This window comes from Callorhinus ursinus, unplaced genomic scaffold (assembly GCF_003265705.2).
Source record: "Callorhinus ursinus isolate GAN/ISIS: 27379988/994484 unplaced genomic scaffold, GSC_fseal_2.0 scaffold7, whole genome shotgun sequence".
In the NCBI taxonomy this organism is placed as follows: Eukaryota; Metazoa; Chordata; class Mammalia; order Carnivora; family Otariidae; genus Callorhinus; species Callorhinus ursinus.
The window spans coordinates 16,947,240-17,019,328 of NW_027397069.1; the positions used below are offsets into that span (position 1 = coordinate 16,947,240).

Genomic DNA, 72,089 nt, shown 5'->3' on the forward strand with positions numbered 1-72,089 from the left:
ATTCTTATGTCTGGATGAAGGATCCTCCAACTACCACTCAACTGTATGATGACCAAGAGTCTGAGCATAAGAGATAAAAAATTGAATTCCTATTTAACGAATTTCCCATCGACCTCACAAAGTTACTATAAAAAGGAGAAGAAAAACAATTCTAACTACTTTTCTTGCATTCAGAGGCACTTGCTTGAAATTTATTTTTATTAATATAGAAGCCTCTTCACCCTATTATCAATCCTTAAATTATGACCTATGTCTTATAGTGAGCCCTGGCTCTTTTTGTCCTCTCTTAAGATAAACTGAAAGTAATGTGTTACCCAATCTTAATATTACCTTCCCAATTCACTTTCTCTTCCTTTGGTGTGTTTCCCTTCCCTCCTCCTTCTCTCATCTTGTTTTTTCAAAAAAGGGAGGCAATGTGTAGTAATTACTGAGGGTCCTCAATTTTCCAGAGTATAGAGAGGCCTATGTGTCCAGGAACATAAAAAGTATACCTTTAGCTTTCTATTTAGTTGCCTTCTTTTATCTGTAGGGATTGAATCTGGACCCATACTTCTAAAGTGTTATTTGGAGAAGCCTCAGGAGCAGGCTGTCAACCACTCCCTTAATAGTGCTAGCAATCACTCCCCATGTGATTCGCACAATCAGTGAGGTGGGTATCATAGCGCAAACCCAGGAGTCAGGCTACTGGTTAAAAACCTTTGTTGATTTTTCAGGCCCAGCTACAAGTACTTATAAAGAGGAAAAGCTGCCCTCCGCACACCAGACAGAGCAGGATGTGCTGCAGTGGCTGAGGGGGCTGTGGCCAAGGACTCAGGCCCCCTACCACTCAGGCTCAGGGTGGCCTTGTCTTCCCAACCCCTGGGCCTTCATTTCTAGGTTTCTTTATCTAAGGCCTTGGGTGGAGGTCCTCTTCAGGAACCTCTGGTGAGGCCTTGTTATGGAGGAAAGAGGGGGGAAGTCTTTTTAAGATTTTATTTATCTATTTGACAGAGAGAGAGAGAGAGCACAAGCAGGGGGAGCAGCAGAAGAAGAGGGGGCTCGATCCCAGGAGCCCAGATCATGACCCGAGCCAAAGACAGACGCTTAATTGACTGGGCCACCCAGGAGCCCCAAGAGGGAGAAAATCTTGAAGACATTTCCTTGCCTTCCTGCCTCAGCACCAAGGACTCTTCTACTCCTAGCTCCTCCCTGGCCCTCCTCACTTCCCCACTGCAGAATCCATGAAACTTTTGTTCAGGACGACCTCAACGGTGGGATGACCCCTCCTTCCATGCTGACCCACAGGACCCTCAACCTACATGGCAATCTGTGGAGAAAAACGAAACAGGGAGAGTCAGCACTTCCTCCGGTTTTACCTTGCTGTTTATACCGTGGCAGTAATTAAAGGTTGAACTGTTTCATTTTTGACTTGTTGCATTAATTGGCTTCTCCAACACTTAGTAGTTCTGTTCTCTCTTTCCCACCTCAGTTGAGCTCCTGACATAAAAATCCATCATCTTGAGGATGAAATAGCAACACATTAAACATAGGGATCAACCGAAGCAATTGACCCTGATGCCAAACATCTTTAGCTCAAGAATACTCGGCATTATGTATTGCTGATTTCCGTAGATTTCTAATTCGCACTTTAGCCATCTGTTACTATACCTGAGGCCGTATCAATCCTGATTGTTCTCATACAACTGAAACCTATCAGCATTCCATCTTCTTTCCCTTCTTATTCGTAATCTATTTCTTCCTTCCTTGGAAGGAAAAAATATAATCATTGCCAATTCCCTTGGCAATTGACCTTATGCCAAAAAAAAATTTAGTTCATATATAATCTGGTGATGTATGTAATGGAAGCTGAGGGAAGAGAGTCAGTGCTATGAAAGAATTAAGATAAAAGTATTTCTCCAGTTGATTGTGAGCATTCAAAGTGAAAGTCATGTTTGTTTAACTGCAGACCATGACTAGTAATGATAGTTTAGTAAATGCTTTAGGAAAGCTTTTGGTATACATATGAATATGATATATATTTTAATTTTTTTTTCAGAGAGAGAGAGAGAATGCTCATGCAAGCTGGGAGCTGGGTGTGAGGGAGGGCAGAGAGAAGTCATGACCTGAGCAGAAATACGGAGTTGGAGGTTTAACTGACTGAGCTACCCAGGTGCCCTGAATATGACATAAAATTTAAAGCACATATATTTTTAAATCTGGTCAAATACCGATTTTCTCATACAGGAATTCAATAAACTTTATCAAATTTGAATATGGTATAATTACCTTTATAATGCTATAATTATATCTATAATATGCTTATGGAAAAATTCTCATAAGATTATAAATTTTAGTTACATAAATTATTTTTCATAATCTCATATTACATGTAAAATTAATACAATATTTAAATGTAGATGTATATTGTTTTGATCACATAATCCAATACAAATGATAAAATCATTAAAAAGTAGGTTTCTAGATTTGAAATGATTTTGTTGTACAACAAATATATATATTTCTAAGTGCATATGTATTTCTAAGTGTGTATATATTTCTAAGTGTATATTAGAAATTTATGTATTTGTATTTGATCATGAAATTTATTTGGAGAATATTGTTAAACTTTTTACTGTGATTTATAAGTTATTACTTGCAATGATGGTGGCAAAATTAAATATGAAATTGTGCCAGAGACAAATGATAAATTCTAAATTCTGGTTGGTTTCCTCCTGTGATTTTGTTTGAAATCTTTTACTTAACTACTTTGTTAATGATTTGGAAAAGTAGCTTTTATATTAAACTCAGTTTATGATAAGATAAAATACACCAGAAAAGACAGAAAATATTACATTGTAAAATGAAAAACAATCCTTAGAGGAGATGAGTGGGAAAATATATTTGAAGAACAAAAGAGTACCAGTATATATAATTTTGCTTCGAATTAGAGAAGATAGTGTATTGCTCATGCTTTGATGTTTTAACTTGTATTATTTTTTAAAAGCTGTATGTAATATATATACATACAACAAGGATCAACAACACATGGATCTAAACAGATATAGATATATGAGATTCTTGTTCTTTTGTTCTCATATCAAGTCATAGAAAAAATTTCTTTGCCTTGCATTCTCTCTTTCTCTTTCTTTTTTTCATGTGAATTAGAGATAGGATATTGTTTTTCAAGAGAATCGTACTTTTTTCTGTTAGTTTCAATGTTTCAATTTTAGAAGAAAAGAAGAAGTGTTTTAAATTATTAAGGCCAGAGCCATTTCCAGTTACTAAGTTCTTAATAGAAAGAATAGACTCCATAGAGAGAAGCAGAAAATGAAAATGGGTGGTAGAAGAGAAAATTGGGGAGAGTAGCTGAGTGCACGGTACACCTACAGCCTGATGCAAGCCCAGTAGGTTATTCTAGGAGAATTTCACGGTGTTCTAGAAGGTAATGAAGAAGACAAAGTCATCTGTTCACCTAATCAGACAAAAGTGACAGGTGTGGGAAGAGACAGACAAGTCATGACAGAATATATAAATACTTCATGTAAATTCCGGTAGCTTAAAAAACTAGCTAGGAGGAATGAAACATGATGTAGAAAATGATATTAAAAATAAAGAACATTTCTTGAAATTTTAATGCAAGAAAACCACAAATATTACCTAACATCAAATAGTAAATTATGAAACTTGTTTCCTTTCAGAGGGTGGTTCAAATCAAACATTCAAGATAAAATGCAAGGGTTTGGAAATCTTCAATATGATGGTTCTCTGATTCAGGAGAACTTCAATGTTTTCTTTGACAATTCATTGCCATTTTAGAGGCACAAATACCTTCTAGCAAGATTGGGAATTATTTGGATATACAAGACGAAGATGTATTCACGTTCTTGTTTTTATGACTGTCTTATGTGATGCAGAAACGTACTAAGCAATGTACAGATTACTGAAATCCCCATGGAGTAAAAAGCAATTAAGCTGAACATTTAATTTTAAATCATGAATATTTAAATCACTAAAAATATCTGACTTTTCTTTACATTTCAGCCAACCTTATAGTCTTGAATAAAATATAATTATTTGAACAAGTTCAGACTTTAAGAGCTTTGAAATGTATGAAACTTTCCTTCATAAAGCTATCTGATAAAGAAAATATGCAAATTCTCAAAAGTTTTCTTTCTGGCATTTCAAAAATATTATCAAGGAGTCTAGTGGTAGTATATAGAAGATGATGACACATGGATGATGATGCTCTGTGTGTACCCCATGCACTTTGACCTTGGTTTAACAAGTAATCAGATAATTTTTTGAGTATCTTAAAATGCATGCATTTTATGATTAATTCAACTAGAATCAGATTAGGCTATCTTGGAAATAACTATCTCTTCATTTATAGTGAATGTTTGTATTAAAAAAAAGTCCCTGTAGACTAGAGTACAGAGTTAGTATAATGAAAGCCTTGAGTTTCATCTCCATTGTAGTTAAATTTCCATTGTTCAATAGCCATAGAATTACAACTTCAGTATAACTTGGGGCAGACTACTTCTACATTATGCCCTTGATCACGAAGAGAACACTGATGACACAGGAAAGAGCAGTATGAATTTATACACTCTTGGGGAAAAAATATTTTTTGGCATTATCTTCATTGGCAATTCATCAATTTTACTGATTTCATCTATATAAAATGGAATTTTATGTTTCAGAAAGGTAGCAATTTAAAGTAAACACTCATGTAGGCAGGATGATAAAAACATAAGATAAAATTTGACATCAGTATAATGAAGTACTTAAAAGTAGAACATTTGGGGCAGGCAGATGTGGGTTTCGGCATTGTCTTTGTCAATTAATTTCTTTGTGAACTTGAGAGAATGATTTACTGTCTCCAAGTTGTTGAATGGTAAATGAGGATAATAATAGCTCTTTTTGTTATTGGGTTGTATTCTTATTTAATAGTTACAACTGTACAGTGAATTTAAATGCTTAGAATGGTGTTTGGCACTTGGCAAACACTTAATAATTATTAACAAAATTAGTACTTATGTTCAAAAGTGATTTAAATGTTTTCAAACTTATTTGTATGCACTTTCATAAAAACACAGTGCCACTTAATAAAGACAAGAAATATAGAGATTGGTACAATAATTATTTTTATAAGTTGTGTTGATACATTAATAGACACTAAGATCCGTACTAGATAGAGATTTTAAGATTAGAACCCATGTTTAGTTGTTAATTTCTAAACCAGGCAGAGTAATTAAAAATATATTTTATCATAAAATGTTATAAATATACTTTAAAAATTAAAGAAGGTGTTACTGCTGTGATTTTATGGTGTACTATAACAGAAGGTTGTTCAATTCTTAAATTGCTGCCTTCATATCCCTGAATAATACTAACCAATTTCTGACAATTGTTTGAAGGTGTTGAATGGATGACAGCCTTAATAACAAAACTTTTACCTAATACAAATCACCCTTCTTGATTTTGGAGATCTTATTTTTAATATGATCCCACAGAGAAATTGAAGATGATTGAGTGGCTTGTCAAGACACTCCTCTGGCAGAACCGTTTCTAATTTTCTTCCTTCTTTTTTTTAACCCTTGCCATCTGAGTTAATGCCTAATTTTTAAAGAGAATTGATGAGGTATTTAGTCATGTCATCTTTTCAAGAAGCAACTCTCAGTATATAATGATTTGAATTTGACATGTAAAGGACATATATATCTCAAAATCACTAACCAAGCAATGTAGAAATGTAACAACAAACCACAGTAAATTAAATAGGGAGTTAATGGGGTATAGATTGTAAATGGGAATACATATATTCTTCCTAATAAACACGGGCCTATTTTTTCTGACTTATTTTGTGTATGTATGTGTGATAATAATGCACTATTTGCAGATTTGATTATTTTGATTCTGTTTAATTTTGGACATTTAACTGGTCTTTATTCTTCTTTAAATTTTTAAAAATTTTTTCCACTTATAAATGGGTTTTATATATCTGAGACACTGTTTTCCCTATATCTTCCAATGTCTCTCAAATCCTCATTTAATTAATAACTCAGTTATAGTAAAGAGTTTCTATTTAAATTTATATTGTTCCTAACACTTTAGGTATTGCCTGGTAGAATTTTACTCTGCCTTTGCTTATGTTTTTCCTTCATTTTGACTTACTGACTTGGTGTTTCGCCACGGAATATTTGTCTTCAAATGTGAAAATTCCAATGTATACCTCTTATAGATGCGTTAGCTATCTTTCAAGTAGTGTCCTCACCAACTCCACGAAAAGCAGACTACTCCATATCTTCCAACAACCCTTATTTCCTTCCTTACTGTAAGATTTTTATTTTGAAAACAAAACAAATTAAAAGAAAATTTGTTTTCTCACTTATAAAGTGACTCTTTAACAGTGACCAGGATATGGTAGAATCAGGAGAGGTTTACAGCCAAATAGCTTTAGTTTGACTTTGTTTTTCTGGTTGTTTAACTTCTCGAACTCTCGGGGCGCCTGGGTGGTTCAGTCATTTAGCGTCTGCCTTCGGCTCAGGTCATGATCCCAGGGTCCTGGGATTGAGCCCCACATCGGGCTTTCTGCTCCGCGGGAAGCCTGTTTCTCCCTCTCCCACTCCCCCTGCTTGTGTTCCCTCTCTCACTGTGTCTCTCTCTGTCAAATAAATAAATAAAATCTTTAAAAAAAAAAAAAAAACTTCTCGAACTCTCAATTCGCTTTTACAAAACAGAGATAGCAGGTAAATGTCCAGGTATTTTTGTAAGAATAAAATGAAATACTTTTGCAAAGCATCTAGCTTGTTCTGTGATATATGAGAAAAGTTCGGTCCCTGTTAGACCACTTACCTGTATGATATGAATAGTTCTATAATAAATTTGCTTAATTTTTAAAGAATATTGCATGCTTAAAATTGTTATACTTCTTCTACCAATCTGTCAGCATGTACAAGTCAAACGAAATTAAAATATCTTGACATGAGAGGTATGTTATTTTTGCATAACATCATTTAATGTTCTGTGTGATACATGGATTATATGCTATAAACATATAAAAATAAACAACTTCTAATTGTTTACATTTTTAAATTTCAGAATATCATATGGGAAACATCAAAATGGAATTTATGTTGAATAATTAACTATGGAAATTGGTAGATGGGCACAGATATACGGATGTGACTTTAATTAAAGTTAGCCTAGACCTTCCAGAACCATGTAGAGGTCAGACAGCTCATAACAGATTCTATTCCTTCACTGTACTTGATTGTGACATCCATTTCTGCAATGACATTTTAAAATTTGAACATTTTAAAGCATGCAGAACAAGAAAAACTTAAAAAAAGCCATTTAAGGAAATTTAAAAAAAGAAATTAAAATAATTCAATAGATGGAGTACTTAGTGATAAGACACTAAAATGACTATATGTCTTTTTGGCATGGAAATAAAGGGGCTAAAAGTCCAAAAAAGAGAGAGAGAGAAAGATAGAAACAGAGAGAGACAGAAAGACTCCACCAAGAAATTGCTAGACCTGATACACGAATTCAGTAAAGTCACAGGATACAATATCAACCCACAAAAATCTGTTGCATTTCTATACACCAATAATGAAGCAGCAGAAAGAGAAATCAAGGAATCCATCCCATTTACAATTGCACCAAAAACCATAAGATACTTAGGAATAAACCTAACCAAAGAGCTAAAAGATCTGTACTCTGAAAACTATAAAACACTTATGAAAGAAACGGAAGATGACAGAAAGAAATGGAAAAACATCCCATGCTCATGGACTGGAAGAACATATTTTGTTAAAATGTCTATACTCTCCAAAGCAATCTACACATTTAATGCAATCCTTATCAAAATACCACCAGCATTTTTCACAGAGCTAGAACAAAACCCTTAAATTTGCATGGAACCATAAAAGACCCCAAACGGCCAAAGCAAACTTGGAAAAAAAGTACAAAAACAAACAAACAAACAAAAAACAAGAAAAGTTGGAGACATCACAATTCCAGACTTCAAGTTATATTACAAAGCTGTAATGATTCAAGACAGTGTGGTAGTGGCACAAAAACAGACATATGGATCGGTGGAACAAAATAGGAAACCCAGAAATGGGGGTGTCTCAGTGGCTCAGTTGGTGCCTCCCTTTTGATCTCAGCTCAGGTCTTGAATTCAGGGTTGTGAGTTAAAGAAACAAATTGGGTTCCACAATGGGCATGGAGTCTATTTAAAAAAAAAAAAAAAGAAAGAAAGAAAGAAAGAAAGGAAAGGAATGGAATGGAAAGAAAAGGAAAGGAAAAGAAAGGAAAGAAAAAAGAAAACACAGAAATGGACACACACTATATGACCAACTAATCTTTGACAAAGAAGGTAAGAATATCCAATGGAAAAAAGACAGTCTGTTCAACAAATGGTGTTGGGAAAATTGGACAGCAACATGCAAAAGAATGAAATTGGACCACTTTCTTACACCATACACAAAAATAAATTCAAAATGGATGAAAGACCTAAATTTGAGATAGGAAGCCATTAAAATCCTAGAGGAGAACACCAGCAATAACCTCTTTGATATCAGCCATAGCAACTTCTTACTAGATGCATCTCCTGAGGCAAGGGAAACAAAAGGACTTGACTTCACCAAGGTAAAAAGCTTCTGCACAGGTAAGGAAACAATCAATAAAACTAACAGGCAACCTCAAAATGGGAGAAGATACTTGCAAATGACATACCTGATAAAGGGTAGTATCTAAAATATGTAAAGAACTCATGAAACTCAACACCCAAAAAATGAATAATCCAATTAAAAATGGACAGAAGATATGAATAGACACTTTCCAAAGAAGACATACAGTTGACTAACAGACACATGAAAAGATGCTCAACATCACTTATCATCAATGAAATATAAGTCAAAACTACAATGAGATATCACCTCACATCTGTCAGACTGCCTGAAATTAACAGCACAAGAAAACAAGTGTTGGTGAGGATGCAGAAAAAGGGGAATCCTCTTCCATTGTTTGTGGGAATACGAACTGGTGCAGCCATTCTGGAAAACACTATGGAGGTTCCTCAAAAAGTTAAAAATAGAGCTACCCTATCATCCAGCAATGCACTACGAGGTATTTACCCAAAGGATATAAAAATACTGATTTGAAGGGGCATATGCATCCCAATGTTGATAACAGCATTATCAACAATAGTCAAATTATGGAAAGAGCCCAAATGTCCATCAACTGATGAATGGATAAAGAAGAGGTATATATCTGCAATGGAATATTACTGGGCCATCAAAAAGAATAAAATCTTGCCATTTGCAATGATGTGGATGGAGCTAGAGAGTATGATGCTAAGCAAAGTAAGTCAGTCAGAGAAAGATAAATACCATTTGATTTCATTCATTTGTGGAATGTAAGAAACAAAACAGATTAACATGACGGGAGTGGGAGTAGGGGAGAGAGGCAAACCATAAAACAGACTCTTAAATATAGAGAAAATAATGAGAGTTGCTGGAGGGGAGGTGGATGGGGGGATGGGTTAAATGGGTGATGGGTGTACAGGAGGGCACTTGTGATGAACACTGGGTGTTGCATGTAAGTGATGAATCACTAAATTCTACACCTGAAACTAGTATTACACTGTGTGTTAACTAACTGGAATTTAAATAAAAAGTTGAAGAAAAAAAAGCTGCTATATCATAAGTACTCAAAAGTTGCTATAGGGATTGCACAGACAACTAAATAGATATTGCTCTGGAATAGCCCTTGGCTACAATGGACTAATTAGTCTACTAATGGATTACACTCCTCTTCTTCCTCCTCCTCCTCTTCTTCTTCTGAGAGAGAGAGCATGTGCACATATTTGGGGCGGGGAGGGGCAGAGGGAGAGGGAGAGAGAGAGAGAGAATCTTAAGCAGACTTATGACCCTGAGATCTGACCTGAGTTGAAACCAAGAGTCAGATCCTTAACCGACTCAGTCACCCAGGTGCCCTGATTACACTCTTCTAGATAGTTTTGGACCTGTCTTACAGATTACAGAGTGTTAAAATATTTGAAATAAAATTTGATTTCTTAAAAAAATGACACTAGTTTTATAACAACTAAAATAAATACTTCAGATTGAAATTACTAAAATAATTTAAGGGACATGCAGATATAATAATATTACTGTGGGCATTATTGCTAAGATATTAGAAATATTGGTGCTGTAGTTCTACACTTTTAGAAGACTACTGTTTCACTAACATGATTTTCTGGAGATATTCCAAGTCACTCGCCAAATACAACAGAGGTAATCAAATGAAATGACATCAAGAAATGATGCCATTTCTTGAAGTTTTTATAGGGTTTGGTAAATGAAGGAAGATTGGATACTTGACCTAATATACTATAAAATTATCTTGTGTGATTTTATCATTCTAATCAAATATATGATGAATGCTATAGCATGATTTTTCTATTTTTCAGTACTTTAATTCATTGTGGAAATAGATTATATGTAGTGTAATAAACAATTATAAGTTCAATATAGTCCTTGATCCAACTTTAAAGGAAAAAATGTATAGTTTTACCAACTACAAGAGAGAAGGATGTGCTATTCCTGCACGTAACCATATAATGTCAAAGTCAAAACTAAAAGAACAAATCAAAACAAAGGTAGTGATATTGTATTATAAAACATCTGAAATGAAGCAGTTATTTTAAGTATCAGGAAAAGCAACACAACAGAAAATACCTGCCATTTTAATAAATCAGAAAAAAAAGCTGGATGGTGGTATTATGTTTAAATTAGTTTATCATAATACTACTCTGTTTAGAGTTTCCAGAATTGGAATATTTTATCTGAAATAAATGCAGCCTGAGATTAGTATTGGATTAAATCATCTGAAAACCAAGAATCTCCATCACAGTGTTTCTTTTCCTCTGTTATTTTAATCCTAATGAGTATGTTCTAATAAGAAATGGGTCCCAACTCAAATGGGTGTGAGTGGCCTAATGGCAGTGTGTCCTTTTTCTAGGTACTTTCAAGGCTGAGTCAGGATTTATTTTTTCCTCTATGGTCATAATTTCATCGTCTTACAGGTAATACATCCACAGTTGCTGCTGCTGACAGCAATGTTTGTTTCCTCATAGGGACATAGCTATGACTATTTTTTGAACATTTTTTTTTTGTGCTTGGCATTTAGCCCAGAAAGAAATACTTATTTTCCTAGATGTTCTTGACCTCCAAAGTCAGATGACCCTCCTCAAAATTTCTCTGGTCCTACATGTATATCCATTATCTGGCCTTTCTCCAGATTCCTCACTCATAGGCTCTGAACTACTCTTACATGCTCCCTGCACTCTTAAACTTTGTTCTTCTTAAGAGATTCTTGCCCTGCAATAGTTCTCCCACTTCCCCTTTCCTAACCTCTGTCACCTCAACTTATCTCAAAATTACAATGCTCCTCAAGTTTCCATTTAATCATAGCCACAAATTTAGGATTCAGCCTAACATTAAGCTAAGGCTTGTGGGATATAAAAGTGAATAAAACATAGTCCTCTCCTGCGAAAGGTCATGTTCTAGCATGGAAAAATGACAGAAAACCATTATTATTAAAAAGGACTGACAAAATCATTGTAAAAGATAAGCATCAGATTTAATGGTGCACATGAAATGGACCCTATTTGAATACGATTCTTAGAAAGCGGTGAATTATAAGGAAGGACTTCCTGCCTAAGGTATGCACAAGAAGAGAAAGATGGCATTCTAAGGAAAGGAGCACTATCACCAAAGGCTGGGAGGCAATATGCTAATGCTGTTGGAGAGTATGTGGAGAAGTGAGGCAAGAGTCTGACAATGAACATCTTATTTACCATCTTAAAGACCTTAGCCTTTTTCCCATAGGAAAAGGAGATATGTCAGAGAGTTTTTAATCTTAGGAATGACATGATCAAATTTATAATTTATACAAATTACTCTGCTAAAAGTGTGGAAGAATGAATGGAGGACAATATCATAACAAAATGTCAAAAAATAAAATAATAGTTGATGACATTGGACACTTACCTATGCCTTATACCAAAAACAAAAACAAGGAAAAAAAACCTCAAAATGGCTTACAGAACAAAAAGTGAAAGCTAAAACTATAGAACTTGTAGAAAAAACATAGTGGGAAATCTTCAGGGTGTTGGATATGGCAAAGATTTCTTGGATATGATACCAAAAGCACAGACAACAAAAGAAAATGTAAAGTGGAGTGCATCAAAATTAAACATTTTGGGGCATCATAGGACACCATCAACAAAGTAAAAAGACAACTCACAAAATGGGAGAAAATACTTGCAGAACATATATCTAAATAAGAGATTATTATCTAGAATATATAAAGAACTTCTGCAATTGAACAATTTTAAAAACCCAATTAAAAATGGGTAAAGCACTTGAATAGACATTTCTATAAAGAAAATATAAATATGACCAATAAACCTGTGAAAATATGTTCAACATCAGTAACCTTAGTGGAATGCAAATCAAAATCACAATGATACACCCCTTTATACCCATTAAGATGGTTACCATCCAAAACAAAATAAAAAATAAAAGATAAATATCAGTGAGGATTTAGATAAATTGGAAGCTTTGTGCACTGCTGGTTGGGATGGAAAATGGTGTAGCTGATATGGAAAACAGAAGAGCATTTCTTCAAGAAATTAAAAACAGAACTACATATGATCCAGCAATCCCACTTAGGGGCATATGTCTAAAACATCTGAAAGCAGGGACTCAAACAAACATTTGTACATCTATGTTCACACCAGCATTATTCACCAGACCCAAGAGGTGGAAACAAACCAAGTATCTACTAATAGATGAATGGATAAACAAAATATGTCATAAATACACACACACTGGAGTAGTATTTAGCTTTAAAAAGGAAGGAAATTCTGACACACACTATAGCATGGATAAACTATGAAGAGCTTAGTCTAAATGAAATAAACCAGTCACAAAAGGACAAATATTACATGATTCTACTTATATGAAGTACCTAGGGTACTCAAATTCATAAAGACAGTGAGTAGAATGGTGGTTGTAGGGGGTAAGGGAGAGAAGGAATTATAACAGAGGATTACTGTTTAATGGGTATAGAGTTTAAGTTTGGGAAGATGAAAAATGTTCTGGAGATTCATGGTGGTGTGGTTGTATAAAAGTGTGACTGTACTTAATGTCAGTCACTTATATACTTAAATGTGGTTAAATGGTAAGTTTTATATTATGTATATTGTGCGGCAATTTAAAAAAATGAATGTTATTACCATAAATTTGAATGATATTACCAAAAATAAAGATAATATCTTTTATCAAAGATAAAAGACAGTGATTTGAGAAATATCCAAAAAGTAAAATGGCAGCATATAAAAAAAAAAGCAAAGAAAACAAAAGCATCTGGTATGGGTTGATTCTACTTTACTGGCCTCCTTGGACATAGGGTTCTCTTTCACGTGGCAAGAGCTGCTGACCAGATGGATCAGAATGATGGCAGTGGGATGGGGTTCTCCAAAGCATCAAGTTTTAATAAGCTCCCTAAATGACTCAAAACCTTTAGAACAATAAAACTGAGGAGAAAAGAAAGATTAGAAGCATAAATTTAGATATAGGGAGTACACCAACATTAAAGGGAAGAGGGACAAATGTTATTCAATATGGAGATAGAAAAAGTGACCGAACAGATGTATGATAAATCTTAAGAGGTAGCTGGAAAGGCACCAGACATATTCATGAAATAAGGGAGCAATTAACAGTGTTAAATGCAGCAGGGACTCCCACTAGATGAAAACCATGTATAGTAGGTTTTAAAAAAAAATAGGCTATTACTAGTTACATTAGCAGAGGCGTTGTCAAAACAGTTTCAGTATCATAAATCCAATTGACCTGGGTTGAGGGAAAAATCAAATCAATGGACAAGAATTAAAAAGAAAATGGCAGATCATGGTCTAAAGATAAGGATAATTAGAAGGAAATGAAAGAGAAGAGAGAGAGACAATAGCTAGAGGAGTAATTAGATAAAATAAAGCTTTAAAAATTCATGTAAATATGTGTGAGCATGTTTATAGACTGAAAGTAGAAATTCAGTAGAGAGAGTGAAAAGATACATAGAAGAGAAAGGAGTAGAGAGATTAACATTAGTGTTATGGCCGAAGAACACTGCACTCTTGACCTTGACCTGGCGGTGTCTAGTTAAACAAAGCTCTCGCTTGAATTTCCAAAACCTGGACAGTGTATGCACCAAGTCATGAATTTCTTCAAGCAAAAATGAAAACATTTCAGTTCATAATCATTTTCTTTCCCAAGAAACTATGACAACATGTACATTGTGCTTCAGATTTTAGATAGATGTTCCGGAAGTTCAAAATCTAAACTTTGCTAATCATTCCAGAGTTTGCTGTCTTTTCTGCCTCCATTTGAGGCTCAAATCCAAGCCTGGGAAAATTTATATTCCATTTTTAATTTTGCTTCCTTGCTCAGGATGAGTGGCTAGGGGCACATCTATACATGCATGAAGAAAGGAAACTTTGCATATGTGACTCTGCTCCACGTGAGGAGTTAAAATGGGGCCAGCTAGCCAGAGCACAGAGATTATATCTGTATCTCCTACAAGAAATCGTAAGGTCTTTGCAGGCATGCCTTCATTTTCAGGTGCTGAATCCTGGTTCTACTTGTCATTTTGTTTGTAAAACACAAGTTGCACAAGAGATTAAACAATGCTGCAGGGGTAAGAGAAATGTGAAGGACCAGCACCCTGCAAGGGGAATCTTATTTACCTCTAGCTAGACTAACAAATTCTGCCACTATGTGTCCATCGTCCTCAGGAAGGTGAGCAGTTAAAGTAAGGACCTATCCAACTTAGACTATAAAATGTGTTCTTGGAAATTAGTTTTTGAAAATTTGAAACAGGAAGTCTTATATTAGTAGAAAAACATGGATTATGTTGCATGAACTCTTCTGTGGAATGAAACCATTAAATCTGTTAAGTCCCAAAAGAACACTGAAGGAATCGTGCTAACCCAAGGTTGTATGTTCACATTTTTGACAGCTTTCGAGAAATTTAGAAATAATGCCTCCCATACGAAACATGGGAATCCTGCTCAGGCTAATATGACTGGAGTAAGTTCAGGTAATTAAGCTAGTTACTATGAAGAGGAAAATGAAATTTACATTTTCTATAAGGACGTACACTCGGAAACAACAGAGTGGTTTATCAAAGTGGCCCCTATATTGAATATGGTTAGTGTATTTTCCACTCACTGGAAAATGCTGATCTTTCAATCTGCTTTTCTCCATTATAAGGAAAGTACATGCAAAAATTAGTTATGTGTCTTCACCAGCAGTTAATGGGCATCTCTGATGGGTATTTTTTACAATCCACTGCCCTGATCTGCAATTCATGATGATGGAATTTTTCAGTTAATAGTTAACTATTCAAAAACTACAAAAATAACACATAAAAATATTCACCATTCTTTATTCTCTATTTTTGGTAGAATTATACAAACCCAGCAAGATTCAAAGGCAGCTTTAAAAACTGATCAGCAAATAGGAGTGTTCAGAAGAATATTACTAACATCAAAATTTGGAATCAGAAAAATATATTTCAAAAACATCTCACCCCCTTGTGTCAAAAATTGCCATCCAATTCACTTACATTTTACTAGTCTCTGTCCTTCACCCACTGCATTTATTTTTTATTTTTTTTAAAGATTTTATTTATTTATTTGAGAGAGAGCAAATGAGAGACAGAGAGCACGAGAGGGAAGAGGGTCAGAGGGAGAAGCAGACTCCCTGCTGAGCAGGGAGCCCGATGTAGGACTCGATCCCAGGACCCCGGGATCATGACCTGAGCCAAAGGCAGTCGCAAAAAAAAAAAAAAAAAAAAAACAAACAAAAAAAAAAACAAAGGCAGTCGCTTAACCAACTGAGCCACCCAGGCGCCCCACCCACTGCATTTATTAATTAAAAAAATCTTTCCTGGGGCACCTAGGTGGCTCAGTGGCTTAAGTGTCTGACCTCGGCTCAGGTATGATCTCAGGGTCCTGGGATCGAGCCCCACACATTGGGCTCCCTGCTCAGTGAGGAGTCCGCTTGCCCCTCTCTCTCTCCTTCTCCGTTTCCCTCTCTCTGCCTCCCTACCCCCCGCTCATGCTCTCTCTGTCTCTCTCTCAAATGAATAAATAAAATCATTAAAAAAAAATTCTTGATTACCTTGTCCTTTGTGCCAGATTCTTATCTGAGGGCTGGGGATACAGGAGAGGCCAACAAATGCTTTCTGTTCATGGAGTTTAAGTTCTGGTAAATGCATTCTATTGTCCAAACTTTCCTTTATACTATCTTTGTGAAATGCCTTCTCATTTCCATTTCCACCTGTCTCTTTCTCTCGCTCTCTCTCTTTTTTTTTTTTTTTGTTTCACACTTGGGTTACAGAAATACCTATCCAAGCAGTGTTCTTTTCTCCAATGCTTCTCTTTCTTAGCTAGTTTGCCCTTTCTGCCAGACTTGTTTTCCTAAATAAAAATCTGATTTATGTCAGAACCCTGCTCAAAATCTTTTAATTGCTCATCATTGTCTGGAAATCCCCAACATTGCTTCAATGCTCTTCACTTTTTAAAAATAATTTGATTTTCCAGAATGTTCTGCAAATCACACCACTACACTAATACTAATACTAATCGTAATGTTGAATAGCCTACTCTCAAGTCTGCCCCTGGGATTGTCCGTGCTTTGGCTGTTACTAAACATCAGAATTTCCCACTCTTTCCTGTCAAAAGCTTAACACTTCTGAAGCATTTGAGGATACCACCTGTTCCAAGAGTATCTTCCCCCTTTGTATTCTCACGGACTACTTTTTAATTTCTGTAAGAGATCTCATTGTTACCTTTTTACTTACCTACTTTTTTTTTAAACAGTGTGCTTTTTTCTAAAAGATTTTATTTATTTGACAGAGAGAGACACAGCGAGAGAGGGAACACAAGCAGGGGGAGTGGGAGAGGGAGAAGCAGGCTTCCCGCGGAGCAGGTAGCCCGATGCGGAGCTCGATCCCAGGACCCTGGGACCATGACCTGAGCCGAAGGCAGATGCTTAACTGAGCCATGCACGCTACCTCACCTATCTACTTTTCTACATATTTTTAAGTTTTAGCATTCATGGAATAAAAAAAAAAAATTGGAGGTAGAGGGGATCACCTCTTCATCCTGACTTAATCACTTGCTGGATGACCTTGAAAAATGTAACTTCTCTTTCACTCATTTTACCACTACAAAGTCAGAATAGATTACTCATAAAATGAGGAGAGATCATGCATGCAAAAATCTGTAAGGCATTCGTGTCCACGTGGAGAGTACACTTCGAGAAATAAGGGTTGAAAACACAAGGATGACAGAGACAACTCCAGGAGTTTTCATATCTGTATTCACAGTCCCTGGCTTGTATTAGGGATGTAATACAGCTTTATAAAATATGTTGATATATACCAAAGCTTATTTCCAGCGTACATCGTGACTATTAAATGCTGGGTATTAAAATAAAACCCGAAGATTTCAAGCACAAAACTCTATAAAGTTCAGAATCCAGATGCTTGTGAACAGATTTTTGTTTGATTAATTTTTCTCCATTTCTTTCTCTGGTTGCCCTTTCCTGGGAAGGGAAGCATTATATTAATCCATAAAAAATAAGTAGGCTACATCATATTTCATCATATATTGACTAAATCTGTACAGTACATTTTATTGCTGCTGTAGTATAATCATTTTCCTTATTGCTGATTTTCCAAAAATTAGTTGCAGTGAAAGCTTTAAGGCTTTATTACTGTAGGTAAATTTCCTATTAAAAGAATCTTATTTTTCAGGGACCAACAATCTTGCAATTTAGATGTGGAAATTAACTTTATGACACATTTTCTTTTATCTCATAAAAATAAATTATCCAAATCCAAAGGAAATAAGACTTCGAGTATAGACAAATGTTAATAAATATAAAAATGCAACCTACTGCAATACCACATTATGTTACTCTACTGATTTTCACTGCCAACAAGTGCATTAATGTGTAGTATTTTCAGGGGGAATTAAAAGAGGGAACTTTTTTTGGCAAAGGATAGTGAAGTGTTCTAATTATATCCTCAAGAACATCATAGTCTGCACTTGTTATAAACATATATGACTTTGGATACAAACTATCAAAAAATAGTTTAGTACAATTCCTGGTAACTCACAATTCTTAAAAAAAATGTTTAACTTAAAAGAGTTTAACTTTTTTGAATATTGAATATTTTACATATGAAGTTCATTTCTCTAGAATATCAAACGTATATGAAGGACAATTTTAAGATTCTGACAATTATGTTGATATATTTTCAACTGCTCACCTCCTATTATTAAATAAAATTCCCAATATTATTTGAAGTTTAACCATTATGATTTCTGATACAGATTTGGGCCAAATCTATATAAATTAACAGAACTGAAATTTGAAGTTTTTCTCAGGTTTGGAGGGAATTGACTATTTCTTAATATCTTAATATTCATTGAATTGACTAGTATAATCATATATATTTGAACAACCAAACACTCTCTGGTAAATTTTACTAAAAAAAAAAAAAAAAAATGTAGGGTCGCCTGAGTGGCTTAGTTACGCGTCTGCCTTCAGCTCAGTTCATGATCCCAGGGTCCTGGGATGGAGCCCTGCATGGGGATCCCTGCCCAGTGGGGAGTCTGCTTCTCCCTCTCCCTCTGCCTCTCCCCCTGCTTGTGCTCTCTCTCTCTCACTCACTCTTTCTCTAAAATAAATACATAAAATCTTTATTAAAAAATGTATCTGGTATACTCGTGCAGCTCAAACCAGAGAGAGATCTGAAATTACAAATGAAACTTTCCAAAGAACCTGGGATATCTTTAGTCTGAATAGTTTAGCTACAAAAAAACAAAAACAAAAACAAAAAACCACCTTAATCATTTTTATTAAGCCTGGGACATCAATTGATGAAGGCTTATCTGGTTGCAAACTGTTCTTATAACTGGAATCAACTAATTGCAGTCACTTGGTAGGCGAAGTGGACAAGAAGGAGGAGGAGGGGAAGAAAAAGAGAGAATGAACACTTTCACCCTTGTCTCTGTCAGAACTCCTTCACTCTGTCTCTGTCTAGATAGTTCTTGGCTTCCCAGATATTACTTACTTAGCATGAGGTCCGGGCCACAATGTCTGTGATCATTGTCATGTCTGGTAATCGCTTTTGAGTACCCAAGGACACCCCATTCCAAATAAGCTTAATTATTTATGGTAAAAGAAAGAAAATTAAAATGTGCACAGGCACTGTGATTCTAAAAATAAATAACGGATTCAAATAAATAGAAGAGATATCTTCTCCAACTCTGAGTGAAGATGAATTTTTACTAAATTTTTAGTAAAGATGAATTCAAACAGAGAAATGAGCAGAAAACTGGGAAATATATACAGTGTAGTTTCAGTTGTTATGTACTGATTAACTGAATCCTTAAAATAAAAATTATCCATAGTGATCAATATTTAAATCAATATTTGATTACTTACTTTAGAGGTAAATCTTTTGTCTAGATTCCCAACTCAAGTGATTATAAGAAATTATAAATTTATATCCCAGTATATTGAAATTGTCTATTATTTGGTATGTGTGTCTGTCCAGTTAGCTAGTGTGTTGAAAGTAGTGAGTGCTTCTATTTTGTTGTGATTTTAATATGCATGCCTGTAGAGTGTTTCCTTGATGTTCAATGAATATTAACCAAGTAAGATAAGAGTTGTTCATTCATGTGCTTATTCAAAATAAAAGATTATAAAATCTGCTCACTATATTAAAAGGTCAATCAAATTTGGCCAATTTCTAAAAAGGACTACTGTCACTTGTCAAGACGTGAAAATGTCATGTTCCTGGTTACTTTACCCCCCCGAGACCTCACTTCCCAACTGATTGTGAGGACCTGCTTACTTTGAACAATAAGAGTAATGGGTAAACATTGAACACAACATACCTTCTAGTTGCCTTATTTTGTTACTTCTTCTGAAAGTGGTCAGAATGACAGCCATCAGACTTGTTACATGTATGTTTTACTGCCTTATGTGGTTTGCTGATGTTTGGTGGCTGTTTTCTCATTTTCAGAAGGCATTTCACTCTCTGCAATTTTTCTTCTTTGCCCTGTGGTCTTCATATAGTGATTTTTCACAAATGCAAATATTCTTTCTTGTCAGCAAAATCTGCCTGCTTCGGTCATTTCATAGGCATAAATATTCTGCTTCAAATCGGCTGAAAAATGTTCATATAAAATTCTTTGCCTCATTCACATTATAGAAACAATATAACCTCATGGTATTATTAGATAATTAGTTAGAAATCCATTCACAATCCAGCTCAGTTAGTAAGGTGGCTGCCGTGTTCACAACCGGATTAAGTCATTAGATAGTAAGGATGTCCAAATGAAGTTACAGTCCCCTAACTAGAAATGTCCAAAGCCATGATAGTTTCTTAAGGATTGAGGAGGTGGAGGCTTGTTTTAATGAATGCCTTCATTTTTAAATCAAATCAATATTTTAAAAAGCCATTTTCGGAGATGCGGTATTCTTTAGATTTATATATATTAGTCTAAACAGAAAGAAATTCATGAAGATTGTTCTTAGTGTGGTTTTAAAAAGAGAAAGATACCTATTACAAGTGTCCAGATTACTCTATTGGAATCTACATATAGCTGCATAAAATGTTGTAGGCATGTCTTTATACAATGATAGAGTGTCTTTAAGATTGTGCATTCTTAAATGTATCATTGGCTTTACCTGGCCACCAGTGATTACAAAAACAACAAAACAGAGCAAAATCGTCAGCATTTCAATACTAAATGAAAAGCATGAACAATTTAAATTCTACATACATATATTCTTATTACTTTTGTCACTCGTACATTGGATTAAATGCAAAGTTAGGAATTAAGAAATACACAAAAATGAATTTACAAATGGGATATTTTAAACATTATGGCCCATAGTCTGTTTTTGAAGTTGATATTTTTTCTACTGTAAATCAAACTATAAAACATGCCTTTATACTATTAACAAAGGTAATCTAATCTATGACACCCCTTAAGTATTTATTACACTGTGTGACTTTTATAATGAAATGTATGTGACAGTGTTCAAAAACAAAATAAAAGGTCTAAGTTACCAGGAACACATATCCAGTTGGATCACGGGTTGTTAAGTTCTGCCTTCTCCAAAGGTAAAGGCACGAGGGGCTTCCAATCCGAATAAAGCAGTTATGCCCTTCAAGGCCTGTACAAGGAATTCAAGGTAGGTAAGAGTGGGTGAAATTGGAGGAGTGGACATGAAGATCCCAGAGATGAATATTCAGCTCAGTGACTAGGATCCGATCAGCAGCTCCAGGGAGCAGAGAATAAAATGAGACTCATAAAGACAACATATCCTAGGGCAACTAATATTTGCCCAATTTCTTTCCTTTTACTAATGTTTCCCCTGCCACTATTCTGTACTTCTACTGAGAGTTTCTTTCCTCCATAACTCACCAAACAGAGAGGATCCTGATGTACTAGATTTTGACTTATATTTTTTTTTGACTTTACGATAGTGCCAAAGTCGTAACATATTTGGTGGAAACCATTCTTAGAATTTTGTGTTTGGCTCTATTTCCAGGCTAACTGTGTGTGGAATTCTCCAGGGATGCTGGGCAGCAGCAGTTGCGGGATCACGGAGGTAAACAACCACTACACTGACAAGCATTTCTGTAGCCCACAGTCATTCTGTCTTCCACTCTCAGTACAGTATTTGATACATTACACAAGATATTCAACACTTTATTATAATGTAAGCTTTGTGTTAGATGATTTTGCCCAAATGTAGGCTAATATAAGTGTTCTGAGCACATTTAAAATAGGCTAGGCTAAGCAATAATGATCACTAGGTTAGGTGTATTGAATGCATTTTCATCTTAAAATATTTTCAGTTTATAAAAGCTTATTGAGACATAGCCCCGTTGTAAGTCCGGGAAAATCTGCAATAGCATGTAGCCACAACTACACAGTGTCTCATCTACCTAAAGCAAATCCACAGGGCATCTATCTGCCTATCTATCTATCATCTATCTATCATCTATCTATCCATCCATCCATCCATCCATCCATCCATCCATCCATCCATGATCACTAGTCGTGTTAGGGAAACAGAGAGCTAAAGATCACCTTTCTTCTTCACCTGCCAGTCTCTTTTTGTATAGAGAGAGTGGTAAAAACAAACATTTCCATTCACACACACAAAGTTCCTAATGAATGAACTAAAAACAAACAAACAGAGGGACAAAAACCATCTACATGTCAGAAGGCAATATCAAGGAAGGATCACAGAAACTGGGCCTGGAGCTTTATGCTCACCACAATCAGGACTCTCTGGAACTAGTAAATGAAGAAAGGAGCAAGCATTGGAAAGCAGGCATGCACAGTCCTCCAGTTGCTGAAAACAGTGGTAGAAAGAGCTCCCTTTTCCAATACCTTTCCTTCCCTCCTCTCCCCTTCCCTCCCCTCCCTTCATTTCTTCTTTCTCTGTCTCTGTATCCTGTTAACTACATTTTGCTGCCAGGGGCTCCACCATGCACCGGCCCAAGGAATCTGTGAATGCGTAGGAGGTGAAGGAAGAATCCTAGGCAGGATTCTTGAGAATAGAGTGAGAGCAACAGGCAATTTCAAGTGCGGCCTTAAAAAATGCCTGGGTCCAAGAAACACCGAACTGTGGTGACATTTGGCTATTCCAAAGTAAGATCTTTGAGTGACTCAGATTATTGAAATCGTCAAGATTGAATATAATCTTAGGTTATTCATAGTTTAGTGTAGTTTTAAAAATCAATCATCCAAACGAATAGTCATCTGTAGCCCCAATATCACTAATTTTAGGAGGTGAGGGGAATAAAATAACAGAAAAGCACCCAGGAGAAAAATACACAAATGAATGATACTTGCATAATATATAATGCAACTTTCACTGGTACATGACACCTTTTATATTATTTCCCTAACTATTGTTTCAGGCTTCAAGAGGACCCAAAGAGGGGCACCTGGGTGGTTCAGTTGGTTGGGCGACGGCCTTCGGCTCAGGTCGTGATCCTGGAGTCCCTGGATCGAGTCCCGCATCGGGCTCTCTGCTCGGCGGGGAGTCTGCTTCTCCCTCTGACCCTCCCCCCTCTCATGTGCTCTCTCTCTCTCTCTCTCTCTCTCTCTCATTCTCGCTCTCTCAAATATATAAATAAATCTTTAAAAAAAAAGAGGACTCAAAGAAATAGAATTAAATGAAGAATAAAATTTCCCAATTTTCAAAATCTTAGTTTTATACACACACACACACACACACACACACACACACACCACAATCAAGACAAAACTAAAAAAAAAGTAAAATGTTAAAAAAAAATGTATGGTTCCCAAATATTATTTTTTGCATGTTTAACTTACTAAGGGCTTTCAGATCGTCATATAAATCTTGTAATAGAAATGAACCTACATTAAGCAAAATATCAAGGAAAAGGAAAACTAAAATAGTACATAGCAAGTAGGGCACCAAAATGCAAAGCAAGAAAAAAGAAAGGAGACCTATATTTTATACACTGAATCGTTATCCACAATACCATAGTTTGTATAGAGTAAAATGAATAATGATAATGATCTGGAATTATATAATAGGGAGTATTTTTGGATACCTCAATAATTTAAACATTAAGAGTTTTTTTAAGATAAGTAGTACAGAAAATGTGAAATATGCAAATAAATAACTATTTAAGAAATAATGTCAAAAATAATCCTCAGGTGGCACACTAGAAATATATCCTATCAAACAGGCAAGACAACAGGAAGGGGACACTAATTCTCAGGAAGAAGTCTGTATTTCATTGGCTTTGCTCTTTTGTCTTATCTCCATTATATGACACTTAGTTTTACATGATTTATAAAAAGCATAGAAATGGAGAGATTAAAAAACAAACAAAGAGGGGCGCCTGGGTGGCTCAGACGGTTAAGCGTCTGCCTTCGGCTCAGGTCGTGATCCCAGGGTCCTGGGATCGAGTCCCGCATCAGGCTCCCTGCTCCTTGGGAGCCTGCTTCTCCCTCTGCTTCTCTCTCTCTCTCTCTCCCTCTGTCTCTCATGAATGAATAAATAAAATCTTTAAGAAAACAAACAAACAAACAAACAAACAGACAAAAAACCCTCTAAGGCAGATGTGGCTATATTTACTCACTCAAAATCATACTAAGTTTTTTCTGGACCAAAACTGTCATTTCAAATATTGGTGTATTTGACAATGAAAGTTGAAGATGAGTGGCTATTGCTAACATCTTGTTTCCCACCCCCCAAAACAGGTAACATATACATATGCAGTTAATAAGGCATAGCCAACCACTGCTACATTTCCAAGTCCCACTCCTTCTTGAGGACATGACCAATGAAGATTATAGTTCACAGGGTTTCTAGGCATCTTGCTGCTGGTGATTGATGGCATAAAAGGATTGCTAAAAGATTATGCTGAAAAGATTATTTTATAGGAAAGATATTTAAGGCCCTGAGCTTGGGTTTTCTTTTGAAAAATCCCAGTTGAAGACTAAAAACACTTCTGTGATTTAGATCATACTTAAAAAGGATATGCACAAAATCTGTTTTATTCAGGAAAGAATCACAGAATTATAGTACTATTGAAGAGTTATGCTTTTACTGAAAAAATTATTTAAATTAGAATTAAAAGGGAAATTTTAAAGGAAAAAACTACTTGTTCATTGGGATGTTTCTCTCATGAAATTGCAGTATATGTGTGGAGACAGAAATAATATATTTCATTGTACCGGTGAATAACTGAACAGTGTAATACCCAAACATATTTCAACTGTTTGCAATTTACTAAGTAAATATACATAATTGTTATATCAGCCAATTAATGAAAAACAACTATGCATATTTATTTGACAATTTTTAAAACTATAGGCTGTCAGAATAAATTTGATTGTGTAAATGGAAATAACTGTTAAAAACCAAGTTCTTTTTAAGGCATTGAAATACAATAGAATTAATTAGATTTGTTGATTAAAATGTCTTTTCTTGGTTTAAGTCTTATTTATGTCTTCCCCCAGCTTTTTTTTTTAACCTAAGATGGAAAATATAAACCACAAAAAGACAAGTTAGTTATTATTCCCTTTGGTGGCTATATTTTCTATGTGATTAGCAGGCTTGGCCCCCAAGTAAGCTGAGCAGGCTCATCTGCATAGTTTCTGTCTTTGTTGCTAAGTTTGGTTTCCTGTCCATTGCTGTCACCAAACTTGGGTTCCTAGGTAGAGGTATGTGTAACAGCCTTGAAAATCCTTTTGACCTCTGAGTTACATTCATTATAATATCACTCTCATGAAGCACAATGTCAGAAACAAATTAACACGTCAGAAAAAAATAAGTTCAAAGTGACATGATTGTAACTTGCTTGGTGAACTGCAGGTTAAAAGGCAAGCCAAAATAGAGAACAAGACTGAAAGAGAGGGCGCCTGGGTGGCTCAGTCGTTAAGCGTCTGCCTTTGGCTCAGGTCATGACCCCAGGGTCCTGGGATCGAGCCCCGCATCAGGCTCCCTGCTCAGCGGGAAGCCTGCTTCTCCCTCTCCCACTCCCCTTGCTTGTGTTCCCTCTCTCGCTGTGTCTCTCTCTGTCAAATAAATAAATAAAATCTTTAAAAAAAAAGACTGAAAGAGAGACGTTATATATCTACTTCACAGTTTTCCTAGGTTAAATCCAACCAGAATGAATGAATTCTTGAAGTTAGGAACAACTAGAACAATGTAAATTTAAAAATTTTTCAAAACTCAAAGTCATTTAAAAAATCAACCACTTAAAGAGGGATCACAGTGTGCAGTGTTTTCACTGAATTGAATATTATTAACATGTAAAAAGATCAGTAATCACTTTAAAATATTTTTGATTTCCCTATATAGACAGATGCCATATCCTTACACTATTTGATTATGTTAGTACTCTATCTGGCTTATTGCATTACAAAAAAATTATCAGACAATGCTATTTTATACAGAGAGCATAAAAGGAGGATGGTAATCTTGACAAAGAGGTAAATTTTTAGAAGATCCATGAATTACATTTAATTAAAACAACATAAACCATAATATTGTATCATGAAATGAAGTCTAACAATAATGTACAAACATGAATCTGGTTCATGTGAATAATTCATTATATAGAAACTTTTACACCAAAATTCTATATCCATTGGGGAAATAAAAAAAAATTAAAGGGGAAAAATGTGAGACCCCCCAAGCCCCAAATCCTAGTTAATGCATGGTACCATTCCAGTTATAAAACAATGGCGCTATCCAAATATGAATATATATATATATGTATATATATATTGAGAGAGAATATATGCATATTAATAGTATAGTATATATAGAATGTATACATATGAATATACATAGATATTCAGAGTTCATGACTGAATAAATATTTGGTTTAGACACTATTTATTTTATGGAGATTTTCTTCACAGCACCTGTAGATCCAGTGCAAAAACAGGTCCAGATGATAAGACCCAGATAGAGTTTCAGTTATAGAAGGATTCTAAAGGAAACCATAGCAACAGTAATAACAATATGATTCATTAGAAGAAAATCAAATCAAACAGAATTTTGTCTAACACTTCTAATAATTCAAATATGAATCTAAGAGCAAAGTTACAACTGTTATGATGTAGTGGGATTAAGAGTTAGTTTAAAATTATTTATCTAAAATTCTCATGCGATTATCAAATTTATGTATTTTTTTATTTACTTCCTGGTAGATACTAAATTCAGAACATCTTAAAACTAATTTAAGCTTAATTATTCTGAAAATTATCTTAGTTTGACCGTAACCACATTTTTATTTTCCATTCTTTCCTTGTTGTCCCATTTTATCTGCCCGGGAAATTTCCTGTTTTGTAGAAAAAATTTCAAATTAAGAGAGTATCTATAGAAGTAAATACAATAAATTGGGAGCAAAACTAAACCAAACATTGCTCTTTCCATTGCAATATTTACAAATTTGTCATAGCTGTGGTACAGTTTCCACATAAATAATTGCCTAATTTCTTTTTTTTTTGTTACTTTGAAATAACATTTTTAAAGGAATTATCTTTGGCATGTATATCAATATTGGAATGATTTAAAATAAATGAATACGAAGAGTATGTGAAAAGACATACTACTGGGCGCCTGGGTGGCTCAGTTGGTTAAGCGACTGCCTTCGGCTCAGGTCATGATCCTGGAGTCCCGGGATCGAGTCTCACATCGGGCTTCCTGCTCGGCAGGGAGTCTGCTTCTCCCTCTGACCCTCTTCCCTCTCGTGCTTTCTATCTCTCATTCTCTCTCTCTCTCAAATAAATAAAATCTTAAAAAAAAAAAAAAAAGAAAAGACATACTACTAATTGAACCACCATGCAAAATACCTAGAAATCAGATATAGGTTAAAATTTACCACATACTGTATTTTTTTAATTATTTTAAAATAAAAATTACTTATTTTTTTTAGACTGTCTTCGTTCTATGGCAATGCAAGTAACGCCTTCAGTATTATTTGTACCACGTATAGTAGACTAACTTTTAGTGTAATTTTATTTTAAAAATATTTGCAAATAGAAATTTCATATAAAAATTGAATAAAACATTTACACATTCTTTAACTTTAATACAAATATTCAATTTCTGCCAATACGTATGTGGTTGTATTTTTTTAAGTTACTTTACAAAAATGTGCATAATATGAGATGATACAGTATTTTTCCCAATATGATGATCTTAAATTTTCTCAGTTAATTGTTTAGATGTTATGTCATTTTTTTTCCAATTCAATGAACAAAATGTAATTTAAACTATTAAGACAGTATTTAAGTCATGCATACGAACACTTACATTCCCATTTAAAAAGACAGGTAAATAGAAATCTGCATTATCAATTTTGTTTAAAGAATCACAGTTCAAATGTTTAAAAAAGAGATTCAAATTATTAAAAAAATGATGTTTTATTCCTTTAAAAGTATTTACTATGTTCTAGCATATGATAAAACAACTTTGATATATAACATATATAATAGATTTTACATTTCTAATTTATAAAATTCATTAAAAAATAACTGATCTTAATTTTAGTTAAATGCTATTTGATGCACAAAGACATAGCTACATCAAACCTATTTATTTGAATATATTTACCTATTATTTTTATTTTAAAGAACAAATAGTGATTTTATTTTTACATAGTAAATAGCAATTCAAATCACGCAATTTTTAATGAACATTAGTATTTGGCATGGAAACAGCTTAAAGACTTCTAAAATTGTGCTGTTTGGGGTTTGTAAGTAAAATTCTAAAGCCACTTCATTTAAGCCTCCTGCTCTCTGTCACCAAGTTTAAGAAATTATGTAAAGCCCATGTTAGTAATTGTCTATTTTATTGTAACCTCAACTACGAAGACAGCTAACATTTTAGCAATAAATAAAATTTCCTAAATTATAATTGATGTCTAAAAAAGGTCAAAAAATGTGTCAAAAATACTTTATCCTATAGTCACAGTGCCTTATGACTAAATGCAATGATATTTTAAAATATGAAAACTTTCCAACTAAAATATACATGCAGTCAGCCCCAGAGAAAAATGTGTCCCTGTAGGCGACTGCCCTAAGGAATGTATTATTTCTTCTGGATTACTTGTTTCCTGGAGGTAACATTCTCATTAAAAGGATGAACTGATTTTCTCACACCCAGGGGAAAACACATAGTGCCCAGAAAACCTTTCTAAATAGATAAACACTTTACCAGCTTAAAACACCAGGAGCATATCTGTGAAATCCCTGAAAATTTCACCAGTCCCTCCATTAAAGCAGGCTCTGAACAGTAATATCCGTGCAGAACAGCAATCATTTCTTCTCTTAATTACTTAAAAAAACATAGCCAATTATACCAACAAAACAAAATTAATAATTAAAATTTAAGATTGGGATAAGATTTATGTTTAAGTGCTCAAGATATTTCCGTTTTTCCTTAACTATCAGATCTTTACTAGAAAAGGGGACTAAAAGTGGAGTCATTTGGAAAATATTTCCAATGCTTATTATTATAAATTTATTTAAATTCACTAGCATTCTCCAATGGTTTTCAAATAAATATTTGCATGCCAAGGTACTAAACAGTCACCTAATATTCTTGACATTTTAGTCATCCGTGAAGTTTATACCCAGGTAAATGATGTCGTGATAAACAATTTAGGAAGTTTATAGTGTACACTGAATTCACATTAGTCCTTAGACATCTATAAATACATATTCCTTAATTCTTGAGGGCACTGCCTACTAAGTGCAACCCATAGTTCTATGATGTGGGGATAGATACAGTTGTTATAACAAGTATCCATTTTTTTCTACTGTATCTTTGATTAGATGAATTCTGTAAGCACATTAGAGAGACAAGTTGTGATCAAAATATTTCTGGATTAATTAATCCTCTCTTGCACTGAATAGAAACATAGTATTTGTAAAGAACAATATAAATGTTGTAAGATGATATTAATAAGGCCTTTTTATTAGGTAGGAATGTCAGCTTGCTACATTTCCAATATCTTTCAAGACATTATTTTAATGTACTTGAGTTTCTGTTCTTTTCTTAATAGAAAAGGTAATGATTTAATTATTAATGTTTATTGTTTATAGTGGATTTGTCATTACCACCATTTTAAATTCTAAACATTAGAGCTCTCTGTTTATAATAATGTATAAAAACTCCTTGAAGAATTTGAGGAAAAACTCAGATTGCCACTGAGACTAGTAAATAGCACTTGTAAGAGTATATCAAAATATTGAGAATGTAAACAATTTCATTATTGGATTAAAAACCAAATTTATACCACAATAGATAAAAGAAAATTAGTACCATCTATGTTATTAATCATTATGTAGAAGAGCAGTTGCTAAATTTAGAATATTAAAATGATGAATGCCATATCACATATTTATTCTACCTTTTATAATTAATTGCAAAAAAAAGCCAAAGATCCTTAAATATTAAATATGGTTCATATTATTGATACATCTTTCTATGATATTTATTATGGAATGTTATCTAACAAAAAATAAGTATGCCCAAGATTGTTTGAATTAAAAACAAAATAATGGAAATTACATCACACATAATTTCAAAACATGTTAAATGCAAACAAAATAAGCCTATGTAAGAAAAAATTACCACCCAATTTAGAAACAGAACTCAATTTTTTGAGAAATAAGTACAGATCATATCTTTTTGAAATATACGGAAAGCTCAATGAGTATCATTTCAAAGAGTAAGAATATGTCATGAAGTCAATAAAACTATATCAAATTTTCCTTTCCAATAAGTTGTGCCTGTAAATTTACTGTAACATATCTACAAATGACCATTTAATTTTATAAAATCAAAAACCACTAAGCACAGTTAATGAGAAATTAAAAAATACATTTCAAACTAATAGAAAGAGAAAAAGATTTTATCTGAAAGATATAATCATACCACTCATAGATATGTAGTATAAATAGCAGTGATAATTACCAAGTTATTAGTTTTCGAAAGAATCACAGTTGACATACACCCAGTAAAGACAATGGAAATGTGAATTTTTTAAGCTCTTCATAAACTACACCCATTATATTAATTTTTACAAACTGAAAATAAGGCAGAGATACAAAGAAAGTTGCCAAAGGACAAACCACCTGTAATGTAAAAAGGAACATATTTCAGAACTTTAGAATCATCTTTCTGCCTCGTTGCTACTGGTTACCATTTGGTATAAAATAAATAATGTGCAACTATCATTTTGTTATTTCAGGTACAGCTTATTAAACTCTCAGGGATGCCTGGGTGGCTCAGTCATTAAGCGTCTGCCTTCGGCTCAGGTCATGGTCCCAGGGTCCCGGGATGGAGCCCGCATCGGGCTCCCTGCTCGGCGGGAAGCCTGCTTCTCCCTCTCCCACTCCCCCTGGCTTGTGTTCCCTCTCTGGCTGTGTCTCTCTCTGTCAAATAAATAAATAAAATCTTTAAAAAAACTTTCAAAAAAGGAAAAAGTTAAGATTACATGATTATTAAACCAAATCAACAGTAAAAATAAAAATCCAAAGGACAGTATATTAATATATCAAAGCTAATTCATATTGTGTTAGAAAAACAACAGAGAAGATGAAATCCGAACTCTCTTTACAGAGTATGTCTGTGTTTAGTCTTAAAAAAAATGATTTGAGTTGCAAGAATTAAACATAATAATAGAGACCATTTTCAATATGTTTAAAATTGAACTTTTAAAAGGAAAGGATAAATCAAAGCCATAATGTGACAAGATGACTCAAGTATATCCAATGCAAAAGATATCTTCTCTCAGGTAAAAATTCTTAAATGAAGACAGAGTTCATTATTAACTTATAGGTCAAAAGATAAACCATATGGAATTAGCAATTCTATACAAAGACCCTATCTAAATGGTTTTCTGTATATACAATTTTGTTAGCTTTGGAGAATATATGTTAAGATTAGAATCCAAACACTCAATATTTATCTTTTACTTTTTTTTCTTGTTAAAATTCCTAAGGAAATACCTAATTTTCATCTAAGACTTGAGGGTCTTTAATCATAACAAAGTAACAAAAATATCATTGCACTGATTGAGTGAATTTAGATGGCAGTATGGTGAATGATTTCAGATATTCTCTGACATACATGAGTAGTTAAATGTTCATATTTGTAAGTACCTATGTAAATATACTATTGAGTAGCTTTAAAAATTTGAAGATAATTATAAAATTGAAGGATACTCTTTGAGTGAAATGAAATTTAATTTACAATTTAACAGTGCTGGTTCATAACTGTTTGTTTTAATATTTGCTACCTAAATGTGAAACAAAAGAAAAACACAAAGGAAAAATACTATGGGTATTTGTATACTTCAAGGGAACTTTATCAAGAGCAGAGTGCAGTAATATAAAGAAAAAACATGTACTCTGAACTTTATACTATCAGTGGAGATTTAAAGTTGATATTAAAACTCAGGGTTTAAATAAACTGGAAAGATATACGTTCCCCATTATTAGTAGTATTTTGTGAAGTGAAACACCCTTTGACTTTGGACTTAAATATTTAGTAAAAATATTCTTTTCCTGCAATGTTAACAAGCATGACCTTCTACAGATCATTTAAATAGATATATCATTACAAGTAAAATGTTTTATTGATCAACTATTCATTTTACATATTAATTTTTATATTTATATTTAAATTTTTAGTCTACATGAACCAGATGAACCTCTCTCATGGACAAAACATGTTGGTCAAAAAATTGATTGTAGTATCTGACAAAGACTTTTGCTAATCAACTAACATGGGTTTACTGCCACTCTTCATGTTTTATTTAAATAGGCACATTGCTAATTACAAATTGAAAATATATAGCAAATTTGGGTTCAGTATCCAAAATTAAGTCTTGTTTATAAGGAAGCATAAAATAAAATTCTTTAAAACATGTGTTAGTTGGCACCACTAGAAATTATTATTGGTGGTAGAAATAAATTTGTAAGAAAATATAAAATGTATATTCCAGAACACTGAAAAGTCACCAAATTTTCCTACTTGCATATATATGATTCGATACTGAACAATCAAAATTAAATTTGAATTGAATTTATATCATGATATGTTGAAAATATTTCTTAAAACCTAATGATCTGTAAATAATTGTCAAAGTAGACCATGATATTAATGAGCCTTCAATTCAATAAAGCCACAATTCCATTTCTTCATAGGTTAAATTTAAAAAAGAAAATTTATCCTTGACAACACTGTTTCATAATTTCCACTTTTGGAAACGTGTAATTTTTAAACACGTATGTGTTCATTTTGTAGTAGAAATACACAATATTCTTTCATGTTCTGAAGAAGGTACCTAGTTAAAAAAACCTCTTTGGAAGACTTCCATTCAACATATCTCTAGGAACATTACTCTTCTTCTATAAAAGGAATTTCCTGATATCTAATAAAAATGTATCTGATATACTTAGCATTATGCAATACATCATTACATTTTACTTTTGACAGTAAATAGAAAGTGAGAAAGTAAAATTATTTCATATTTGCATTACATCAATTCTTCATGAAATATTTGTTTTGATCTTCAGAATTTTTTATAAGAAGAAATCTAATTCACTCTTAAACTTAAGTAAGGTTACATGTTGTTCTTTTAAAAAATGAGTATAAAAGTTATTCATTTTATAATATTGGTACAATTACCATGAGAAATATTTGACCTGTGTCTTGTAAGCCAAATAGTCTGCTATAAACAGAGGAAGAAAAGAGTATTATACTATTGTCACACTCAAACATTATACTGCATAAAATTATTTTCTTTCTCTCAGTCTACCATGTCATAGACCATGGAAGTAGAATTTGAAATAACTTAAAAAATTTTGAAATATAAAGAACTCTAGATGAAAATTGAGTATGCAATGCTCTCTTTGATGATAAGTATTTTTGTATGTCATATACATGCTACACGAACTGATGGAAATATATATGGATAATTAAGGAAAGGCACTATGTTGAATTGAAATAAAATTAATGATAAAATGAGCAGCTGGTAAATGCAGTATTAACTGATGTAAAGTTCCTTTGGATCTAGATGTTAGATAATTATTTTTATGCACATGACTAATGTCCATCCACCTTTAATTTTGTATATTTGTAGTAGCAAAAATGTAGAGAATATCGAGGGGTTTGAGAAACATTATCCATAAATAAAACAGTTAATTTGGTAAGTTTAATTACCTCTTAACATTTTATTTCCTTTGAAAATCAATTAGTTAAATGCTCCCGTCTTTTAGCATTTAAATCGGTTCTTTTGTTTTGTTTTGTTTTTAGGTTCTTCTTTCTCAGTCTAAAATTTAGTCTAAAAATTGATTAACTAAATATTTTGCCACCTCTGCAAATATCTTAACTTGGAGCCACCTGAAAAGTGCAACAAGAGCACATTCCTGAATGAATTAGAAGCATATTTGTGGTCTGCTTTATTTACATTAATTTGGAGTTGCCTGACTGGGGACAATCCACTGAGCTCTTGAAATTAAGTAGCTAGTTTTTGGCATTTCAAACAGGGACTGAACTCTTCTCCCTCTCTCTCTTGCCCTCCTGAAAAATAATGAAGAAAAAGGATGAGACAGGAGAAGGAGGGAGATGTAAGGAGAAAGGAAGAGAGTCAGGAAAAATAGAATAGGGAAAGAAACTATACATATTTAATTTGAATAATTTGCTAACAACATAACTTAGTAACAAGAATGGAATTAATAACATAGGGCAAGAAACTGGCATCTTAAATTAGGTTCTTAAGTCCAAACCTTTTCCACATTACGTGTGATGTTTTCATTGCACACAGTTTGATTTTCCTATTGCAGTTGAGGAAACAGTGGTGAGGGACTGGATATCCAGGACATTTACCCAAATCTCACACTTCACAAGTGTAAAGGTGATAATCTTGCCTAAATGAGAGATGTGTTCCAAGTATATTTATGCTAAAGTTGATTAACACATAACTTTAATCAATAGTTTAGCTGTAAATAATTTTGAATATTAGCATACCAATTATCACACTTACATAGAATATATTTACTTTTGCTGAGATAATTTAAGTATTTACACTATATTCATATATAGACAAAAATAAGATTTCATAATGCCTACCTGGAAATATATTTGTATGAGATTATCCACACAGCAAATGGATCAAGCACAAAGAGTAAGCTTAGTTTGCATCCAAATTTTAATTGATGCCTGAAACATTACATATTGTTCTCCAAAATTCTACGGAGAGAATTTGCAGGGTTCCTTAATCCAATCATATACCACTGATATACCCAATTTAATTGTTTCCTCAGCGAACAACCTGAAAAACCAAAAATCAAGTACTCAAAACACACAACTTAATGTTCTATTGTATATGTTAATGTATTGGCTGGATGCCATGTATAAGGAGAAAGATAATTCATTTTTTAATTCTACACAGTTTCATAATTCTACATGTTAAAAATTTTCAAGTTTATTAGAGGAGGAATAAGTTTACTTTTATCCTCTTAATACAATTGGGAAAAATATAATTTAAAAATTAGAAGTAACCTCTTTTCATAAATCATATAATTGTTATTTTTGATATTAAAATAAAGGTTGGACACCTTAGGAAGAGTAGAAGTACAAATGAGCCATCTAAAGAAAGAGCATGTGACAAGATTATGCACAATAGTGCTGGCTTGAAATAATAATATTATTTTGTAAATCTTTGAAAAATGCATGAACGAACTTTCTTTGGAAGCTACTTATATTGTTCAGAACTACATCTTTAATTTCATGTAATTCTTATCTCTTACTTTTTATGCATCAATTAAGAAATAAAAGTTACATGGTAGATTCCACTTTGTATTAATATTTTATAATTTATACAATACTGTTGTATCTACATGTAACATTGAGGAAGTGATTTTGACATTGAAAAAATAACTCCCATTGTAAAGAAAAATTAATAACCCCAATTGTGAAGTCAAATGCAATTATTTATTTTTCTTTTCTAATCCTGTATCTAATATGAGGAGGTAGATGAAGAGTAAGAGATACTTTTTTTTCTTTTCATGATAATATCATGGCATTATTAAGCTTGTTACTTTCCCCTTTGAAAGAAAATTTTGGAAGGGAAAATGTTGCACAGAATGGGGATAGTTTATTTCACTTGACCGATGTAGGATTACTAATTTTTTTTTTTTAATTCCTCAGGGAAACTGTTACCACCTTTTCAATCTGAATTCAAGCTTTTACTGTCAATTTACTCATGGGTGAATGCTGCCTCTTTGTGGCAGAATGCCATGGAAAGTGTTCTTTAAACATAAAGTTCATGAACAGCCCTTGATGTTGTACACATTTCTGGTGAGATTATGGGACGATCCACCAATAACAATGAAGCACATGGCTCCTTAAGTTTCAGATTAATTCAAACATTTCCTACCCTTAAGTACTAACCTAAATTCACTGTCAAACCTTACTCAGAGTTGAACAGCTTATACTCACCAACTTTTGAACATTTAGGATATAAATCAACTTGAGATAAATTATCCATCATAATTGTTGAAGGTAGTTTTACATGAGTTAAAATTAGGAAAACTATGGGAATACAGGAAAATTAGGAAACACAGCAACTGTAGACTGAATAAATAATACTGACATAACAAAATACATAACATTGGGAGAAAAATGAATAGGCAGTCTATTACTTACCACGGTCCATGTATTAGATGAATACTTCCGTAAGGAAAGAAAGTATACAATTGAAATTTCATTAATAAACACATTAAATGCCACATTTAGGAAAACATAATTCCCTGAATTTTCAAAGGTGAATTTACATATATACACATATATTCAAATTTGATAATTAGGGAAAATTTTTTAATATTAAGAATAAAAGTTAGCTACTATGTCCTAATTGTTAATAATGGCAATTCAGTCAATCACACATCGCTATTTCTTTTGCACTTTAAGTAATCACTACTTCAGTCCCTCATTTTTGACATAGTTATCAAGTGTTTATTCAGAAACTATTTAAAAAATTACATGTGCTGGGATACATATGAGACTGTAACAACAGTAGCCCCATCTTACAGAGATCCTGTTTGTGGTTATCATCATTGCTTGCTGCCCAGAGGGATTAAACACATTGTATAGAGATTTGTACAGTCCATCATTTGGTCTTCTGAGGTGCTAGTACATGTGGATCTGTACAAATGCAACCCGGTTTGGTTAAACAATCAAAAATCGGCTACAATAGTAGTCAAATCAATACATCGTTTTGGTTGACTAATAAAAATACTTTTAAATCTTCTCTAATAAAACCAGAAACTTGCACATGATTCTTACTCGAATGGCCCAATTAATTGCCCTATTTTTTTTCTCTTATACGATGGGATACACTTTGTTTTTAAATTACAGATCCAATTGGGTGGGTTGCATTGGTTTTACTATTTTCCCACTAATTTCTCCGTATTTTTAATGATTTAAAATGCCTTCCTGATATCACTCAGTTTTGGAAATGCAGCTCCTAATATAGTGCGACACCTCTGTGAAAATCATAGGCTAAATAGTGAAGGAAAGAGAAATGCTAAATGTGTATATAAAAATAGGTGCTACAATAAAATATTTGTATATTTCATCAATAAGTTATTTTGACTAATCAATTATGGATCATATAGCTCTGTAATTTTAATGATTTGTCCACATCTATGGTGATCCTTTTCCAGATCACAATACTTTTGTTTTTAATTGAAATGTCCAGAATGCATACAAACACATCCTTTAAAATGAAAGGAAAAATAATGAGGGAGGAGGGTGGGAAGCAGAGAAAGGGGGTGGAGGAAAAGAGAGAGAACAAACTTTCTATTAATGTTGGGGTGTGCTAATCTCTCCACAAAAGCCATTTAGACCCACCCCTGGCTTAAGCGGGGGGGGGGGGGATGGGGGAGGAGAGCAGGGAAAGGGAACAAAAGAGGAAGAGTAGAATCTATGCGCTGCCATCTTCCACCATTCTTAGCACTTCCAACGACTACAAAAATAACTGCGACCTTTAACAAGTCACCTGCGCAGCAAACTGCCCTCCATAAACCCTTCTCCTCTCCTCCCCCACACGCAAGAAGAGAAAGTGATGTGCCCAGTTTACACAAATGTTTTCCCCACGTGTAAAAATTAAAAGGAAATTGCACACCCTTTCAGTATCTTCCGCCGAAGCTGAGAATTCGTGCCAAGGCACTTCACCCTAAACGTTGAAACAGCACAATTAATCAAATGTGTTCACCGTGTGTGTCTGCTTGCTTGTTTGTTTTAAACGCAAAAGCTCCAAGGGAGTTTCTCTGCTTTTAGAACTGGCTAAATGTGGTCTGTTTTTCCAGCACTTCGAGGTAGTCCGGCTCAACGTTTAGTTTTGCTTTTAACTCCAGATATTCGTTCCGGTTGGGTTCTACAAAGACAGCACTGGGGGGGCTGTAGAGCACCGGTTCCCGCAGCCTGCTGTCCCCTGCCCCTGGGTGCAAATACTGATGGGGGCGTCTCAGGTCATAGTTGGGGGAGAAAGTGTAAGCAGCTGGGCTGCACGGGAATTTGGGATATTCCGGGAGGCTATTGCCGGCGGGGGTGGTGGAGCAGTGTTTGTCTGGTTCTAAAATGCCCCTGTAAAAGCGGTCGGCGTCCTGCACCGGCGACAGTAGGTCCTCCCGGGGCTCGATGGTGCTGACGCTATAGGCGGGACTCCGCAAGTGGTGGCTTTCCCGCCTCTCCTCCTCCCCAGGCTGCAGCTGCAACTGCGGCGGGGGCTGCTGCTGAGGCGGCTGCGGCGGCGGCGGCGGCGGCGGCTGCTGCTGCAGGTGGTGGTTGCTGCTGTAGGTGACCTTGAGCTCGTGCAGGTCTTTGTAATCCTCCACGGAGTTGCCCTCTCGGGAGCGGTAGATGGGGTTTTTGCACATGTGGCCCAGTGGATGGGGGATGTACTCGTACACGTGGCCCGCGGGCGTCTTCACCTTGGGCAGCGCCGGTCCTCGGTGGTGCACGTGCGCGTGCGGGTGGCCTCCCGCGCCGCCGCCGCCTCCGTACACGCTGTACTGCATGTTGAAGGAGCTCACGTCGGAATTGTTGGTGCTGGTGTGGTCGCTCTGGTTCTTCTTCCTGCGCTTCATAACCAGCACGAAGAGCCCGGCGGCCACGAAGACGGACATGATAAAAACCAGCAGCAGGCTGAGAATCAACACAGACAAGGGCACGGAAGACGCCCCTCCGCCCGCGCCCAAGCCCGCGGGGGCCCCGGTGCTGTTCAACCGGACCGCGGGGGTCACCGCGCTGGTCCTCGCCAGGACCTGGATGGAGGAGGGCGTGGGCGTGGAAACCACCACGTCAGAGTAGTCCGGGCACAGCAGCTCCGACTTAATGGAGCGCATATCCGTCTCTGCAAACTTCTTGGGCGCCTTGCAGATGACCTCGTCCACCAAGACACCCACTTTGAGCTGCTCGACCCACAGCTTCATGCCCACAACGTCGCAGGTACAATCCCAAGGGTTGTCATGCAGGTCGATTTGGATGAGCGACTTCAGCTGGTCCAGAACTCCACTCACCGGCAAGGAGGTGAAATGGTTACTCCTTAGGTTCAGCCTGAGAAGGGTCAGGCCTGAGAAGACGCCTGAGGGCATGGTCTGCAGGAGGTTGTTATTCAGGAATAGCAGCTGGAGGTTTGGGACCGGATCAAAAGTCCCAGACTGAATCTCACGTATGAGATTGTACTGGAGGAAGAGATACTGCAGGCTTTGCAGGCCATAGAACAACTCCGGGCTCAGCCTCTCAATCCTGTTGCCATTTAGGTAGAGGCGCCTCAGGTTGGCGAGGTCCCCAAAGGCGCGGTCCTGGATCACTGAGATGCGGTTGTTGCCCAGGTGTAGGAGGTCCAGCCCCGTGGCCTCCAGGAAGTCGCTCCTGCGCACAACCGCAATGTAATTCTCCGTCAGATACATTTTCTTGGGGTTGTAGGGCTTGGGCTGCAGCTCTGCGATGCTCTCGATTTTGCGCTCCTGGCAGTTGACGTTGAGGCCCAGATCGGAAATTTGTAGGTTGCAAGTGCACGCGGTAGGACACTCCAAAGGCACCGGAGATTTGGTCTGGTAGGCGATGCTGGGGCCATAGTTGCTGTAGCCCAAGTCCGTGGAGGGCTGCCGAGAGGTGGGGCGCACTCTGGGCTTGTTGGGTTGGCGGGTCCCCTTAGGGGGCTTTAAGGGGGGTTTGTAAACAGCAGAGGAAGAAGTGGCCACGGAATTCACCGAGGCTGGGGTAGTGTGTAAATACCCCGTGGTGCTCAAAGGCGTCTGTGGCCTCATCTCATAATCTGAAATAAGTTTCCTTGGGCAAAGTTCCTGCTTGGACACCTCGTCCAGATCTCGGCCGTGTAAGCGGAAGGGGGTCTCACAAACCACATCCCCCACCAGGGCCGAGTAGGAGATGCTGTCCAACCAATCCTTGAGAGAGATCAGCTCACAGGAGCAATTCCAGGGGTTTTCTTCCAGCTGTAACTCCACAACTTTATCCATGTGCTGCAGCAGCCCCACATAGGGCAGAAGTTTCAGCCGGTTCCCCCGCAGGTCCAAGTGCGTTAAGGGCACAAAACGGAAAAGGTTGTTGGGTAAACTGGACAAGAGATTGTCATTGAGGATAAGCACCTGCAATAAATGCAGTTTCCCAAAAGCATTGGGTTCAATGACACTGATGTAATTGTAATCGACCTGTAGGTACTCCAGGCTCTCCAGGCCAAGGAAGGTATCATCTCGCAGAAGTTCCAGTTTATTATTGTTCAGATGCAATCTCCTTAAACCCCTCAGCCCGTGGAAAGCCCCACTCTCAATGTCCTGGATCACATTGCTACCCAGATGCAAAATTGAAGCCCCAGTGTAATTGACAAACTCATTGGGATAAAGACGGTTCAAAAGGTTTCCAGACAACAAGAGGTGGTAGATTGGGAAACGGGGAGGGCTAATTTCAGAGAGGCTGATGATCCCCCGGTTTTCACAGCTCACAGTTAAAATGCCGTCCTTTTCCTCACAAGGACATGCATTGTCACAGATTTCCCCATAATAATCGATGGTTTCTGCACACGAAAGGACGAGAGATGTTAGAGCAAACGCTAGAGTCTGCAGCATCCAGCTATGCATTTTTCTGTGAAGGTCCTGTTCCAAAGTTACTGGGGGGCAGCAAGTGTGCATTTTACCTCCTGCAAGGGAGAGAGGGAAAAAGGAAATGACAGAATATGACAAAAATTTAAGGGATCAGTAAGAAAGTCTCTCTCATCCCTAATACTATTTCTCTGAAATCCAGAAGGAGAGGATATGAATGACATCCCCCCCCCAGTGGAACACTGATATTCTTCAGACTTTATTAATATCTGATATTCATTTTGATTTAAAGGTTGATTTCATTTCCTAATGAGTACAACAGGAACATGCTGCCCTCTACAAGATAAGGGCAGGTTAAAGTCCCATTTTAGTGTTTTTCCTTGCTCCCCCCCTTTTCAAAATCAATCCATAAATATACATAAAATGGCTGTCAGTTCAGTTTCATGGTTCTAATTTAAGAGAAAAGAAGCACCATTTTACAAGGTTCCCCACCTCACCTATACCAAACCCGTCTGCCTTTCTTTCAGAACCTACTCAGTTAACAGTTGAGGGTGAAGGTCTCCCATTTTCACGAAAAAGCAAGGAGTCACAATACTTGGGCTATTTTAAACCATCACTGGAAATGCCAGGGTGGGAACCTAAAGGATACTTTTCAGAGGCAAAAAAGATGTAAGATAATGCATCAACAGGACCCAGAAGAAGCTCTTAAATCACCAATTGTCTTCGGGAGCTTTGAGTATGGAGAAAAGATGAGTGCGTTTGCTTTGATGGTGGACTTCACTACCACGCTTTTAAGCATATCAGCGTCCTAATTGCATGCACGGTGCCACTTAGCAGCGCTTCTCTGAGTGCGCCCTGCGTCCACTTCTCCTCATTGATCATGTCAGCGACGCTACCAAACCGCATCTTTAAGCCACAGAAATAGTTCTGCAGGATGGATTACAAAGAACTCAGCGAAGGCATCCGCAATCCCGGAACACCTCTGGATACCTGGAGTTTAAAGAGGACGTTCCTACCGCTTCCCGGGAATCAGCTAAAAGTAAACCAAGGACCAGCGCTAAAGCTTCCCTTACCTCCCGCTCAGCGTCTGTCGCCACGGTATGCAAAACTAACCCCACTGAATTAGCAAGATTTGGACTGAACTACCACCTCACCAGCATCCCCATCATCTTTGGAGTTGTTTATTGCATTTAATTGCCAATGTTTTACTCCCCCTCCCCCTCTTCTCCCCTCTTAAGTGAAAGGGAACCGGGCTGATTAACAGGCAAAATAGAAAGGATGAAGCGAGGAAGAACAGCAAGTGACATAGGTCTGTGCTTTAATATCCGATATTCATCTCCTCAAGGAATCAATTGGACCCCCTCTTCCTTTTCTTTCTCAATTTCTTTTTTGTCCTCTTAAAGGCTTCCTTCGACTTCCTACTTCGGGTCGACAGCGGTATTCAAAAAGGAAAGGACATAAACGGAAGAGAGTGTGTGAGTGCCTGTTGTGTTGGCTGCGGCGGGGTGGGGGGGGTGGACCACGGGAATTTGATAGAGATGCTGGGCTCTGAGAACCCATGCCTTTTCTCCAGTCAACCTTGCCTTTGCCTCACCACTACCGAAGTCTGATGTCGAATCACAACCCAAACTAAAGCCAAGACGTGCCTGAGTCACGGGTTCAAGCCTGGAGACCTCGATCTTGCTCCCGTAGCCGAATCCAGCCCGCGTTATTAAGAGCCCCTGCATTCGCACGCACATGTGCAAGTGTGCCTGCGAATCATTCACGTGTGGCCACCCAGACGTGTCGAGACGAATCGGAATCACAGTGTATAAACCTCACAAGTATCTCCGACCTCCCAACGCAACCGCAAACGACTCCTGGCTTAAAAGAGGCAAAAACCCCACTGTGGAAAGCAAAACGTTTACCTTGAAATTTCTGTTCTCCACTGGATCAAATCTGCACATCCATTCAGCGGGGGTTGGGTCCCCTCCCCCTCCTTCCCTCCGCTTCCCCGCCCCCATTCACCTCCCACCCTTTCTGACAGCCCATTGCAAATTGTGTCCAGCCGGTATTAAACTGGGGCGTTTACAACTTTAATTCAGTTCTGGTTAGCTGGGGTCGAAGAGCTTCCTCTCACCCCGCTCTCTTTCTCCTCCTCCTTGCCATCAAAGGAGCCCGAGAATCTGAGAAAATAAAGTTGAATGAGCCGGGGAAGGCTGACATTCTGACTGGAAAACGCACCTCCGATGTAAATTCGCGGGTGCGTTGCACATTCTTCAGAGTATCTCATCTCAGATTTTTTTTTTTTTTTTGGAGGGCGGGGGCGGAGGAACTGTATATGTTTGCCCCAAAGGATTTAGACCCTAGACCATCGCCCTGCACATCCCGCATTAAACAGAGTGGGGCTGCACGGGCTGGAGCCCAGCACCCAGGCCGGACCCGTTGCTCTGGGCACAGCTGCTCCCACAGCGGCCCAGGCAGAAGCACCCGGAGTTCCAGGACGTGAGGCTCCCTTCCCCCACTCCGCCCCAAAGCGAAGGAAGAAAAAGGCAAGGAAGGAGGGGAGGGAGGAGAGGGAAAGAAAGCCACCCCGCTGCCACACACACACACACACACACACACACACACACACACGAGCCTCTTTTGCAAAGTACACGGTCGACTTACCCCGTCTCACATCTCCATGGCCCACTCATCATAGCCGCCCCTATAAAAAACACCTCTTTAGGGTGTGCACTGGGTTTCCCGAGCCCAGGCAGGGCAAGAAGGCGGCGAACAGTGCGGTCCGAGCCGCTGGGGGAAAGAGGCGCCCGGACGCCGTCAGCCCGGGGCCGCCGCCGCGGTGGCGACCGCGGGTTCCCGGGCTCCCCAAACGGCTCTCCCCGGCACTCTCCGCGGTAGTCGGAGCGGGCAGGGGGTGTGGGGGGGAGGGTAGAAGGGGGCGATCGCGAGCGGCCGGTAGGGACGGGAGGAGGAGGAGGGGGCGGCGGAGGACAGGCGGTAGAGGCTCCTCGCGGTAGGGGCCGGGAGCCGGAGCCGGGCGGGGCGGGAAGGGAGCTGTTGGAGGGGGAGGCGCGGAGCCCGAGGAGGGGACGTGAGGGCTGCCTGGCACCGCCGGCCCCTCCAACGTGACGGTCAGCCCCGCCGAGCGATCGCACCCGCTCACACTCAAGCTCACTCGCATACTCGTTCCCACCCGCGCCACCGTGCGATCGCAGGGTCCCAGGCACCCTTCGCCGCACTCCCCAGGCGGGTACTTACAGTTGCCATCTGCATAAGGGGCAACTTTCTCCAAGCCAGCAGCAGCCGCCGCCCCCTCCAGCAGCCTCCGGCTCCACGCACCCTTCGGCCTGGGTTCGCGCTGGCCGCCCCTCCCCTCCCCCCTCGGCGTTCCTCCTCGCCGTCTTCACCACATTCCCCCCTGGTCAGTGGCGCACGTCCGGGGACTAGCCAGAGGGAGCCGGGCGCGGGGGTGTGCATGCATCGCCCGCCTTCTTCTTGCAGCGCACACTGTACATGGTAGTGAGGGGGCGAGCAAAGGTGGCACCGGCCCCTCGGCTACTCCCGCGGCGGCTGCGGCTCCTGAGCCGTCCTCCACCCCCCGCGCAGCGGCGACCACCGCGGTGGGATCCCGCCGCCGCCGTCCCCTCTCCGAGTCCGCCGCCGCCGCGGCCCCTAATTAGTATTTGTACGGTTCCCGCATCCTCTTGGTGGTTTCATCGCTCCCAGTGTTGGCAGGGGTTTTTCTCATGCCTTCCCCAGATGCGGCGCACGATCGTCATTATTTGGAACTCTCTATCTCCGACATCCTTTAGGGGGCCTGGGGGGACAGGAGCAGCGTTGTTCTACGCCTGTGGCGTGTCCCGGCAGCCTGGCGGCACTAAAATACTCAGAGAAATTCGCGTCTTCCCTCCCGGGCGCTGAAGATGTGGCAACACGGTAAGCATCACAGGGGTCTCTGAGACATCTGCTCCAGCTCGGGCACAGGGCCCCGTCCAGTGCACTTGTTTATTGTCGCGCCGGTGGTGCGAGCCAAGCTGCAGCAGACATGGTGGGCCCGAGGCGAAGCGGGCGCCCAGTGGCCGATAGATGGCAGCCGAGGGCGAAGGCGTCTCTGGATTCGGGCGGTGCAATCGGAGCACCCCTTGGATGTCACATTCGTGGGAGACGGAGGAGTCTTGGACCATGTGCGTAACACCAGCGTGGGACTGTGCAATCCTTGGATTGAAAAAGGGAGGAGTGGAAATAACCCCGACAGTGCCAGGCTTGTTGGTGGTCAGGGACAGACGGTTCCAGCCCTGTGCTGATCGCCTGCCTTCCTCATGCCATTTAGAATAATAGAGCCCCTGCTTCTGTCTCATGTACTTACTCTAAAGGACCCTGGAAGAGGGAGTGGTTCATCCTAGCTGCAAACAAGGGCGCTAATATATATATATATATATATATATATATATTTTTTTTAAAGAAATGCGTCTTATAGGTATGTCTGAGCGATGCAAGGGAATGTGAACGACTTTCAGAGAGAATGTTTGTGAATACATTTGGTGTGTACTAAAAAGCTGGAAACCCCTAAATAAATGCAGTATCGATAGAAAGCGAGTTTCTTGAAGAGTCATCTGCTAAACTCCACTAGCATCATCTCTACAGTAAGTATTCCTGTCTCTTTCCATGAAACCAGACGCCTCTCCCCAGAGGGGTTCTTTACATTCATAGGCATATTTCTAGTGTTTTTAATATTAGACCTGCAGTCCTTCCCAGGTATAGAAAAAAAGTCGATGGGTGTAAGTGGCCCAGTGGAGGCTGAGTGCACATGTACCTATTCTATGATAAATGGGTAGTTTTACCACTTAAATATTTTTATCTATTTTATTTTAGGATTAATTACGAATTAATTACTTTTGGAATCATCTTAAACAGAACTGATATTGTCTCCTTGGTAATATTTGGGATACTATTGTGGTTATAATATCTTAATTGAATATAGAATTATAAAGATTCTGACATATATACAAACATATCTTCCCACATCCTCTCTCTGTGTTGAAATTAGAAGTTCTCTAGAGATGGTTTATATTGCAGTCTCTTGAGGTTTTGCAACATTTCTTGAAATTTCTTCTCTGTTTTGCAAATATTTTTCAGTTAATCCATACATACTTTGTTTGAAAACAATTTATTTTGTTTAAATTCAGGGCATGTATAAGAGAGGAAGAAAAGAAGTAACCTGTAATATTGGATAATGACAATAAAACCTTATAAAAGAACTTCCTGTGAATTTAGAAACATTTGGCCCCGGGAATGATAGCCACTTGCTGCAGTTACCTTATATAAACAGACAACTTAAACTTCACTCACAAAAGTCTTTTACTGTATATTTTATTTAGTCATCGTTTTCTAACATGATATGAATATTTTAGAAAACTTATTTTTAAAGTATAATATTGCTTTTATATTTTTAAATGAATGTGTTAAAGTGTCATAACTTAAAAATTACTGTAAAAATTATTTATAGTTGGAAACTTTTGGCATTCTATCCCAGACATAATTTTCAATGTGGACAAATTCTGTAGAAGTTCTGAAAGGGTATAAAATGGTTTAATCAATTACTGGACTTTTCAGAATACCTGTATAATAGCTATTTTAGTTCATTCTTTAATCGCTTTTTTAAGTCTTCATAATTGTATTTAGTATCTAAATTTGGTTTAATTTTTGATTTTGTATTATTTTCATTTGAAATATTTATTATCCCAATTAAAAATAAATTTTGTCGAGCTAAAAGGTATGAAACATGTTTGCAATTATTTTAGATGCTGGTTTTGTTAGAAACACTGACATAAAAATATTCCAGTTTATTTCTTGTGGTTCAGACGAGTCAGTGACGACAACTGTCTACCATTAACTCATTAAGGATAGCCTGAGAAGCCACCATTATGGTTTACCGCTAGGTGTCTCTATAAGCTGTTCTGCAGGACAGTGAATTTTGAGAAACTATTGTGACATGCAGAGACCAAACAGAAGAACTCGGGAGGAAAAACATCATAGAAATAAGGAAAATCCTTGTTTGTTAGTCTTTGGACTCCTATTTGCTTTGAATATGGACTATGGCCTAGAAAAGAAATAAATGAATCATGTGACAGTGATCAAATCTGGGCCAAGACTTTTAGCTACAATAACAAACATATCTATGTTTCAGTCCATACTAAAAAATATAGTCCTAGGATATATATACTTGCTTTCACACAGTACTCGAATGCACAGGATTACATAAACACTTTGGAAACTAGAAAATGAAATGATTGATCAAATAGATCTGTCCAGAATTAAGGGCATTATGCTAAATTAAACATTATTTGATTCAGTTGGTTGGATGTGAAAAGTTGAAAATCTTTGTCTAAATGTTGGTGAATATATTTATGTATATTTTAATTAGCTCATGATCTATCATCATAAATACATTTCATATATGTTAATATATCTGGTGATAATTAGTGGGAATTATGGACATAATCTGATACCTCCCTATTAAAATTTAAATTCAAACCACAATGAGCATACTTATCACTTGAAATTGACCATACATTTGTGTGAGTTCATATTTATTATTACCTGGAATTGTCATTATAGTGTTTTATGGACTCTTTGGAAGAATTCTTATATTAAGTGCATTTCTTAAAATATCATATTACACTTGTGTATTGTATGGTTTCTTTAGAATACTAAAATACCTAGTCAAGTGTTATAGTCCCTTATGAAATAACCTATAAGAGATTATTCTTTGTTAATGATAATGACATTTTGTAAATACTAATTAACATTATTGAAATCTAAAGCAAGTAGACCTTGCATTTCTTTTTGTTAGCCTAACTGGTGAATTAAGATAAAATGTAATGCTAGATTCCAGATTCCTCCAAAATTAGATCTAATAGATTACTTTCATGTTAGTAGTAGCTAAAGAAGTCTATACAACCGTATTTGGTAAACAACACACTTTTCAGATATAAATTATGTTTTCAGTGTCTTTGAAATTTAAATTATATATACCACATATCCCAAAAAGCAGAAAAGATTCTCCTGGTGGGAAAAACATGAGTCATCATTTATGATCATTTCTCTACGTAATTGATAAGCTAAATAACTGTAATATAGCATATTTTTATCAGATTGGTACATTTGGAATTAGAACAATCAAAATTATCATACAGTGATATTTATCAAACCCAAAATGGTTAGCTAAACTGGTTAATTTCACCAAGATTATTTATTCACTTATAGACTTAATTTGTTATTTACAATCTTAGAAATTTACTGTCAGTGGCAAAAGAGAAAGATGTGCGTAAAATAGACAATTTTCTTCCTTGCCTCATACAGTTCCTTATAAATATACTCTGATAATCTTTTGACCGATTATGTATTAAAACACTCTCTTTGAAGGACCAATTGGAAATATCTTCCAAAACTTAAGATACATTTTTTAACAATTATCTTTTCAGAAAGTAGCCTACAGGTGTACCAAAATAAAATGTACAAAACAATATGTAAGAAAACGTTCATTGTAACACATGCTTGCATTTGTAAATGACTATAAGAACAGCTCTCGTGTCTAAATGGTACATCTCCATCTATACCTTGGAATACTCTTCTGCCTTTAATAACAGTGTATTTAAGTATATGGTTCTGTCATTATTAATAGGGTGTATAATAACATCATCTATATACACTGTTGGGAGGGGAGGAGAGAATCTTTCTGGAAGGATACACAAATTCAGTAATGGCGTTTGCCTTTTGGAAGAAGACTGGGGAGTCTTGAGTAGAATGAAGATTTTCACCCTATATTCTATTTTTTATTATTTGAAAATTTCAATTTCTCTGCACATTTCCATTAAAAATTTTAAAAAATATATGTACTTGAAAAATAAGGATATTACAGATGGTCCCTGACACACAATGGTTTGTCTTAGGATTTTCAACTATACAGTGGTTTGAAAGCAATAAACATTTCATAGAAAATACTTAGAATTTTGAGTTTTGATCCTTTCCTGGGCCAGTAAAATGTGGTATGATTCCCTTTTGTGATGCTGAGCAGTAGGGTAGCAAGCCTCAGCTCCCAGTCAGCCATCCCAGTCATAAACAACCCATACACTTAACAATCATTCTGTACCCATAAAGCCACCGTTTTTCACTTTCAGTATAGTCTTCAGTAAATTATATGTGGTATTCAACATTTTTTTAATATTTTATTTATTTTTTTGACAGAGAGAGAGACAGTGAGAGAGGGAACACAAGCAGGGGGAGTGGGAGAGGGAGAAGCAGGCTTCCTGCTGAGCAGGGAGCCCGATGCGGGGCTCAATCCCAGGACCCTGGGATCATGACCTGAGCCGAAGGCAGACGCTCAACGTCTGAGCCACCCAGGCACCCCGGTATTCAACATTTTTTATAAAATGGGCTTCGTGTTAGACGATTTTGCCCAACTGAGGCTATTTAAGCTATTTGTGAGCATGTTTAAGGTAGGCTAGGCTAAGTTATGACTTTTGGTAGGTTAGGTGTATTAAATGCACTTTCACCTTACAATGGGTTTACTGGGACATAATCTTGTCATAAGTCAAGGGAAATCTGTATTGGGAAGAATGATATGAGAGGCAATGAAGAGTGGAAGATGACTTTACCACGTTAATCTCTGTCCCATAGTTCTCAGAACTATTTTTTCTAGGACACTTTGCTATCCATGAAGACACTATGTTTCTAAATATATGACTGTAAATTAATTAGTTGAAATGGCTTCTTTTTGTAGCTCTAACATGTGACATTCAATTCCAGCTGCCAGTATTAACTATTAGAATAGTAATTAATAGAAGCTAGTTTCCATTTCACTATGCAGAACCATGCTGTGTACTGGCAACATTACTTTTATTTGATGCTGTGGTGGGTGAAGGGAAAGATCAAAATGGTTCTCTAGAGAAGATAAGTGATTATACTTGAAATTGTCAGCAGCAGATCTTTACTGCTATTGGCAGGAAGATGAGTAAGTGTGTAATTGTGGCATATTTTAAGTATACAAACTATCATCAGGCCCTGTTAGAACAAAGGTTGCTGCCATCTGGCTTATACTCACATTGAAATATGCATATTCCACGGGAAAAGAGGCAGTTTTATAATATAGCTAGATAGGCTTTTCTATATATCTTTCTATTAGAGCTGGGATTTGTCTCCTAAGATTTATTGATTCTTGGTTCTTGCATCTCTCTAGTCATTTTTAGGAAACAAGTCAAAACAGGCATTTTGTATGTCTATATTTTCTATAGACTTTCTGGGTTTTCAACGAAAAATAATTAACCATCCTAAAACACAGTTTCATCACAAAAGTGTCAGAAGGCCCATTGGTTATATGAGAATGTCTAAACCGACGATACTTTATCCAGCTTTTATCATCTGGGATCTTTCATTCAAGAGGACATTCCCATCATCTCTTTATCCCCTCAAAATAAATCAGCTTCTCCCAACTCCAAAACTTGGTTTGTACTGCCCATTCATCTAATTGGCTCTTCTCTTTTCTTTCAGCTACTGTTCTACAGAATTCATCGTAAATCTCTTCTTAAAAAAAAAAAAATTCTGTCCACTCTAACAACACTGAAGACTTGCTTATCTGAACATTCTCTTCCATTATTTAGCACTTGACTAGCACAAAGTTGCTGTTTTCTTCTGGACTAGATTATCATTCCTTGTTGAGCAAAGAATTGGAGTTTGCTACCCCTCAAAGAGTGAAAAAAATGAGCTCCCAAAAATCCTTTGTATACATAAGAAATGCATGTCTATTTTTAAATTTTTACACTCAACAAATATTTATTTGGGAAATATTTTATCTTAGATCATATTATGTTTGAGATAAAACAATTCACTGACTCATATCAGGGTAGTTGGAGGAGTTCAAGGACATTTTTACTTTTTCACAAATCACCTGCATTCTCCAGTCAAAATAAATGGAATATAACATATAGAAAAACTATTGCATAAATTGTGTACTTGAATAGTATTTCCTGTAGCATATATTTGCCAAGCTTCCATAAGAATGCTCTCCAATAGAACTTTCTGTGATGGTGGAAGTAACCCCTATCTGCTTTGTCCAATATGAAAGCCAGTAGCCACATATGACTGTTGAGCAATTGAAATGTGACTGGTGTAACACGGGATATACAATTTTAATTTTTAAAATTTTAACTTATTAAATGTAAATAGCCACATGTGGCTAGAGGCTACCATACTGGGCAATGCAGATCTAGAGTATAAATTCCTAGAGAGCCAAAACTGTATGTCTTATGCAATTTCTGGGATACCTTGTAAGTCAATCAGTATGAACAGCTGTGCTCATAAGTAATGATGGTGATTATGACACCTTCAATAAATAAGGACAATTATGATTCACATTTGGCAAGGGACCTGATTTGCATTCTGTTGAGGGTCTCTATTCAATTCTTTTAAATTGCGTTCAGTTGAAGACCTCTGCCATTCTTTTAAAGATTTCAAGGCATTTTACAGGCATTTCAAAATTCCTTATTACATCCTTATTACACCACTATAAGGAAGGCAAGGTATATAAAATATCAGTAGAATTTTATTAGAAGATAAGTGCCTTTTTATGTATGATGAAGTACTCTCTAAGGTGCCTTTCTTCAGATCACACAGCAGGATGTTAGTAGAACTGAAAAGAAAGTCCTACATGGGTATTTTGCTTCAAGGAACTTTCTAGAATAGAACTTTTGTGCAGAGAAGTCTGTCAGTCTGTAACAAAACTGCACTTGAACTCTTACAGCCCACTGTTTAAATACAGAAGCTCTATTTTGAAGTTCAGTGGTGATTTGTACATGTAGATTGGGCAGAGTTTGGACAAGAAACTGTAATTAATGAATTTATAGAATGCAAATATAGCCTCTAATTTCCATGAAGATCTGTATAAATCTCAGTTTAAATAAAGTCATATTTATATATTTGAAACAGATGTAATAGCTTGGTAACCAGAGGTACAAATTACTGCAATTTTTGAGATAAAATTTTTTTGTTTTCAATCAATTTACCTGAAATAAGAATAATAAAATTGACCTATATTTCTATTTTTATACCTCTTCTATGGCCAAAATCAATATAACTTCAAAAGAAGCTTGAATTGCTTAAAAGCTTAAGTCCAAAATTAAGAGGAACCCCCCCCCACGATCCAGAGCACTAGGTGGCTCTCAGAGATCCCAACTCCATTCTTGACTGGCTTTGCAGAACTTACGAAGACAACTCTCTGGGCAGATCACATATCTTATATATAAACAAGTTACTGTGCTTCTCTCCAATGGACCTTATGATAACCACACTGGTTAATCAAATGGCAAGTGTTAAAATGTCTGTGGAAGAAAAATACAATTATTATGCAAATTGTAGACTTTAAATTATTCGCTTTATCCTAAAATGTAAAGTTATTTTCATTTAAATAACTATTAATAATAGCATGCTAACTTGTGAATGGTGTACCTTTTGTGATAGATAGATCTATGGTGGCTAATTTTTGTTTAATATTACATGATGCATTTTTATTCTGTAATCCAAAGCATTCTGTCAATCTAATGATGCTTTTATAGTGACACTGGATTCATAGTTATTGTCATATGACATATTACAATGTATGCTGTAATTTTAATTGATTGTCACATATTCCAATGAACAAATAACCAATTTGGATTTGAATCACCAGTATAAGAGGCACGATTCATTGTACAATCAATCTGTGTCTTTAATCGCAATATTATATGGGTGGTGACTGCTATGAAGGCAGACTTTGATCAATGACTATACTGCCTCTTGCTCGTATGTAAATACTGAAATTTATTTGTAACTATTTTTATATTTAAAAGTTTTTCATTCTAGTATTCTTATAGTAGCATTTAGAAGTAATCCATTAATTAGAGAAAGGCAAGCTTAAATTGACTTCCCCCAAAGATTAGGAATCTATTTGACAAGGTTTTTCAATTTGTAATTTAATTTACCAGCCACGGTTAACACAAGCATCAACAAGTGATCCATACATCATTTATAATTCAGAATCAATCATCTCGAAGGTATACATGCCTACAACATACATATAGCCATTTGCTATTTGCTAGCTATCTTATGAGATCGTCCCATTCTTTCATGTAATTATTACAACAATGGCATGTTGTTTCTTGGTAGTTGGTGATATTCCAATATTTCATACAGATAGTACATAGCAGAAACATACTATGATATAAATTATAGGGACTCTCAGTGTGCCTTTTTTTTTAAACTTAACTTTGCTAATTTAGATGTACACATTTGGACTTTAATTTAAAGGAAAAGTGAAAATAATTTGTATCAATACCTAGTAATTAGCTTTAACAAAGATACTTCCGAAGTGATTCATCATTTCTGTAATTTCAAATGTTTTCTGAGAAAGCCAACAGTAGAAATACATTTCAAATCATCAATATATATTACTCTTATAAAAATTATGATAAAATATATATTAAACTGATCACTAAATAGATTTATAAGTAAACTGTAGCTATATTGATGTACCTTAAAAATATCAAAGACTTTATTAACTACCAGGAATTATTGTCACAGGAACTTGAATACATAAGGTTCATAAAACAATATTTTTGAATACATATAGTATACTTTTTTCTTTTTGTCTTTTTTTTAGATTTATTTATTTATTTTGAGAGAGTGAGAATGAGAGAGAGAGAGAGAGAGAGAGCACATGAGAGCGGGGAGGGTTAGAGGGAGAAGCAGGCCCCTCGCCGAGCAGGGAGCCCGATGCGGGTCTCGATCCCGGGACTCCAGGATCATGACCTGAGCCGAAGGCAGTTGCTTAACAAACTGAGCCACTCAGTCGCCCCAGTATACTTTTTTCTAAAATAGAAAATGTCCCTAATAGTTTTTCTATTTCTGAATTTTTGAATATATATTGTTTTATATTTAGTAAACCAGGAGCCAAAGCAAGCATTATATACCTCCTAAAAACATCAAGAGTAGGGGTACCTGTGTGGCTCACTCAGTTGAGCATACCACTCTTGATTTAGGCTCAGGTCATGATCTTGGGGTCCCGAGATCAAGCCCTTTGTCAGGCGCTGTGCTCACTGGGGAATCTGCTTGAGATTCTCTCTCTCTGCTCCCCCCACAAATAAATAAATAAATCTTTAAAAAAAATCAATAGTAAAAAATACTAAAATGGTTCCCTTGAAGAGGAATCATTTCAACCCTTTTATGCATAAGTTTAAGGATCAAACTCCATAGCACTTTGCCATATGAATTTGTTATATAGATCATTTGTTATAACAGTCTTCTAAATTTTTCCAAAGAATACATAAATGAAATAATATCAGTACTAAATTGAATTTCTGAATAATTGATAAACCCCTTAAGTTCATGAAAATACTAATCACAAATGATTAACATTCGCTACATTTTATTTCATTATTTTTCAACATCTGACCTTAATCTTATCGGCCATCCATGTCTATTATGAATGCCACATGGATATCTCCATAAAACTAAAAGAAAATGTTTGAGTTTTGGGGTATGTCAGTATTTCCTCAATGTAAGTAAAATTGGACATGGAACAATTTGGTATAATTACGAATCTTCAAATACTGAAAGTTTATAAACATTAGATTTATTATTGACAATTACTTCATCTATTTATAACTGTGCTGAAATAAATATCTTTAGAAGAATTGTAAGTATCTGTCCATGTTAGCGATTCATGAAGTTTCTGACCACCTTCTCCTAATATGTGCCCGGCGAGCCTGAGCAGCACTTGAAAATGCATTTTGGAGTTCTTCCAGAAACTCTGAGTCAAAGAGCAATGTCTGCATTCACAAAGAAGCATTCACAGCTGTCAGAAGTTAAATGTCCATGAGACTCATAGTACAGCTGCAGTCCTTCCAGTACACTGACAATATCTGTGGAAACTAGAATTTGATAACTAGTTCTTCCATGGGAAAAATATCACAGAAGAATGATTAATCTTTGCCTGACTGATAATAAATAATTATGCATTCACAGTACATGAAGCATCATTGTCCTACATTCCTTAGCCTGCATTGCTTTTGCAGCTATTTTTCACTAGCAGAGAAAGTACTCTTGCTGCAATAAACTGTCAATGAACTTCTTATAGGCAAACACCTGCAGACACCTGCTAGCGGCAGGTGCGTAAGATTCAGGATCACAGAAATTACAGCACAAACAAAAGTCTGCAAGGCAGCACTAACTGTGAGTGAGTGTGTGAGAGCATGCATAACTAAAGAAATGCATACATGAACAGGTATATTGTGTTTCCATTTATGTTTAACAAAATGAAGAAGTTGAATTTTTTTTTTCTGGAAATGTGTACTAGAGTTGTGCAGAGTACTAGAAAAAGGAGCTACATCTGCAAATAAGGTTTTCAATTTGGGATGATCTATCCCAATTATCAGGTATTTCAGGAAAAATGGTTACTATGCTGAAAATGTTTAGCCTTATACTCTCTATGCCCATATGGTGATAACAGGTCATTCAGAATTGAGTTACTTTTTTTCTTAAAGCTTAATACAATACTTTTTTTTTATTTTTTAAGGTTTTATTTATTTATTTGACAGAGAGAGACACAGTGAGAGAGGGAACACAAGCAGGGGGAGTGGGAGAGGAAGAACAGGCTCCCCGCTGAGCAGGGAGCCTGATGTGATGCGGGGCTCAATCCCAGGACCCTGGGATCATGACCTGAGCCGAAGGCAGACGCTTAAGGCCTTAGACACCCAGGTGCCCCAATACAATACTTCTTGAAAATATCTGAAAAATTCTAATAAAGTTATAAATCTGTTTCTGTAAGGGTTTAGGTGAGGTCCAAATGGAGGCAAGTGGACTAGCTCATCTTTGGCTAACTATTCAACTTTACAACTGAATGGAGAAACCCCTTTGAAAGTCTATCAGTTTTTTAATTGTTGAGTCAGTTAGAAGATCAATAGTCCCTAAAAATATAAAGATCTGATTCCTAAAATCTAGTGAATTATTCAAGATTTACTTCAAGGAACATTTTTAAAATCACATCTAAATGCAGAAACAGGGGCGCCTGGGTGGTTCAGTCAGTTAAGTGTCTGCCTTCAGCTCAAGTCATGATCTCAGGGTCCTAGGGTCAAACCCCAAGGCAGAGCTTCCTGCTCAGCGAGGAGTCTGCTTCTCCCTCTCCCTTTCCCTTCCCCTGCTTGTGCTCTCTCTCTCAAATGAATAAATAAAATCTTAAAAAAATAAAAGCAAAAACAATTAGAAGCTTTTTTTGTGTCAGTTTTTGAGTATGTTTTTAGAGTTGTGGGAATGAGAAATGAAGAAAAATGGAAAGCTATTCACATCAAATTTTAAAAGTGGCAGGAAAACAGGGTACTACCTCCTTATTTAAAGGACTCAGGCAGAGTAAATGTTTTAAACAAAGTGCAGCTCTGGTTATTGGAGAATTAGACAGGACTCCCAATTTTCTGACTCCTTAACGTACATCAGAAGGAACAGAGGCGTGAGTTAATTTGATAATTACCTTATTCTGAAAAGCACAAAGTAAACATAAAACACTAACAACCACAGATTCCATACTGGGGCAGCATTTCAAGCCATTTGCATAAGACCTTCATCTACATGTACTGAATGGACTATCATAAAGAGAGCTTGAAGAACTTCAATATGCAATGTGAGCAATAGGTAAGCTATTATGTTGTATTCTTACCAAGTGTGTTCACTGGCAGAAAAAATGAAGCCAAAAGATGGGTTAACTTTATGGGGATAAAGCCGGCCTGTAATGAAGATGTCCCATAATTCTGGTTACAAGCACGTTAATTTATGTACGTCAGAGTGTGCTCTGGGTACTTTTCTTCCTATCAGGGAACTCAAACTGTGCATTTCTAATACCAACTAATGTACTATCAGGATATTATATTTTGGAGGTTTTTGTGAATTTGATAACATTCTAATGGAAGACATAATTAAAATGCAGAATATTTTCCCAAATGTCATTCAGAGAGGTACTTTATACAAGGAAACTAAACAAAAATCTGAAGTGGATTTTCTTTTATTCCTTTTAAATCATTGTTTAGGAAAAATAGGTTGAATTCTTTTTAAAAATATATTCCTTTAATATTTTAAAACACAGAGGAATGGGTCCTTTTTGATTGCATTGATGCCTTTTACTGTGTGATGGTCTTCTTCACAGATAATGCAGGGACTAGAAACAGGATTGGGTAAACATTCCCTAAGATTCTGGTTCCACCTCTGCCTTTTAGTGACTGCTTAAAATATTGGTTAATTTATTTATCTCAGGTAATACCTACATTTGTTGTGAGGATTAAATGAGCTAATTCACACAAAATGTTTAGCATACTTCTCAGCACATTGTAAGCACTGAATAAGTGTTAGCTATTGTTTTGTGTCATATTATTAGTTGTTAAAGGCACCGACATAGTTTGAGTCTTCTCGATAAAGCAGAGTTGGAGAAGTCCATATGGGATTGCAGTAGAGGTGTTTTTTGTTTTTTTTTTCCCCCAGAATAGATGTTGTTCAAGACAAGTTGTATTCATTATCAACTGATCCTGATTAGTTACGGATTTATAGCACCAGGAGTCTGCCATAGATGAAGCGGTTGCTGGCTTGCAGATTTCACCAGCTCTTTTTGGCTACTGGAATAAGAAAATGGGAATCCTTGCCAGACTGAACTTCCTAGTGATAAATTTTGTAAAACTCATGCATGTACATTGTTCCAAAAGATCTGGAGGACAGAATAGTGGAGAAATGACAGTTTTTTAAATCTAGAATTTACAACATAAATAATGAGAAATTCTAGTAAAATTGTAAGGAAAATTAAGTCAGGTTTGAATATGAAACATGTTTACTACCCTAAAGAAATTATAAAGCAATTGTTATAACTATCTTCATGATGAATAAATAATTTGGATATATTTTAAATAAGTCTGTAGTACTATAGTTAACAGACATGAAAGTAAAAGTTGCTTTTAAAAACAAATATGGGACTGTCGATTTAAGTTACTAGGAATATTAAACTCTGGTATAAATTAGTTTATCATGCATATAGAACATTATACATGCATACCATTAATTCGTATTATTGCTCTGCTGTATTTTCTATTAATTTTTGTCGGTATGTATGCAAATAAACATCAGTAATATTATGGTTTAATTGCTACTTTAAATATATATATGCATATACATACTTTTTGCTTGTATATTTTGAATGATTTCTATCATCCTTGAATTTATATTTTAAGCAAACCTTACTAACTTTGAATTCTGTTATTTATTATATCTTTTTTTCTAAATGCCCCTATTAAAGAAGTACTTTTGTTAAGGTGTGATTTTGTAGCCCAAGATTATGATCTTGAAAGTCACATATAAGGAAATAACTTGTTCCTTCTTGAAGAAAATGTTTTGACCATACGTATTTTGTTTGATTCCACAAAGATTGATTTTGGTGCATTTCACTGATAAATACTATTTTTGATATGACAGCAAACTGTATAATAACTGCTCTCATAGTTGTGGAGATGCATGGCTTAGTTTATACACACACACACACACACACACACACATGCATACTAGCAGAGGGTGAGTGAAAATTATAAATGTATATACTATATATGGTGTATTCAATTTTCCAAATATCAGAGCATCATAAAATGTACTCACCATGAATATCATCCTGAAAGCAATAAATTTAAAAAATCGCTGCCAATATTAAAAGTCATTTACCACATGTACACAAATATACTGTTCATGTGTTCTCAATAATTGGTAACTACTTTGATGGAAATCTAATTTAATATTTAATAATAATAATTAATTTAATAATTTAAATTTAAGGGGTAGCAACTTTATTGTGCTAATATTAATATCTTCCAGTAGCTAGGCTACTTGTTGACTTTCACATGAAGACTGTGATCTGCTTGCTACATCTGCCCATCATTTCAAAGAATAATTATTAATATATCCAAATTTTAGTTAATAGATGCTTTTTGCTGGGAGAAAATCCAATGACTCAGATCGTACTGAATTTTGGAAGTTTAGATGTTTATAGATATTTATGTTGCCTAATATACCAAGATCATATGTTAGGGCAATATTCAGAAAGCATATTTAGACACAGTCCCCAAGCCTGTTTTGTCTATCTCTTGCTATTTCCTGAAACCTGAGTGGAAGGATTTGTGTGTTTGTTTTTATTTTGCTGTTTAAAATTCTATTCCCTATACCCCCAGTCATATTCTTGCAAAATGTGGAATAACCCATTGCTCAGAGCTTGAGCACACTTGAAAGGAGAAGCCTGGGGCCACGGTAGCTGTAACTCTTGGGGCCCAAGGACTCCTCCCATCATGCAGGGCACTTTGGCCACAAGATATCCTTCAGAAATAGAGAGCTATGTAAATCCTGGTTGGTTGACCAGGCAGGTTGTAGCTGGCCACTAGAGCCATTCTGTGCTAGTTTTGAAAGACTGCAGAATCCTTCAGGCTGCTGTTAGAGCAGGTATTTCTAGAAGTCCTTTCTTGTCTGCAAAGGTGATTCTAAAGTGCTCTATGCTCTGATGTTCCTGAATTTGCAGTGTGAAGTGTTAGGAGAGTCTGATGAATGTTCTCACAAAATAAAACTCTGAAATGGGTTTTGGTTTGTTTATTTGTGTTTCTTTGTTTGTTTCTTTGTTTTAAAACCCTTCTGATAGTGAGAAACAAAATAAGAGCTCAGTGTCTGCCACCACCTGCAGACCTTATAAAGAAATTTGCACTTTAAGAGGACACGTAGACGGTAGGCAAATATATTATTATTTTAAAACAATCTTTTGCAGACATATTAGCAAAAGATAATGAAATTTAAGAGTGAAATGATTATTAAAGAAAGAAATTTGGGCAAACTCACTAGTCAAATTCAAGAAATGCTAAAACATTAGTTGCTTTCCAGATGATAAATATTTAATCTTTCTAACATAATATTCTTAAAGTGTTGGATGCATACTACCTAACTTAGAACAGGATATCTGTGGAGATTTTACTTTTTGCCTTATCTGATTTTACTATGAAATTCTTAAGCTTATTCTCAAACTCTGACAGTTCACCCTTAATCTGACCTCATTTCTTACATTTGCTTTTGAGCATAAATTATACGAGAATTTCTCTTGGCATGCAATGCCACTTGTAGGCTCCAACTCCCCAAATATTATGTACTTCATTATTACACATATAATTATTTCATTTCCTCAATACAAATCTCAATTGATCAGGGTCCTTTATCTTTGTTTTTCTTCCTTATCTTTAAAGTTATGTGTTATATTAATAATACAAGCAGGTTTTATTTGTAATTGTTCATGAGAACAATGTCAAATCTACATAATCAATGGTCCATGTAATATTTTTTGTATTTTGTCTTACTCCATTTCTATTTTGTAATTAATTTAGATTGTCAAAGTTTTAGGGGTACCTAGGTGGCTTAGTCGGTTAAGCAACAGACTCTAGATTTCACCTCAGGTCATAATCTCAGGGTCCCTGCACTGGGCGGGGAGCTTGCTTGAGATTCTCCCTCTCCCTCTGCTCCTCCTGCTGCATGCTCTCTAAATAAATAAATAGATAGATAGATAAAATAAAACAGGGCGCCTGGGTGGCTCAGTTGGTTAAGCAACTGCCTTCGGCTCAGGTCATGATCCTGGAGTCCTTGGATTGAGTCCTGCATCGGGCTCCCTGCTCAGCGGGGAGTCTGCTTCTCCCTCTGACCCTCCCCCCTTTCATGTGCTTTCTCTCTGTCTCAAATAAATAAATAAAATCTTTAAAAAAAAATAAAAAATAAAAATAAATAAAACAAAATAAAAATTGAAATTTTTAAATTTAAATCTGTGTACTTATTTACTATCTATATATCAGAATCAGATATCTTTAGATATGTTTCATGTTAGGTGACTTGATTAGATATATACTGTTAATATTTGTTTACGGGTTTTATTTGTGCAATGAATGAGAAAATATCTTTATTTTCAACCTGAACTTATGAATCTCTTAATTTTTAAGGTGCTCTTTATCAACTAATACCACTTATATATGTTTATATTTTCAAAAATTAAATTTTCAAAAATACTTGAACATTTAACAGTCATTTACAAATCCCTTAACATGTGTAAGTTTCTTTGTCAATTTTCAGAAAGAAATAGCATCGAGAAGGAAAAGATCTCACTTTGAGGTGAAACATACAAAAAGAAATATTAAAATGTACTATGTACTTAAAGTTCAACTAATGTGAAAAAAGACAATAATTTTTAGAAGACTGAGTTAAAAGCAAATGTGGATCAGACCCCTTATCACTAAAAACCATCTTCCAATAATTTATGAACCAATGGAAGAACCAAGATATTCTGTATTCTGCTTTATGCTGCTATAAATTTAATGTAGAATAAATTCTGGAGTTGGTATTTTAGGAAAGCAGAGCCCTTGCTTTTGACAGGATTAGAACCACCTAGGATTTGATGCATAGTGAGCAGCAGGAAATGTGTCAATTGTTGATTATACGTATACTTATAAATCAGCATTCTAGAAGGGACAGAATTTTAGCTTGCATTTTAAATTAATTTGTGATTTATTTTGCAGTTTCAATTTGTGATTTATACTTTGTTGAGGGTACACCAAATTCTTCCCCATAAGTAATTTAAGCTGAAAATCCTATTCAAGTCCATCAGGAAGTGTTAGAAGCTATCTGTGGATGGTAGCTGAAAAGTAAACCAGTGCAAATAAGAAGGAACAAAAGAAAAATAGGAGAGAATTCATTGATAATTCATAGTGAGAGAACAGATACCTCTTCTCTCTCTTCCTCAGCACCCCATCTCTCTCTCCCTCTCCCTCCCCCTCTCCCTGTCCATCCCCTCCATCTCCATCTGCATCTCCATCATCTCCTCTATCTGTGACTCACCAAATCTAAGATGCATTGATCTTGGCTCTTGCTTGACCTTAATAGAAGTTTTTACACAACTTTCTGACAATAGTCATCTGACGGTGATTATAACACATCAACAACTATAAAATGTACCCTTATTTCTATGATGTAAAATGTGAAAAAAATATGTATCTTAGAATTGATAGAAATTATTACTGTCTAAGTTGAATCTAGTCTATGAATCAATACTCAGGCTCTGAAGGAAGGCTTTCATGTCTTTTCACATGCTTTCTGCTTTGTCTGTGCTTTCTCTCTACATCTTTATCTAGCAACTCCTCTCTTCAGATGTCCTTCAAAACTTAAAAATATCAACTCCCTTGAGGAGACTTTCTCTGACCATTCCACAACATTTACTTCTGCCTTTCCTTTGCTTTAGAGAAACTGTGCATACCTTTGTGATTGTAGTTATGGCACCAGGACATAAGGATTTTTTGTCTTAGTGGCTATTCTAACATAAATTCGTTGAACTTTAAAATTTAATGGCAGCTGTGTCTCCAAAATCAAGTATCACATATAAGCAGCTTACAATCAAGGATCAATAAATGTTACCTGGATAAAAGTCCAAGGAATAAGTGGACAAGCTATGAGTGTTAAGTATTTTTATCATTATGTCATAAAAAAGAAAAAATGAAGACTTAGGGAGGTTGAATGACTTGTCCAATAATGGTCAGGCCTCAAAACTACTTCCTCCATATTCTAGCCCAAAAGCTCTCTCCATTGTTCAAACCTAATATTGTGCCTCCTCTTTGCTAATTATATGACATCAAGTGAGCACAGACCAATTAATGGCCTAGGAACAAGTCATGGCATATTGAGAAGCAATGTTTTGGCAAATTAAGTCATGCATGAATGTTGGACAATTATGTCCACAATAGCCATGGCAATAAACCTGGATTTTTTTTTAAGATTTTATTTGACAGAGAGAGACACAGTGAGAGAGCGAACACAAGCAGGGGGAGTGGGGAAGGGAGAAGCAGGCTTCCCACGGAGCAGGGAGCCCGATGCAAGGCGCTATCCCAGGACCATGACCTGAGCTGAAGGCAGACGCTTAACTACTGAGCCACCCAGGTGCCCCATAAATCTACATATTATACAAAGAGTTTTAAATGGATAGATCTTTAGAAGTTACTCTTAGTGGATTCCATCATGTAAGGCTTATTTTAGAATAACTCTTGGGCCTAAAAGTCAGATATTAGAATACATGGACAGGAAGATTTGGGACTTCTTTTAAATAATAAACAATAATTTTAAAACAATGCTAAATGTTTGATGTTACTTGATATATTTCCCATAATTTAACTTAGGCCTAATTTAAGATTTCCTTGGATCAAAAATTTATGTAAAATTGCACAAATTTATAAGCATTTGTCTTCCCAATTTCTGTGTTTTCAGTTAAACATAAAAATATTATGATTAATATTGTATTCCTGAGCAAGCAGTAATATCTCTTTGAAAACTCTTGAGGTTTCCAGCTGCATAAAAAACACATGTAAATTGCTTTCATGATAAGTTTCATATAAACTATAAACATCTTCCATCATAATTATTCCTTAAGACAAACAGGTGTAACCCATGGAATCGTTGTAACATTAGCCTGGCTTGTCTTTTAGGAATTAATATACATGGGTCCATAATACATTTTCCAACATGTATATCATTGTCTTACCATTAATACAAGCAACAGTATTAGTATAAAATTATACGTTGGAATGACAAAATATCTAAAAATTATAGATTGATTAGAACTTATAATTTTGGAGGCTTGATATCTAACATATAATTTTAAAAATTTTAATAGAGCAACTTTTCAAAAAACTTTTCAAAAAATTGAATAAAGCAACTCTTCCCCAAAATTTGAAAACATTGCCACAAAAATGTATAATCACCCGAAGAGGTAATTGGTATTAATGTGATGCTTCTGTTTATGAATATTATATGTTGACTCACATTTTTTAAATAATTTGTTATATCTATGATATATATCAAGGTATACTGTATAAATAAAGCTGTCAATAAGTTAAATTAGAGAAAATTAGGTGCCCTTTTGTACAAAAATGAAGCTTTAATATTATTTGTAAGTAGAAAGATTTCACTTTCCCCTGAAAAGTATTTCTGAAAACTATACCAGAAGTTAAGTAACAAAAATGAAACCCAGTTTGCATTTCCATATTAGCAAATATGCAGGGCCCCTAGGGATCCATAAATTTTTATTGAATGAATGTGAGTGAAAGAACGTAGCCCTTCTTGTTTTGGTTAAGTTCAAATCTATGATTACAATTTATATCTTGAAACTGTGATAGTAAAGTTTCTCTGGTTATATCCTAAAGGCAGTAAAGAATTCTTTGGGCTTTTCAGAGGAGGTGTAAATTGAGATTAAATAGGTTAATAAAGAGAAAAATAAACAAGATATGTAAACATGTTCAATACATGAAATCAGAAGTGCTCAAAATGCTGACTACTTATACAAATGCTTTATTTGTGCCAAAGGACCTTCTCTTTTAAGCTGTCAGTTTTCGCATATAAAGATCAAATTCATCATTTATTAAATTAGATTGAAATTATCTTTAGGGTAAAAATCCCATGTACTATCTTTATTAACAATATTTACTTTTAATGATGTAGATACATTTTAACATTTATTATTGAAAATTTGAACATATATCCATAACTCATGGATTTTCATAATTTTCATAACTTTTATAATAGATTTTTTTTCTATACTCTTATCCATTTAATCCCCAGATATATATTGTGGTAAATACCACAATTTCATTTCAGCCACAATATTTCAGAGTGCACATGTAAGCTAGATTCATTTTTTAAGTATTACAATAAAATCATTTCATGGTTTAAAATTAACAATAGTTCCTTAGTGCTGTCAAGAAACCCAAGTTCAACTTTTCTTGTTGTTTTTCACAAACTTTATTGTTGTTTTTCAAATTAAGATCCAAATAGTGTTCATGTGTAACAGTTTGTTAATATGCTTTTGAAGCCTCTTTTAATCTATATGTTCCTATCACAGCATGTTCATGCATGCTGCCTGCCCCCTCACCTGCCCCCCACCCCAATCTCTCTCTATCTCCTGGTGTTATTCTTGCAAAATATCTGATGAAGAATTTGGATAATTCTCCTAATCCGGATTGTACAGATTGCCTTCTGTGGTGTCATTTAAAATGCTCCCTGTTTCCAGGGCACCTGGGTGGCTCAGTCGATTAAGCATCTGACTCCTGATTTCAGCTCAGGTCATGATCTCAGGGTCATGAGTTGGAGCCACAAGTTGAGCTAGGTGCTGGGCATGGAGTCTGCTTAAGATTCTCTCTCTCTCCCCCTCCCCCCACCCCCCTCCCCCAACATACTCTCTCTCTCTCTCAAATAAAAAAAAAAAACACAACAACTTAAAAAATGGTCCTTGTTTCCCTGTATTTTTTGTAGATCAGTAGTTACATTGAGAGGCTGATGTGGGTATTTTTGAAAATCCACCAGTACAATGATGAAAAGGAAGGAAAAGTAAGACTGTAGATTTAAATATTTTTCAGATGCAAATGAGATGTATACTTTAATCAACATTTTTTATAGATGATGATACTGATATCCAAAGATATTTTAAAAGTCTTAAAGCTGGGGTGCCTGGGTGGCTCAGTCATTAAGCGTCTGCCTTTGGCTCAGGTCATGACCCCAGGATCCTGGGATTGAGCCCCGCACTGGGCTCCCTGCTCAGCGGGAAGCCTGTTTCTCCCTCTCCCACTCCCCCTGCTTGTGTTCCCTCTCTCGCTGTGTCTCTCTCTGTCAAATAAATAAATAAAATCTTAAAAAAAATCTTAAACCTTGTAGATAGCATAGTTTCTAATAGAATCCAGGTGTCCTGAATAGAGAACAGAAATGGAAATTTCAGGACACAGAAAGTGCACTGCACCTAATAAAGAACAATAGGAGTGGGTGCCTGGGTGGCTCAGTTGGTTAAGCGACTGCCTTCGGCTTGGGTCATGATCCTGGAGTCCCGGGATCGAGTCCCGCATCAGGCTCCCTGCTCAGCAGGAAGTCTGCTTCTCCCTCTGACCCTCCTCCCTCTCGTGCTCTCTATCTCTCATTCTCTCTCTCTCTCAAATAAATAAATAAAAATAGGAGGTATTAGCAATCAAGTAGCAGTTTGAATTAGACTTTTGTCTTCCTTACTATATACTGACTATGTAAAATTAGGTAAGTTGTTGACTTCCTAAACCCATAGCAGATATCAGAATAGAATGACTTTTTTTTTTAATAGCAAAAGCACAGAGATACAAATATTTAGCAAAGCAACATTTAATTGGGTGTTAAAGGATGCAGTGAATTTATTTGGTATAGGGGCTGGGTGGAATTTAACCCCTGTCACTTAGAGGTGCAGCTTCAGGAGTGTCTACACTGGCAGAAGCCAGAGGACAGACACCCTCCAGTGGATTTTTCTTAGAGGCCAGAAAGACATGATTGTTAGGTTTTGAGGTATGCTGTGGGGGGAGCTGCCTGCCATAGCTCTGAGTGCAGGTCTTACTTCAGGGGTGTCATTTTACCCTATTAAATGTATTTGTAACAGGAAATCAGTTGTGCTAAATATTATGTCACCCAGTGATTAAGAATTGTCACTGAAGGCTGATAGAATTTCTCCTTTTAGGTTTCCTATTGAAAGGAGGAACTGTTTTAGACAGATAATCATTCAGAAAGTTGGCCTTCCTCAGACATCTCCATTGTATGAAACTGCCCCAAGGAACCCTGTTTGTTTTCCTTTATTGTGGTGGGAGGCAGGCAAACTGAAAACACCCTGTGGCTTCTAATTGTGACAACACCTGTGCTTTCTCACCAGTGATGAACACAAGCCAGTGTTATGTAATACAAAATACAAAAGTCAGGAACCATTGCTGTAATTTGGAATTTGAAAGGTCAAAAAGTTCATGCTATCCAGATATTCTCCCCAACAACTTAGACTGTAAGACTAACAATTTCAATAATTTGTTACAGTGTAGCTTCCAAAAAACCCCATTAAAAGTATAAATATTCACTTAATGTTCAGTGTTAAATATTTGTATCACAATAACACTATAGGGAATTTCAGGTTGATAAGATATTATACATTCGACCCCTGGGGACCCAGGAAGTAAAAAAGTGACTGAAAAATGAGATAATCTTATCACCTGAGTTCTCCCTGTTGACATGAATGATGTTCAGGTAACTGAATGGCACAGGGTGTGAGTATAAGGTGGATTAGATGGAGCTGTCAAATGGCTGGCAAAAGTTTATAAAGACAAGGTAGGTGGGTAATTTTCACCAAATTTGCTTCCTTCATATAAAATTTTTATCTAAATCCAGGCTTTACCTTTCTAGGATCCCTTTAGTTAATCAGAGCTGACTTCATCGACAGCTTTCTCTGGTTAATTACTGAAGTGTTTTAACTGAATACCCTAAGGTATCGATGTACTCAACCATCACTTCAAGGCTCAGAACACGAGAAATCTTGGCAGAATGCTGGAGACAGTTTATCAATATTTAAGGTATTTATTATTTTAAAAACCTACACAAAGTCTATAGATACATGGGTAATGACACCACAGTGTTTAAACAGTATGGTTTAACTGAAAAAACTGAAAATCATTCTCTTGCTAATACTCAGGCCATGTACTTTGAACAACTATTAACATATGCCTTTTACAAGATAAAGTTCAAGTGAGTATTTTATACAGCAATTCTTAGAATTTTGTTTTTAAAAAGTTTATTATTTATTTGGGAGAGAGAGAGACAGTGAGAGAGAGAGACAGAGAGAGAGGGAGCACTAGTGGGGGAGGGGCAGAGGGAGAGACTCTCAAGCAGACCCCCGCTGAGTGTGGTGCCCAAAGTGGGGCTGGATCCCACGACCCAGGAGGTCGTGAGGTAGATGCTTAACTGACTGAGCCACCCAGGCACCCCAACAATTCTTAGAATTTTAATATAATACATAATACTTTATTTTTAACAATTACTTGGATCACTTAATTGGGAATCATGATTCTCAGAGTAAACAAGATACAGCCTTGGTCTGGGCTTCAGGACATCTTGACTTGTAGTTTGAACGACCCGTGACCTATGTGGCTTTGGGGAGATATCTGGATCCCTGTGAGAGGAAGAGGTTTTTATTCCCTACCTGAGAAAGCGGTTTGTTCCCCTGCTTGTCTACGCAGGTTCATCTCTTCACTTGCCACCTGCCATCTGCCAAACTCTGGGCCATGGTACTCCAGTCTCATAACATGACTTGCATTGTCTGATCGGGCAATGGTCTCTCTTGCTTTTAAGCCTTTGTACCTGCTAATCAAAATATATCACTTAATATTTAAATATTTTAGTATGTTGTTCTTTAATTATTTATAGTTATATATAATTATATGTAATAGATTCTACATATATGCATATATTAGACGTAATAGATACACGTGTATATTATTATTAGGGTATATATATGTATCTCCTAATTCTTTAGAAGGCATTGAAATGGAAATCAATTTACAATTTATGCAAGCACATTATAGTATTTTGCAGAGTTTTTATGTAATATTTTGTGAAAGAATTGGAATTGACTGCAACCACAAAGAAATCTCCATGTAATAGGCATTCACAATATTTAAGCACTGAATCCAAGAGAATTTGAAAAAATGCATTGTCTTTACTTAGCTTGATCCTTTCTCTACCCACCTCCACTGCAGAGACAGAAGTCTGCATGGCAATTAATTTGCTCCTCTTCCATTTTACAATATGGTCTTCACGGAATAAATGAAAAATGTTATCCAGTTTTAAACTGACAAAAGAAGGATCCAGTATACATTTCATTCAGGCAAAATAATTGCACAGTAATAATAATAATTCTAGGATTTATATTGAATTTATCAGTGTAAACTTATTTATAATTATGATATGAAAACATTCCATTATTATATTTAGTTTACGTTTAGCCTTATAAAATATTCACAAATATTTGAAATGATTCCTGGGTTAGCAAAATCAGATTGCATGTTTTATTTATCAATATATTTAAAACAGTTACACTGTTTTAAGATCTCCACATTTGCACTAAATAAAAATTAAATTATACTGAAATTAGGTCACTATTACTATTTAGGCTGAATAATATAAATACATATTTTCATCTAGCATCTTATTGAGTGCAGATAGATCACCATTTTAGGGCAAGCCAGCAGGATTTGAGGAAGTGTGCCACTTTCTTTTTTATTCATGTATCTACAAGACTTAGATTAAAAGACATATTTGTTCATTGTCTGCATTTCACTTACATGTTTAACTTAATTTCACCCTTCATGGAAATCATATAGCAAAGGACATATGGAGCATGGTATGCTTTCTTCCTTCAATGTCACATGTTCCCTTAGCTGTGTACCACTGCTCCTTCTAACTTTCTCTGAGTCTACATTTATCGTGTTCTTTCTAAACTTTCTTACATATGGATGGATTAAATGTGTGTTTAAAAAACAAATTTCTCCATGGAACTCCATACTCATGAGAGCATCTCTGGGCTATCCATCATGACAGCTGCTCACAGAGAGTTGTCTTCTCTCTTTCTACCATCCCATATACATCTCTCTCTATGTCCTTACTAACAAAGATGCTCCTCTTTCTTCTTTTAGGCAGCTATACTTTTTCTTAGCCCTTGATTTATCACCACTACCTGTTCAAAAACCATCCCCAGACTCTATTCATCTTTCCATTTGGATCTTACTGTGCACCTGAAAAAAAAAAAATGTGGCATGCGCATTGTAAAGAATATAGCCTTTAAAACTTGGGAAGTTAAAATCTGATTTCAATATTTGTGATTTCTTTAAACTTGAACCGTTACCTTTAGTGTGTAAACACGTTTTGTCCTTATCTTTAGAATGGGTTTAAGAACTCATGACAGTTAAATAAATGAATGTATTTAAAACATCTACCACAGTTCTAGCACAGAGGAGTCATTTAGTAAGTGATAGTTTACTCTAAAATTAAAAAAAAAGTCTATGAGTCTATATTCTCCACTCATCACCATGATCTACAGTTATCCATTAAGCTCCATAACTTCCAGACACCAAAGTAGATACTGCAGCCAGAAAGCAAGGCACATTACATCTTTGACCTTGACCTTGGGAACTCATATTTTACTACATAAGCTTGTCTAAAACCTGAAATCAGATTTCTGTCTGTCCTCTTTTATTGAAAGTTATTCTCAAAAGTCACTAAGAGATCTCATTTACTCAACATATTTATTAATATCTATTGAACATAGGCATGGCAAGTGTCCTAACCATTTCCCTTCACTTTGCAGCATTTGATGTTGATCCATATCTCTTTTAAATTCTTTTTTTTTAAATTCTCTTCTTGGGACCTTACGGCACTTTAAACCACATTCTTTTCTTCATGCTTCTCTGACCAATTTTTATGCTCTGCCTCGCTGTACTTTATTCCTTGCATCACCTCTAACATATGTTTGGGCCCTGAATTCAGTTCATACATTTAACCCTTTCATCAATTGCTTCATTCTCTAATTTCTCATTGAGCTTCAGTCCTACATTTCTGTCTGCCTGCTGGATATTTCTATATCTCATTATCTCAAACTCCATACATCTTTAAAAGAATTCCACATTTCCATTGACATTAATTCCTTGCAATTATGATTGTCTTATTATTATTAGCACTAATCTCAGATAATCAGCCTCAGTCCCTGTCTGTGATGCTCCAGAATTTATGTCTATGAGGGCATTACAGAGAGTGACTTAGTGACACTGAAGAAAAGAGGAGCGTAGGTAAAATTTTTCTTAGTTTTCCATAGCAACAATTTTATATATTGTTATTAAAAAATGAAAGTTAATACAAATTTAAAAAGATTTTTTCTTTCATATTTTATATAAAACTATGAAAATGTAAATTATTTTTAGGAGTATTATTAATATTAGTACTTCAGATGACCTGTGAAAGTTGATGGATATTGTGCAGTGTCCTGCCCTCCCCACCTGAACACACCCCAGAGGACCATCAGGGATACATATGACTTTTCTTTCTAGTTCTATTTTCAATTGTTCACAAAGCTCACTAAATTTATTTTATACAATGCCTCAAATCTGTCCCTTCCTTTCTATTACCACTGCCACAAACATATCTCAGGGGTCCCATGAACTTTCATCCAGAGAATTACAGTAAACTTGTGTGGGATTTATTTGCGTTCAAATTTTCTCACTCAATATATCCAATATAAGATTTTCAGATGAATTCTCTCAAAGCAGGATTTTGATCATATGAATTTTGGGGTCAAAAACTTTTATATCTAGTTTGACCAGTTGATAAATTCCAAGTGTTTTCTGAAATTGGGAACCTACATAATCCGGCATTTATATCTGTAATTAGTTTCAACTACTCACATATATGAACACATAAACTAGTATACTGAACACTGTAAATGCACTTTTTGTTTTCCTGCCTTTTTACTTCTGCCCATAAATATTTGTTCCTCTTTGTCTCTTATCGAACTTCATTAACCCTTTCAAACTTAGGGAATCCATTTTTCCTGACCAGTTAGTTAGAACTTTGTGGTCTCATAGGACAGCAACAGGAGATCTTATTCTCTTCAGGATTTTATACATTTGACATCATTTTTAAAATATTGTAGAACATAAACACTAAGTTTAGGAATTTGGAAGTTCCTTAATTTTTCATTTAGAGACAAAGTGAAGAAACATGTACTTCTTCAAAATGGACATGTGTATACATGCATGTAAGTCACCTGTATAAATTACATACTCACACATGGGAGTATATATATTAAAAATTGCCACATGATCAGATCATCCAATTAGTGGTACAGAGATTTAAGAAATTGTTGATGTTATTTATGGAGGCTACAATTTTATAATGCTTTTAAGCTTATCACAGACACTGATCTTCACAGTATTTTTAAATAATAATCTCTCCTTTGCTTCTTCTTCTTCATCTTTACAAAGAAGAATGTGGATTTGAAAGTAGAACTAAGGTAGAACAAAATAAATTTAATCATTGCCTTCACAACAATTGTGTAAAGTTAAGTATATAGGAAAGCATTACTAATGGCCCTCTCAAATATAAAAAACTGATGTTCAGTATATCCTGATTCTAGTAGAGATTAAACATTGAAGAAGTATTTTTTTTTTAAGATTTTATTTATTTATTTGACAGAGAGAGACACAGCGAGAGAGGAAACACAAGCAGGGGGAGTGGGAGAGGGAGAGGGAGAAGCAGGCTTCCCGCGGAGCAGAGAGCCTGATGCGGGGCTCCATCCCAGGACCCTGGGATCATGACCTGAGCCTAAGGC

The 72,089-nt window shown here is 36.0% G+C and overlaps 1 protein-coding gene across 2 annotated transcripts; it reads right to left on the minus strand.

Annotated features, from left to right (window-relative positions):
- Positions 1-25,588: 25,588 nt before the first annotated feature.
- Positions 25,589-44,177, minus strand: SLITRK5 (SLIT and NTRK like family member 5). Of its 2 annotated transcripts, XR_012378756.1 has the most exons (3): positions 44,042-44,177; positions 34,803-40,896; positions 25,589-25,720 (listed from the first exon to the last, which is right to left on the minus strand). XR_012378756.1 is itself a non-coding variant. In XM_025874492.2 (2 exons), the coding sequence occupies exon 2, from the start codon at positions 40,886-40,888 to the stop codon at positions 38,012-38,014; it is 2,877 nt and encodes a 958-aa protein (XP_025730277.1). In that variant the 5' UTR covers positions 40,889-40,896; positions 44,042-44,177; the 3' UTR covers positions 34,350-38,011. The 2 variants fall into 2 exon arrangements, 1 of the variants encoding a protein (XP_025730277.1); XM_025874492.2 differs by lacking the exon at positions 25,589-25,720 and having other exon boundaries at positions 34,350-40,896.
- Positions 44,178-72,089: the final 27,912 nt, after the last annotated feature.

What these genes read in the sequence shown, in the direction of transcription:
- SLITRK5 (XM_025874492.2), bottom strand. Translation starts at nt 40,888, where the DNA reads ATGCACACTTGCTGCCCCCCAGTAACTTTGGAACAGGACCTTCACAGA.